The sequence below is a fragment of the Octopus sinensis genome, linkage group LG10, assembly GCF_006345805.1.
Source record: "Octopus sinensis linkage group LG10, ASM634580v1, whole genome shotgun sequence".
Lineage (NCBI taxonomy): Eukaryota > Metazoa > Mollusca > Cephalopoda > Octopoda > Octopodidae > Octopus > Octopus sinensis.
Genome location: NC_043006.1, coordinates 27564689 through 27636777, shown reverse-complemented (window position 1 = coordinate 27636777; position 72089 = coordinate 27564689). Strand labels below are relative to the sequence as shown.

The window sequence follows — 72089 nt, the reverse complement described above, 5'->3', positions numbered from 1 at the left end:
TCAATTTAAACACTTGTATTTTAGCCTCTTTCTTTTTTTGTTTTGTTGCCGAAATATTAATTGCATCCATTTTATTTCACATTGTATAGTTTTGTCTCTTTTTAGCCAAATTTTTCTACTTATTATTATTAGTATTAGATATTATAGTATATTAAGTTATTTTTGTTTTTCTGTTGTCCTAAATTGCTAATTCTAATCAGTCTACTTTTCTAAACTCCTATTATATGTACACATATACATGTGTGTTTGTGTGGTATATATATATATATATATATATATACATATATATACACACACACATACATACACACACTTACACACACACACACACACACATATATATATATATTCACACATACATACACACATGTATGTATATTTAAATTTATATATGTATACATATACATATGTATATTCACATACAGATGTCTATAGATACAGTTATATACATACACTCAGATATCTTCAGTAATTTCGTTGGATTCCAGATTTTACTTTTTTACACAGAGATCTGACTTGATTCCTAATGTTTGTATTTATTGAACAAAAAAAAAAGTTTCCTTCAACAGAATTGATGTGCCACAAAAATCTTCACCATTTTCTTTCCCTAATTTCCATTGCTGCATATGTTTTTCTTCTGCTATTAATGGCTTGGTTGGTTCCTACAGTTTGAACACCAGCAGCTGTCAGTTCAGAGTGGAGATTTGGTAAACCACGACCAAGATGCCATCATCTATGCGGCTGAAAATCCAGAAGACACCCTCCACTATTCTGGCCAGGAGCCTGAGGAGGTGAACAAGTTTTACTAAACACACCACTAACTTACATCAATTGTTAAGTCTTTCTTTCATAATAGTCTCTGCAGCTAACCACTTTTTATCTGTCTGTCTGTCTGTCTTTCTTTCTTTCTTTCTTTCTTTCTTTCTTTCTTTCTCTCTCTCTTTCTCTCTTTCTTTCTCTCGTTCTGTTTGTCTATTTGTCTGCATTCTCTCTGTATTTTCTTTCTCTGTTTATCAACTTCCTTTCTTACATCATACATTTACTTGCTTTTAATGTTTAGTCAAACTAATACTAAATTAACAAGATTTTAAAATATAGTTTTTTCATGTTGTTAACATTTAGGTACTTTAAAGATATAGTGCAAAATTTATAGAAACTCTATTAAACTTTTTTTTGTACTGTTTTAAATATATTGATTTACCATGTAAAAGGAGATGAAGGAAAATTTTACTGTAAACCATGTTGTGAATTTAGTTACAAGCATTTCATTGCCTGATTACTTTTGTACGGTTTACTACTACTACTACTACTGCTACTGCTATCATTATTGCTGCAAGCTGGCAGAATTGTTAGCATGCTGGATGAAATGTCTTGCTATATTCTGAGTTCAAATTCCACTGAGGTTGACTTTGTCTTTCATCCTTTCAGGGTCAATAAAGTACCAGTCAAGTACTGGGGTCGATATAATTGACTATCCCATTCACCCAAATTTCAGGCCTTGTGCCTATAGTAGAAAGGATTGTTATTATTATTATTATTAAGGTGGTGAGCTGGCAGAATTGTTAGCACACTGGTTGAAATGCTTAGCAGTATTTCATCTGCCGCTACATTCTGCCGAGGTTGACTTTGCCTTTCATCCTTTCAGGGTCAATAAAATAAGTACCACTGAAACACTGGGGTCAATATAATTGATTAGTCTCCTCCCCCAAAATTTCAGGCTTTGTGCCTTTAGTAGAAAAGACTATTATTATGTTACATTTATATTCATTTTATATGAAGTCTAACAATAATGTAAGAATCATTAGTGTTGGTCTTCATTCATCTATGCAATATTTATGAAGAATTGGAAGAACTAGTGAATAAGAGATTGAGATTCTTTGTCATTGAAATTCTGTGAATTGTCTAAATATGATTTTTAGCCTCTTGACCTGATTAGTTTTGTTGTCTTTATGATATCTTGGCTACATTTAATAGAATCTGGCTTAGAGTTAAGCTAATAAATTTCTGGATTCAGTTCTTGATATTTTAGTCTGGTGAATTGCCTGTGGCACATCTCCCATTATATTCTAGTTGCTGTAGATTCTTATTGTATATGTTCTTTCTGTTTCATTGTATGATGGACTAGGGGATTCTTACCTTGTTTGGAAACAGATGAGGATTGGCAAGAGGGGGGGGGGGCATCTGGTTCGAAAAAATCTACCTCAATGAATTCCATCTGACCTATGCAGGCAAGGAAAATTGGATGTTAAAACAATGATGTGTGTGTGTTGTATGTGTATACATATATATGTACACACACACACACACCAACAGCTATAATTAATCATTTGGTCTCTGAAAGCTCATCAAAGCTACCTGTCTAGTATGTAGCAGATAGTTACATATTAGTTTATAAGCATACAAAGATATATATGCCTCAGAACCTCCCAAAAGATACCAATATCTAAGTATTCTAAATATTATCAGATGTTCATATCTTCCTATGATATTGCTATTATCTTTTATTTAGTGATTGTTTTCTTGAAATTTTGAAATAACTTTAGTTTATGATTATTTTAATTTCCATAGATTTCCAAATATTTATTGTAAACTGACCCAAATCCTGGTACTGAAATTGTTATTTTTGCATTCCTAGTCTGCCTTCATCATATCATTTACCTGTGTCGTGCATCTCTGTATACATGTAGCTACACAGTGTTTGCATCTTTTGTTCAGTTCTCCTTCCTTTCTTCACTTTCTCACACATTTAATAAACTTTGAATTACTTTAGTCTCTAACCTTCTAACAATTTTCTGAATTATCATTTCGCATCTTATATTTCTCATTTTTAATTCTGCTTTTTTAAATAACAACTAAATCAATAACTAAATCTTATTTGACCAATATGTTTAAATTTTTTGCATGCATTGATCTTTTAGACAAAATATTCTCATTATTCCTACATATTGAATAAATATTACTATGCATGTTTTATTTTATTCAAATTAAGATTGATGATACAGCTAGAATTTTATTCCAGATTTTTTTTTGTATTTTGAGAAAGTAAGTCTATTTCCTAATTAAGATGCTAGACCATGAAAAATTTGCTGTCCAGCAGTTATTGTAGCAGGATTCAGATTTCTAGCTGTTAAATCAGTTTTAGCAGTTCAAGTTTGAAATGAATTTTGTTATCCTGGTCAGTTATCTGTTTTATCAGTCTCTAAAGGATGGAAAAATAACAAAATATGTGATAGGTACCATAAAATCATAGATTTCATATTTGTTATATCTTTATGAATTCTTTTGTTTTATCTGATTCAACTCAACTTCAAGATATATATTTTATATATATATATATATATATATATATAAAGAAGTCCTTTTAGTTTTTGCCTTTATTTTTATGGCTAACTATTTTCCTTTACCTCATTTAACTTGTTTGTGTGTGTGAAAGGAAAGTCTCTTGAGAATAAACATTTTCTGCTAATATGATTCAAAGGTAATTATTTCAACAACATGGTAAATCAGCCAGCTTCAGAGTTTAGATTGCAATCTAGCATGTAGATAGTTCTTACTTTAAGAATTGTTCATGGGTCTAAGGAATTTTGGTAAATTTTTGAAGACATGTTTTAAAGAACAAAGCAGTTTACTTAGTATTAATGTTTCTTCTTTTAAGTGACAATTGACATGTCTCTTCTAATCAAAAGAAATGTTCTTGCTACTGATTTTATCTTCCCTTAATATGATTTGAATTTCCAATTCTTTTCTTTCTAGAAAAAACGAAATGCACACTGAGGTTCTTTCTAAAACTCTGCTATACTTTTCTTAGTTAAAATGTTAGTTCAAAGAATTGTGTCTTTGATTAAGTTGATACCTCATGCTGTTTGGTTATATTGTTAAGCTGGATGGAGGTGTGTAGCTCGAGGTCTGTGGCCTAATGGTTTGGGGTATTTGGCTCACAATTGTAAGGTCGTGAGTTCAATTCCCAGTGGCACATTGTGTCCTTGAACAAAACATTTTATTTCACATTGCTTCAGTCCACTCAGCTGGCAAAAATGAGTTGTTCCTGTAATTCAATGGAATGGCCTTGTCACATTTGGTGTGTGATGCTGAATCTTCCTGAGAACTATGTTAAAGGTATGTGTGTCTCTGGAGTACTCAGCCACTTGTATGTTAATTTCACAAGTAGGCTGTTCTGTTGATCAGATTATCTGGAATACTCATTGTTGTAACCGATGAAAAGCCAGAGAGCAGGCCAAGCTGGATTGGGCAGTGCCTGCAACAATATTCTTTGGCAGGATTTCTTCTGTTGTAATTTTTACCATTTGATTTTTCTACATATAAATATCATTTCTTGATATTGATAAAATAACCTATTAATGACAAAAGCTTGTTTATTTTTTTATAAGGAAACTCTGTAATCAATTTTTTTTTTCATCTTAATAACCAATGATCTTAATAAGAATAAAAGATAATTGTTGCAATTAATTTAAAAAGCAGTTGCCATCTTAGATTTTAATGATATTACCAGATATAGAAATTGAAAGTAGTGTGAGAAGTTACTGATTGGCAGTGCTCAAGATAGTGAAGGAATATTAGTAACACTTGAACATTCTAAAACATTCATTACTCCTGATAAGCTTAAATATAACAAAAACATGTGGGGATAATTGTTTCATGTTTTATACAAATAAACATAGTTTAAAATAACAGAATCTTAATGGCTAAGAGAATTAGGATTATAAATTTATGATAAAAGAGAATACATAATTTAAGAATTTCAAAACATTAGCTTTTTTCTATACATAACCACTAAATTAACAATTTTCTGATCGGTATTTTTCAAAGATTGTAAATATATCTCATTTCTGTTGTCCTTTCCTTTTTTATCTCTTTCCAGTAGTTCAAAGTAAATTCAGTATCTCAAAACATTCATATTTTTTTCTTTTGTTTTAAGAATGTTTTAAAAAAATGTTTTAGATTATATTTTTGTAATTGAATTAGATTTTCAATATATTTTAATATCTTCAAACAAAATTGTTACTTTCTATCTTATATAATCTCCATTCACCTCCTTCCATTGAAAAATTGTTTAACAAATATCTTTAAATATTTATTTAAACATTAATAGAATGTAACATGCTGTTACATGTGTACATGCAACATTCAAGTATATGTGTGTGTCTATGACCTAGGTGAAGATTAGCAATGAGTTCAATGAGAAATTTAGCTTTCATCCTTTCAGGGTTGATAAATTAAGTACCAGTTGTGTACTGGGGTCAATCTAATCAACTGGCCCTCTCCCCAAAAATTTCGGGCCTTGTGCCTAGAGTAGAAAAAAAAGGGGTAGTTAAAACAATATGTACATTCATGAACTAATTCTTCTTTAAATGCCCAGAGGGCTCCCTAGAAGTAGATGGCTGCTTATATTATCTTGGTGACCTAATTAACAGTGGCAGAAGGTGTTCTGAAAACATGGTAGCCAGAATAAGAAAGAGATGGAAAAAGTTCTTTGTTGGAAATGAGATTTTCTGTCCAAATGAATGATAGATAGCATAATACTGGTGATGAAGTATAGTAGTGATTTGGATAATGAATGTGGAAGATATATAAAAACTAGAATTAAATGAAGCATGTGTGTTTTGCTGGATGTGCAATATGAAATGTGCATGAATGATAGAGCAGAAATGAACTGAGAGAGAAGCTGGGTATAACTAGAATAAAATGTAGAATATAATAGAAAAGACTGCAATAGTGTGGACAGGTGATTGATGGATATTAAGAATGACTGTTGGATAAAGAAGTGCCAAGTCCAAATGGAAGGAACCAGTGGTAAGAGAAAACATGAGAAGTGGAATATGGTCTCAAGAGACTGAACTTAATGAATGAGATGACAAGGGACTGCAACAATCTATATAAGCAGAAATAAATAAATAGATGGATGGATGGACAGACAGACAGACATTACAGTTTGTAAGCAAAAGGATGAGTCACAGCTTATAGATTTGCAGGTCCACTGAAACCAAAGAGGTGCTAATGTTCCTCTTAACTGTCACAAGTCAACACCTGCGGTAAAAATATGAGCTGGAAGCTGACATTCTAGGGAGAACGGGTTGGGAGTAGTGATTAATGGAAAGCCTGAGAAAGTTGAACAAAACATGGGTGATGAAGCAGAGAGAAAGATGTGGGAGCAATACTTCACCGTGAGTTTCATCTAAGCTTTGTTGAATGTTAGTAATCACTGGGGTTTAAAGTATTTTCTGGCTCTGAAGAAAAGTGTCAGTGTTTGAGATATTTTCCCCAGCCATTAGTTATGTTAAGGATATGCCTTCACTTGGAGAAATTCTTGGTAATAGTGAGGCCTAACATTTAAAGTGATTGTGAAAGTGCTCTGGTTATGTACTGATCATGTTGGGGTATAGTACATTGATGTTTTTTTTATATAAGTAGTGCTTAAATTTTTTTTATATAGTAAAAGAGAAAAAGATTATCATGCCCCATGGACATTTGCTTTCAAGATCTCTGTTCAATAAATTAGTGCATGTTTGGCATGTGGTATCTAGATTGCATGGTTGGGGAATGTTAACAAAGATTGAAAAATTGTAAGAATAAATGGATATATACAAAGAAGAGATTGAAAGTTCAAACTGAACCTTGGAGCACACTAGAGCTGACAGAGTGTGGAATAGAAACAGCTCTATCAACACACATCACAATAATGCATTCTGGTTGCAAGCTACCAGTTATTCAGTATTGATATATATGATTTTTGATAGCTTTCTAAATTTTATACAACACAATTTTTCTCTTTTCCATCATCTGGACACAGCTGTTAGACTTGTTATTTTATAGAACCCTCCATAATTGCTGTTGTTTAGTCCCAAGTCAGTCCTGACTAAGGCCTATGGTTAATAACATTCCACCTGTCTTTTTCCAAACATAGTGTAGCTAAGTCTATATTATCCATTATTACTTTTTTTTAGATAGTAGTAGAGTGTAATTTGAGGGAGATTTGTTTACTATTTCTAACAGGTGAAGTGACTATGTAAAGGATTCATTTATGACTTCATCTTCCACATTTATATTTAGTGAAACATATTTAAAATTTTAAGCGAAAAACATGGGGCAGACGTGAACAAATGTTTGATAAAAGTTCTCTGGCATCATATATATATCTAATGATTTCATTTTGGAATGTACAAACTTAATGAATTACCCAGTTTTAGTGACCATTTCTTAAAATGTGTTTTGCTTCTGCATAACTAGGGGGTACACACTAGTGGAAATCCTGCCCCTGCTGTACCATTACAGGTAATTCTTGTTGAACTTATAGGTGTCTGATACCTTTATTTTAAATTATTATATGTCAGTACAGTCTAATTGCTTTAGTAGTTGTATGACCAATAAATACTTTTGGTTACACATGCACCACCAAGCTTAATGCTACCACACTCCTTTCTCACAAACAAATGCTTCATATTTATTTATTTATGCATTTATTTTTGTTATGCAATCCCCTTAAGATTATATGAATCAAACTAAGTGTCCCTGTAACCAATAATTGCTTTGATTGTAAGAAACGAAATTCAGAATACTTTCATTGTTCAGAAAGTGTTAATTCATATTCACTTACTTTGTTACTGGTTTTAACCGCATTCTGTTGTGAGCCATCTGGGGTACTTACAATAACAAGGTATAATTTACCTGGAATTTTGATTTATTCAAAGGTGAATTAAATTTTCCTGTTAATATAGTGAAAATATGCCCTTAATTTTCTTTTATCCTTTTCCTTTTACCTTCAGTTGGCATGGTTTCTATATAAATTTGCTTCTCTTCAGCATGCGTTTTACAATTTTTTATTGTAACCCAAATGCATCTGATGCTTGCTATTGAATAGCTTCTTGTCAATTCTTTTTACATGGATTATTGTTCTGAAACAGTCAATTAAACCCCAAAATATTCTTCCTGTCTGATACACCTTGTGGAATCTTATTGTAAAGCCATTTCTTGTAACCATAGTCAACCTCTTTATGCTATAGAGGTTGGCCCTCATAGAAAATTTGGTTCTTAAATTCAAGAAGGAAAGCATGAATATAACAGTAATGATGATGATCATAAAACATAACCTTCAATGATTGTTCTGTTCATGCTATTGGTTACTATTAAAATTAATTTCATTGTAGAAAACTCGCTAATATCATAATTAAGAATCAATATTATAACATATCAAGAACTACTTTCTCATTAAGATCAGATTCATATTATGAACTTGTTACTTTAATTTATTAGTTTTTCCTCCATACATATACATGTTAAAGTATATAAATTTGTGTTGAATTTGTTTTCCATTCACTTGCAGTTATATTGTTCTTATCTCAAAGGCAACATCTAACCATAACCTAGATATTTATCTAAATTAGTGATAACAAGCAGGTCACTATTTGTTAGTTTTAGATTAGCCAAATCAGTACAGCACTAGACAAAATGCCTTGTGATATTTAGTTGCAGTGCTACTGCTGAAGTAAACTTTGCCCTTCTTCCTTCTGGAGTTATTAAGTAATTTAGCGATGGAGTATAGGATTTGATTTACTCAACTATACTTCTTGCCAAAATGCATGGCCTCATGCCAATGTTAAAAATGTATATTTTTTATATTAAAAAAAGTAAATTTAAAATATTTACTAATTTATCTTTTGTTTAAGTTTGTGGGAATTTTTGAAATTGAATATAGGTATTTTGAAGAATTCATATCATTGCATGGTTGAATGAGTTTCTTTGAACACAGGAATTGATTTGGTAATATGACAGCTTAACAATGAAAATCTCAAGAGAAAGACATATTCACTGCTTGAGAAATTGTTGGCATATTTCTCCTGCAGCTGAGAGACAAGACTTTTGTCTTTGAAACCGGGTTAATAACTAGAAAATTATATGAAGGAAGAACCAAAATGACTAGATCATATTTAAGCTGAAATTCTAAAAGGAATTTATTTCTACACCCTCTTTTATTGACTAATATAGCCAATATACCTAATATCTATACCACCTATACATCCAGCTATACTGTCATGTCCCTGTGATTCCTCTCAGTTTTTGTATTGCAGCCATAGTTAATATTTAATCAAATTTTAGTTCTAAATAATATTTTAATTTTACTGTTTTATGTGATGACAACCAGTGGTAGTGTATTGTGTTGTTTGATTGGTATTTGTGTTTCTTTTAGAGTCATGACCAGACTTGATTAAGCAGTCTTCTAATCTGAACCTTTCCTGTTGTGACCATCCTGGGGTTTTTTTTAAAGACATTATAGCATGGCTTTGTGGGTATCAAGTTGCTTCATAAGCATAGGAGTTCAGGTTCTAGCCCACTATGTGGCACTTTGAGCAGGTGTCTGCTATGGCCCTGGGCCAACCACTGCCTTCTAAGTGGAAACTGTAGGAAGCATGTGTGTGTGTGTATTTATATGTATATAATAAAAACAGTCATCAGTAAGGGAATACTAATCTGGGCAAAATACTTTATGAGCTCTCTGTCCATACACCAAGCTAACAATATTGTTTAGATTAGTAAAGAACTCTGCGTAGTCTTGTGGTAGAGTCTGAGGTTATAGCTTACTACCATTCTATATTGTAAATCTGTGGTTGTTCTCCAGTTATACTGGCTTTTACACAGTGATATACAAGCCAAGGTATAAAATATGATCAGGACAAGGTATAAATAATGGTAATTAAAGAAAGGCGTCATAAAAACATTACTGTTTGTAATTGGGTTATCACTCATGAAAATATTTATACCTTTTCTTGTATATGTATGTATGCATACGTGCATGCATGCATATGTATGTATGTATATGTATTTATATGTATGTGTGTATGTATGTATATATGTATATATATATATGTATGTATGCGTGTGTGTGTGTGTATATGTGTGTGTGTGTGTGTGTGTATATATATATACATAGTGAGAGATAGAGAGTATAAAAATGATAGATTATCCTGGTGGATACCATATTATCTCACAAATTGATAGAGATGCTGGCTATCCACCACGATGCTCCAGTTACATAGCACTCAAGTTTAATAGAGATACTGATACTGGTAAGCTTCACTTGTTGAGTGGTTCTGTGTTCCTATTCAGTACTGCAAATACTTCATAGAGTATATAATTGATAATGAAGAGGAGAATGGTATTCAGGATGCTTGTTTGAACCAGTTCACTTTGAAAACATCATAAGTGATGGATCCTTGATGAAATTGCAGTGACTAGTATGCATAATTGCATACAGAGTAATATGCAGTCCTGCAGTTAAAACATTTGTAGGTCAGTATTGTATATGCTGTAATATCTGGCAGTGTAGGTTATGGTCTAGTCACCCATATAGTTAACCAGGTGGTACATGAAGGAGTCATACCCAATGACTGGTGTAGCAGCACCATAGTCAACTGCTAGAAGGGTAAAGATGACACCTTAGAAATAATTACAGATGTATCAAATTGTTGGATCAGGTGATAGAAGTTACAGAGAGGGTCATAGCCCAACTAATTAGGGAGGGAGTTAGTTTAGATGAGATACAGTTTTGTTTTGTGCCAGGGAGAAACACTGCTGATCCTATATTTCTGGTTAGACAGTTGCAGGAGAAATACCTAGCCAAAGCTAAACCTCTGCACTTGGGCTTTGTTGACAAGATTCTCTGATCCCTTATCTGGTGGTCAATGAGGAAACTAGGGGTAGACAAGTGGTTGGTGAGAGCTGTACAAGCCATATACAGGAATGCTGTCAGTAAGGTGAGGGTTGACAGTGAATATAATGAAGAATTCATGGTACAAGTAGAGGTTCATCAAGGATCAGTCCTCAGCCCCTTCTTGTTCATTACAGTCCTCCAGGCAATAACAGAGGAATTCAAGACAGGCTGCCCCTGGGAGCCCATCTTTGCTGATGACCTTGTTATTATAGCTGAATCACTACCAGAACTAAAGAAGTTTCAGGTGTGGAAGCAAGGTCTAGAATTGAAGGGCCTTAGAGTCAACCTAGCAAAAACCAATGTCTTAGTAAGTAGGAAAGTAGACAAATTACAAATCCCTTCAGGTAGACAGCCCTGCTCAATCTGTAGAAAAGGCATAGGCAGAAACTCCATAAGCTGTACCCGGTGTAAGCTTTGGACACATAAGCAGTGCAGCAACATCAGAGGAAAGTTAATAGGGAGTATTCACCAAAAAAGCTAATGGTGTCTGTTTGGTGGTCCAGCACTGGTGTCATCCACTACAGCCTCATGAGACCTGGTATGTCAATTACAGTGGATGTATATATCAATCAGTTGGATGAAATAATGAGTGGACTTGCAATTAAACAATTGAGATTGGTCAATAGAGATATGTCAATTCTCTTGCAAGACAATGCTCGACCACATGTTGCACAAAGAACGCTACTCAAGCTGCAAGAACTGAACTTGGAAGTACTCTGTCATCCTCCATATTCACCAGACCTTGCAATAATTGACTATCACATTTTCCAGGCATTGGACAACTTTTAGAAGATGCAAAAGCAGCCTTTCGTGATCTCATCACCTCTTGCTCTCCAGAATTCTTCGCTGCTGGCATAAATAAGCTACCGATAAAATGGCAAGATTGTGTTGATAATTTAGGTGCATTTTTTGATTAACTGCATTGCTTTTTGTTGAGATAAAGTAAAATTAACTTTCAGTTCAAAATCGGACATTTCATTCTTAATGGCCTGATATATCATTGCTATTATGTTAAACTGTCGAATGTTCAAATTTTGCCAAATGCATTTTTTTTCAATATTTATTTTTGCTTGTAGTAGCTGGTTCTTTTATCTCCAGCTGCTTCAGATGCCAAGATATCAAAAATTGTCAAAGTGTAATACAACAGTTTTGCTATATAATGGTTAAACTTTTATCATTTTCCGAAAAAGCAACATTTGTTGCTATTATGCACTTTTGCATAATAGCAACAACATATATATATATATATAATATATATATATATATATATATATATGTATGTATATATATATATATTGCAAATTGTGATGAGGTAGTGGAAGAGTTCATCTGAGCCAACAGTGCTTCTTACATTATGCTGAGCAGACAACTACTAGATCAGCAGTGTGGAGATCTGTATGAAGAGAATAAGTGCAACACATCCATAGGGGTGACATCCGAGTTTGTGTAATCAGCTAATGAAAGATTCACTATGACTTGAGCTCCCAGTTCAAATTCATAATAATAGAATTAGATGGCATCAGAGAGCCATGGAAATCGATGAAAGCAGAAAAAGAGAAAATATGTGTGTAAAGAAATGTGTGTGTGTGTGTACGTACATAGATATATATATATATATATATATATATATATATATATATGTATATGTATATGTATCTATGTACAGGGTGCATAAAGTATTTGAGGACATAACTTTTTTTGGTCATTGCTGCATTTTTTTCTAATTCTTTATCATCTTTATTTCAGAAAATAATTATGGCAGACCTTTAGTTTACTAAAGAAATGAAGAAGCATGATGTTATTGTGGTTATAGAGGCTGGGCATAGCAATTTAGAAATATCTTGATTTTTAAAAGTTGCTAGATCTTTTGTGTACATAGTTTGTAAGGAGTTAGAGACTGAAGATGGAAACGTATCACCAGTATCAAAGCACAGAGAGCATTCTAAACACTCTGAGATCATCAGAATACCTGAATTTATCCAGCAAGTTCAACAGACCATTGATTACAATTCCAGAAAGTCCATGAGGTCAATTACAAAAGATCTCCATGTGTCAGAAGGAACAGTCAGAAATGTTGTCCACAAAGACATCATATATAGGTCTTATATGATAAGGAAAGGTCAATTTATGTCAGAAAAAACAAAAGAAAATCACTTCATCAGATCTCAAAGGCTCTTAAACAAACTGAAAAATCCAGCAGAAGATTTGATTTGTTTTTTTCTCAAACGAGAAAAACTTTGACAAAGATCAACAAGTGTATACAATGGCAGGCCATATATGTTTCAGTGAGACTCTGCACTATCACACATGGCTCTAGTAACACAAGAATGGATGGCTGAAAATTTTCATGATCTCATAGCCCCTAACATTTAGCCTCCTAATTCCCCAGATTCCAATCCATTGGACTATTACATGTGGAGCATTGTTGAGAGAGAGGCCAATGAACATGCCCGTAACACCAAAAATTCTTTGAAAGCTGCCATAGTCAGATTAATGTCCAAAATGAACCAGGACCATTTGATTTGAGCATGTAGATACTTTAGATATCATATAGAAGCAGTTGTTGAAGCTGAAGGTGACTATTGAATAATATTATAGAAAAGAAGGTTTATTTTTATCCTCATAGCATATTTTAATAAATAAAGTTATTATCTGTTATTTTATATCTTTTTTTTTATAAACATAAATCTGTCCTCAAATATCTTATGCACCCTGTATATATATATATATATATGTATATGTTTGTATATATGTATGTGTATTCCTATTGTTTGTGCATGATTGTCATATTTATATTCCCTGTTGACAGTTCATCCTGTCACTGTGTACTTTCAAAGACAAGCAAAACAAAAGATCCCCTACTTAAAAAATGAGTAACGCTTGATGACAGGAAACATCCAGCTGCAAGATTTGCCTCAAATAATTTACCATTCAGCCTATACTAGCTTGAACAAACAGATGTAAAGGAATGAACAAGTGTATCTGGGGACTGTATTATCCAATATGTGTTACCTTTTTCCTAAGCTGATAAGGTACCTCTTGGTGGAGGTTTCTAGCAAGTCAAGTGACCGCATAAAAGCCATCTTATTGGCTCACATTGGTACTTGCGTTACAGCTTGATAAATTGTTGTACAAATACAACTGAAGTGCATGCTGAAAATAAAACTAGAAAGTTCTAAGTAACATAGAAGTGGAGTAAACTTAACCATTGGTTGCCATTTCATTGCAGATCATCTCAATATATAACTTGTATGCTTTCTAGGTTCATTTGAAAAGTAACTGCCCTTTAATTACCATGATCTATTCATAATTCATATTATATAGTAGAATTGTCATCTAAACATTAATTTTTGCTGCATTTCTATTTAAGGCCATTATTGGTCAGAATTGACTGCATATCTGCTGCTGGGAAGATCCTCTCCATGCCATTGATGTTTTCCAAGGAAAGGCAAAGGTTGATATAGCTTGGTATCTGTGTTTTCCTAGTGAACTCAGAACATAAGGAGCTGGAGCAAATACTACAAGACATCTTGTCTGACAATTTTATACACAAGCTCAAATATATACCAAAACCTGATTATACCCTTATTTACTTAAACTCAAACTAAATCCAATCATTTATGGTTATTTAATTTGTCAGTCACTTGCTACTCCTTGCATTACTAAGTAAAACAATTATTAGTGTTTAAATAAGAAATATAAACGAATGTATACGTTCTTTTCTCTCATTTCCTTTGGAAATTCAAACAACCCTCATGTTCCTTTATAAGTTTCTATTTACAGAAATATTACAGGTAAGTATATCTGCACTGTGCAATTAAGAAAGTTTTTCATAACACTTAGAAAAAAAAAGTTCAACATATGTTATTATTTCTACAAATTGAATCCTTATTTGTCATGCATGATTGCACACAAATATTTAGAGCTGAAAGCCAAGATAGGAAAAGTAGCATGTTGTTGTATGTAGCAGTTTTTTTTTTTAGTTTTAATTGTTGTATTTTGATGTTGTCAGTGTTGAGGATATCTGCCTATAATTGCATCCATTTTTAACATAAAAATTAACTATTATTCTGCCAGAGATTCTTTCTCTTTTTCTTTCATTAACTTCTTCATTTATTCATAAATAAAACTGAAGCAAATTAACAGTAACAATTTGTAAATTATAAGCTATCTGATTGCCTTCAACTTAAAAAAAAAAAAAATTATCACATGAAAAAATATGCTTTACATATTGGCTATTTAAATGTTGTTTCTATGTATTTATGTATTCATTTGCCAATTTTCAGGACTTCGATTTTGCTGATACTCTGATTCATCAAGCTATCCATACCATTGAATATTCTTTAAGTTGTATTTCAAATACAGCTTCCTATCTTCGACTCTGGGCACTGAGTTTAGCTCATGCACGTAAGTGTTAATTTTTGTTTCTTACATTTTACTGATATAACTGATATATTTCTGTCTGTTGTTTCATTGGGTAGACATTAGTTTTAATGGATAATTCACACTAAACCTATGGACAGAAAACCTGAGAGTATTTTTGTGTAGAGCAAGTATGTGTTTAAAATGTCACTATATTTCTGTTCAGTGTTTCCTTAAATATAATGTACAGTTTACATTAGATCCTTGAAAAGAGACCTAGAGAGGGTCATTTTATAGAGCAATTCAAGGAAAGTGTTTTATAACCTCAGTCCCTCTGGTCATAGACAACACATAATTAAAGTCAAAATATCTTCAAATGCTTAGACCACCCTGGTTACTTAACTGGTTATTTATAAAATTCTACTAAAACCCTCATTGAAATACTGTTGTACTTCCACACATCCTAAATAACATTTTTTTAAATCCCCCAATACAGCTGTTTGACTGATTGGTAATGGATCAGTCATGAACAAGAATTAATCACTAACACAGTTATCCCTTTCTTTGTCTATTTATCACAACAACAATTGCCTCTGCTCTTAACTACCTGCATACCCTCTTCATCTGTTTCATCTTGTAGTGACCTACACCAAATGCCTTACCTAATCCTTACACCTCACAATTGTAATCCTCCAGGTTCAAATATTTTTCTTCTGAAAATGACTTATAGATTTTCAAGCTGAATATATTAATCTCATTAGCCTGGCAGGCTCTCCTATGGTCACTTATAATAAATATTAATATAATATTTATCACTGTTATCTAGATTAGATAAATGTGATGATAATATATATGGGTGATGGCTGCACATACATTTAACCAATGTACCTTTTTATGTATTGTTGAAACAAAATAAAAAATTTTGTTTTAATTTATTTTTTCTATTTTAGAGTCTGTCATTATCATACTTCCTCTTTCTCACTAAATAGTTGCACATGTTGATGATTGTTCCACCCCTTATCCTAACAGTACAAGTGAAACCGCTATTAGTCTCTTAGCCCTACTTAGTTCCATTCATGAATACAATAATACCCCACTTGGTAGCAAAATTCACACCACCTATTACTATGATACTAAACTGAGGCAATCAATGTAAGGCTTCCCTCCTCCCTTAACAGACATAATACTATGCCTTTTACCTGCTCCAGCCTCTGTTGGAGTATACTATTATCTATTTTTCCTGTGATAAATTATGTATAAAAATTCTTTTAGTTTAAGTGGTAATAAAAATACTTGTTTTAGAGAACAGTAACTCTGAATATAAACTCAATAGTAATTAGAAGGATGAAGTGTCTAGTCCAGCTCACATGATACCATCTTTGCTGCTGGTGCCATGGTAAAATGCATGCAGTGTACACTATAAGACATACACAACACCACAGTTAGTTTTTTTTCCTCTATTGCTGTGTGTGCCAAAGGACATGAAGTGAGATGGCTCATCTAGCCTTTGTTAGCATTGAAAAATAGACATAAAAATAATGGTTTTGTTTAATTATTCATTATTTTTTATTTTAGAGTTGTCTGAAGTATTATGGACGATGGTGATGAGAAAAGCTTTAAACCAGTCAGGTTATGGTGGAGTTATTATGACGTTTATGATATTTCCATTATGGGCAGTTCTCACAGTAACAGTTTTATTGGTGATGGAAGGGTTATCAGCCTTCCTTCATGCTCTTCGATTACATTGGTAAGGCAAATATATATTATATTTTTCCATAATTTCTATTTCAGTAAGTTTCTAATAAGATAAATATATAAATTTAATGAATTCATTAACTTTGCAATTGTTTTTCATTTGAAACTGCTTAGTCTCCAAGCCACTAACCACACCCTTTATAAAACAATAGTTTATATAGAGAAAGTCCTTATTAAGAGGTTCGCTATAACCTCAGTCAAATGTGGCTAGATTTCCTACGAATTCAGCATTATAAAGTGGTGACAATGTTACATGTTGTAGTGTTTAAGATGAAAGCAGAATCAAAATAATATCTGATTTTTTATTATATTGTTGCTTGTATGCATGTTTACACACACACACACACATATACATATAGGGGTTGGACAAAATAATGAAAATACCTTAAAATTTCAAACAAATTTATTTTAATATGGGTAGGACCACCTTTGGCAGTAATTACAGCTTGAATTCTATGAGGTATGGATTTGTACAAAGTTTGAATTGTTTCCAAACGAATTTTTGTCCATTCTTCAGCTAAAACAGTCTCCAGTTCTTGTAGTGATGATGGGGGAGGATATTGACTCCTTACTTATTTTTCTAAAATGCACCATAAATGTTCAATAATATTGAAATCTGGGGACTGTGCTGGCCAGATAAGATGTTCAGCTTCACTGTTCCTCATGCCATTCAGTAACAACTTTAGCTGTGTGAATTGGTGCATTATCATCTTGAGATATTTCAAAATTATGATGCTAGGTGTTTCCATTATTTTGCCTAATCACTGTGTGTGTGTATATATATATACACACGCACACATTTATATGTTCATCATATTTTGTCTTATTGTTTTTGACTTTACACTTATGTGTGCGCATTTGTATCTATATTTGTTTATTTTTTCTTTTATTTTCAGGGTTGAATTCCAGAACAAATTTTATCAAGGCTCTGGATATCTGTTTCAGCCATTCTCTTTTGAACACATTTTGGATTATGGAGGTGATGAATGAGCTATTACTGTTGTAGTGCTGGGCCTTGTATCATCGTCACAGATCCAGTAGTTGATATGCTGCTACTAAAATTAGTAACATACCCTCATGAATTGTTGTTGTTGTTGCCATTGTTGTTATTCTTTCTCTTTTTTGGTTACAGTCATACTTTCACTGCTGCATTTAAACAGTCACAGTAAAAAAATACTGATCTGATGTTTTCCCCTTAGATATTTATTCAATTAACATTATTAATTTGGGATTTTCATTAGTGATCAAATGTTTTAGAAAAGAATTTTTTTTCTTTTTTCTTAACTCTTCACACCAGTAAATTATGAGAAAATACTTTAATTTCCAGAATACTTTTCATTAATATAGTTGTTTATAATGATGCAAAGGTTAGTAGTTGGCAGAATGATGAACAAAATAATTGTGGTATTTAGTTGTTACCTCCATGGAGGTGACTGCTTTTCCTCTTGAAACTTTTCATTTTTCTTGGACAGTAATCCTAAACATTTGACATTGATCTCTTAGTCTACTAAGAAATATTTTTAATGTATTAGTCTGAATAAACTATGTGCAATACAAGTAAATTTTCTGAATGAATTTCAAGATATTTTCAGTTATGTTAGATATAGTCCTGTTTCCACAATTTTATTTGTGCCACATGTGGAAAACAATTTTTCATTATTTCTCACACACATTAAGAAACTTAGTTTTCTTCATATAAAATCTTACTAATTTTGATTGTAAAACTTAGGGGTACACATGACTACATTTTATCACTTCCAATTTTGTGCTAAAATTAAAATTTAGTTTCAACTTGTACAATCTGGTAAAATAATAATTTTTGACTTCTATGATATAATATAACAGACTATAATATGATATATATATATATGAGTTGTACTTGGTTAGCTAGTGACTCGATCCATTCTTGAAATGGAAATAATTGCATCGTGTTGGTCATTTTTGCCATTTAAGCACACGCAAACAGTTTGTATTCATTTTTCTAGTGATAGTAGTATTGAGAAATAAAATGAGAATAACAGATGTATTTAAATGGTTAACACGACTTTTCCACAATGTAATTGTATTAACTAGGTCATATAAATTTATCTATGTAGAAATTGTGCTATTGTTGTCAATAGTTTTCAACTCAGTAAAGTATTTTCCATCTTAAACCCTTTTTTACTGTTTGGCAGTAAATTTAGTTTAAATTTTTCAAAAAACAAACCCATGTGCATGCATGCACACACACACCTATATACATATACTTGTACTAATTCTAGATAAAAAATAAAATATTTGGACTTCAGTGTAAGTAGTTAGTTATTGAAAACTAAGTTTTGTATTTTTAGTGGCCTTTAGTGGGATAATACAGTAAGTTCTGCAACCTAATTTTGATCCTGAGTTGGAGTATTTTCACTTCACTTCACTTCATGGTTTCTTCTGAAAAGTATGTGAACATATTCTCATTTCACTTCTCTCAATCTGCAAGAAATTTTAATTCAGTCTCCATAATTCTTTCATAATGTTGTTAGTGTTTCTTTATTTTTCTCTTTTTTTTTCATATTTTATTTAATTAAAATGTAAAAAAAAAAACTAAAAAAAATATTGATCTTGGCTGATCTGTGTATCATTTATATATCTCTTCTCTCACTCTCCTTTTTGATATTTAGCTAATAACTTCTTCCATAATATTGTTATCCTCTGTATCTGCATAAAGCTGGCCAAATATGATGGAGGCAGGATAAACAGCAAACACCTTACCACTCTATCTAGATGGTATTGGTACCATTGTTGTCAGTAGAGGCAGGATCACAACGATTGTAATATGGAGATGGGGAGTTAAGTGTCCCCTACTCTCTTGAACTAGCTGTGTAGGCAGGGTCACAACGACTGAATCGAATGGAAGGCTGGGATTTGTTGAAAATACATAACCAATATGTTGCCTATTATTTTCATTTTTCTTGGAATATATAAGTAACCATTTTAGAATCAATTATATTAACTACCTGATTACAGTTCAACAGAATATAAAGCTCTATAATAGTGTTTTTTAAGATGATAATTTTCTTAAATGAAAAATTCTCATTTTACTTAATTGAAATTTCAAACAAAGTGCAATATCTAAATGAAATAATTTTATTATTATTTTCCTTTGTTTGTTTCTGATAAACAATAATTTAGATTAAATTGATATTTTAGTAATACAACATTTCTGAATACAATTTCAAATACTTTAATATTTCTTTGTCTTGAATTCTAATTATGTTGCGTTGGTTCCTATATTGATAAACTTGCCCCTATATAGGATGGACCTAATCTTTTCTACTGTTTTCTTGTTTTCAATGGGATTACCAATACATCCTAAATTGGTTATGTATTGAGTCACGTCCATTTTTTACTGTGTTCTCCTCTCCCCCACCCACCCCAGCCTTCCCCCCCATCTTAATAACCTACACATACCAGAAGTATTCTTTAATAGGGTTTTATTTATGTGTCTCCTGATTGTTGATATTTTCTTCCTCAAAATTTTAGCTTTGGTTTTTTTTTCCTTGTACTTTAATTTTCCTCATAAATTTCCTCTATTTTCCTAACTTATTCCCTTCATTTGACAGTGCCTATCATTTCAATACATCGACTCCTTTATACTATTAAAGGGCTATATTTTTTCAACTGAATTTCTCTCTCATTTTAATTAAAAAAACAAATAGATATATACATATATTTTTCTCTTTATATATATTTTCCCTTATTCGAAATAAAATAAGGATACAGTGGTTTTTCATTGTTCATTTCGTTTTTCCTTTATATATAAATACATCTGTAGAAATTTAGTGAAATTTACCTGCCAAATAGAATAGAAAAGTGCCGAAAAGAAGTTGTTCTGGTTGTTCTATTCTTAATGATACCCACTGACTAAAATCAGTCTAATTTTACCATTCATTGAGAAATTTGTAATTTTGCAATTTGTGGGAAATTTGCCTACCCTAACAGAAAAGCTATGATACCAAATATTTATTGATACATAGATAATTGCCAAGATCTAGTTAGGTTTTCTCTTTTACATATTGTCTCATTAATGAGTTGTGTGTATGTAAACTCTCCATTTCTTGCAAAAATACACAAAATAAAGTCTCTTGTAAGGGGATTTTAAAAAACTTAGTTATAAATTATAAGCATTCTTTACATCATTATTTTATACACTTAACTACTTAGTTCTTATTAAAAAATGAAATTATAAAGTATTACTTAAACTGAAAATCTAAATTTCACATTTTTTAAAAATTAATTTTTCTATTCTCATATCTAAAATTAGTTTATTTGTAATTTTATTTTTCCCAAAATTTATACAAAGATCAATCAGAAATGAAGTGAATTCATTTAAATAGAAAATTTAAAATGTTTATTTTTATTATTTTTTGTAGCTTATGAACCATAGCGTAGTGTGTGTGTGTAGAAGGATTGTATTAAGGTTTCAGATCTCTGTAGAAGCCATAGCCATTTAGACTATAAAACATTGAATATAGTATATATGATCAAACAAGTGGAACACTCAGTTGTGAAAGCTAACATGAGACCTATACTTAAACATACACATAATTTGTAAACAAAAATAAGGCTAAATGTAGTAGATAAAAATAGTAATATATATCTAATGCATTTATAAAATCGCAATTAAATGTTACTATTTTACCATGAGTTAAAGTTCCATGCTAATTAGATTGTTTTCCAGCTGGATATATTTATAAACATTTATAGAGTACAATCATATCAGTATTGTAGTAACCATGTTGGTGATTGAAGAGTTTTAGTATCAAAAGTATACATTGGAAATGAGAAATTAGGAGGTGGAAATATATTCAAATATATAAACAAAATATTTAGAAGAGAAAATGTGAAGATGAAAATGAAAGAAAATAGACATAAGATGTCAGACTTAGGTGGCTTAGAAAATTTGCTATTTATTAAAAAATAAAGATTTTCCAGGAACAATGGTTGCTGAGGTAAAGCAATTCACATAGCTCTAAGCTTTATGTACTTGTAACTATATATATTTAATTATAATAATTTTACCAATGGTAAAATAAAAATAAAAATGCACTGAATAGCTCTGAATATTTTACCAGTCTGTTCTGAACTCCTTATTTATAACTGTGTATGTGAGTAGTTATATAGTATACCTATATCAGAAATACATCTTTTCTGTTAGATAAAGATTTGTCCCTACTATTAAAAGAAAATAGTATTCTCTCATAGTTGTTTCAAATATCAGTGAATTGTTGTTTAACTTCATAAGAATAAAAATAGAATCATAAATGTTTATAATCTTTAGAAAATTCTGTGCTGACTTGAAATGGCAAGAATCTCAATTGTTGCATCATTGCAAAATTTTATATAAATTCCTTATTGTAGAAATTATAATTCAATATAAGTTTTCCTCTTCTAGTTTGTTTTACTTTTTACCCATGCTAGTGTAATTTGAATCATTCTGAAATTTTATATATTTACATAAACTGAAGTTGGGAACTGTTGTTGAGTTTTAGCTCTTCTTGATAGAGTGATATATCTTGCCCAAGGACACACTGTGATGCCATTGGTTACATGTGTAAGATGTTTTAATTGTACAAACATAACAAGGGGAAAGGACAGGCATACAGAAAGATGGACATGGAAACATAAAGACAAACAAACATACAAATACACACACAGAAAGCAAGGAGAAACATGTGGACATCGGCCAGGCAGACAGATGGACATGCAAACATTACAAGGTTAGACACGCATAACAAAGACTGACTGACAGACATACAAAAAAAAAACTACTTTCATTAATCTTTTAACCCCCTTCTCCCATTTGGATTCAAAAATTGTTTTTTTCTTTTTGTTATTGACAATATGTTTTTCCTCAGTAAACAATTTCTATTTTGAAATGTTACCAATATAAAGAACAATTAAAGCTAGATATTCTTTCACCAGCGTTAGTCTTCATCTCTACCCTATATTTCTTTCTTTTATTTTCAACTTCTTGTTTTGGGGGGTTTTTGCTTTTTTTTGTTTTTGTTTTTTGTTGTTGTTTTTTTGGATGTCAGTTTGGAAAATTTTTAAGATTAAAGATTCTAGAATAGTAAATGGAAATGAATGATTGTTTTTATTTGTTTTTCATTTCTGTTTAGATTTTTGTTTATATGTGCTTATACAGGTTGCTCATCTTCTCATGTGATTGTAAGGTTCGTTACCATTTTGCTGTTTTGAATCAGCTATCAAAATTATGAAAAAGATGAAGTGAAACCCAGAACAACTTTATATATAAAAGAATAAAATTAAATTAGTTTCGTACAAACTTACTACTCTTTTGGCTTATTAATACAAAAGCCACCTCTGATAAATATATATCTGTGTAGGTTATGTTTTCTTCAAACTTTATTCATTTTTAGTTTAAAGTGATGAGCTGACAGAATATTAAAGTATCAGACAAAATGCTCTGCAGCATTTCTTATGGTTCTTTACAGTTCTGCATTCAAATCCTGCTGAGGTCAGTTTTTACCTTACATCCTTTTGGGGTTGGTAAAATAGAATCCAATTCAAGTACTGGAGTTGATATAACCAACACCCCTTTCCCCTAAAATTGCAGGCCTTTGCTAAAACCATTAATTCTTAGGTTAAGGAGAACTAGAAATGAAGTGGCTTCCTAAATTCTTCAATATTCATGGTATTGAACCATTAAATTCAATGTTGAATTTTTTTTCATTGTTTTCATCATTTTATTTGTTGAAGGATCATACTTTACCAATGTTCTGTGTTCTTTATTATGAATTCATTTTCTATTTTTGCCAACCTCCTTTTAGCTATAAGGTAAATTTGTTCCTTATTTCTCAATTTATAAAGACATTTTCATGTTTTCCCATTTGTTTTTCTTTTGTTTTCAAGCCATAATTAACTAATAAATAGGTTTAGATAATATATACATATGTATTTACAGTATTTTTATCCAGTTATTTCATATTTCATTTACCTTTCATTGTTTATGAAGTACAAAGGCTACAAAATCAACTTGATAATCTATTGACTGCATAGACATGAGATAATCTAGTAACCATATGGTCACAAGATAAAATGTTATTTATAGACCAATGTGTTTGTCCCTGGGCATGATAGATAACTGTTTGCTTTAATGTGCCTCAATAGCATATGGGTCCCATTGCTAATGGGTGGTGATTAGACAGATATTCAACAGTAACCTCCAACAATGTACAAATATCAAATATATAAATTTGCAGAAATCATCCAACCTAGATTAGCCTGTAAAAATAGATATGAACAGAAATTAAAGAAAATTATATGTTTAGTTCAAACTGAAGGCCTTCAGGTTGGCTGTGAATTAGGTGTGAGCCCTGGAAGGGGCAGTGACACCAGAGGTTGTACCGACTGAACACAAGCTACGGCTTAATCAAACTATTTTATTCTTTATTTTATGTTAAAAAAAACTGGGTGAGAATCTTGGTTTTTTTTACCTCTCAAAATTTTACTAGTTATCCTTTTAAAATTCAAATTCAAAATCTATCTAGCAAGATTATGACAAAAAAACTAGCCATACTAGTGTTGACCAAGAAAATATGACACAATAGCATATCTTCTCTATACTATCAAGAGATGTAATCAATTTCATTTCTGTATTAAACTCAAGTAATCCTATTCTCAATTTATTTATTTTGATCCAATCAAAATGTTTTTAATGTCTAGAATATTTAATTATTTCTTAAGACAGTTTCAAATGTACAACAGAATTATTTTGGTGATTTAAGCATTGTGATTTTTAATCTTATGGTGAATAAAATGTTGAATGTATGCAAAATGTGTTTCCATTTGATTATTTATATATTCCTTTTGTTAACTGTTAAAGATTGGTGTGTGTGTGTGTGTGTGTGTGTTAGGAGGACAATTTACTGAGGGTAACTGGTTGGAGCAAAGCCTCTGCCAGACCAAGGGTGATGTGGCGGTGGAACAGTGATGTTGACAAGGCCATAAGAGAAGAGACAGGTCTGGAAAAAATGGAAGGGAGGGGGTAGCAAAGATTCATATCAGAAAGCTAAAAGGGAAGCTAGACATCAGGTTTATTTAGCTACAGTAGAAGTGAAGAAAAGGTGTTCCCAGGGAGGGGGTCGAAGGGGCAATTACCACAGGCTCCTGATAGATATTGGGCACCCCTGCTATGAAGAATATGCAGCACTCAATACAAGGAGGCCCCACTTCCCAGCAATCTTGCATGCAGAGGCTCCCTTTCAATAAACAAACATATCTTTAAAAATGTAATGGATCCTCTTTTTTTTTTTTTTGACACCAATTCATTCAATTAAAAAACAGTTTGCTACCCACTCCTAAAGCAGCTACAATTCCCTTGGGAATTAATTGCAGCTGCTTTTGGGACAATGACAGGCAAAAGGAAAACAACAACACTCCTAAAAGTGTATGTATGCATCTGTGTATATGTATGTGAAAGAGAGTATGAATATATATAATGTAGAGATTGATAGACAGAAGTTATTGTCTCTACTTCAAATGGGTGTCTTGCTGTAGAGGCAGTACAACCTTGTACCTGGCCAAAGAGAGAGAGATCAGGAATGAGAGAAAGAGATGCTACAAAGGAGATACATGGTTACCCAACCTGAAGGGAATGCAGGATAAGAAGAGTGGGAGAGAGAGTGGGAGACATTAGGATAAAGAGGGTGGCAAAGTGCAGAGCATACTCACAAGGAACAGGGATCAGAATATAAATGGGATGGTCGAGTATAAGCAGAGAGAGATATAGATGGTGGCAAGTACCAGGGCATACCCTTGAGGTTTGAAGGTCATAATATAAGTGACAGGATATTGCCAAAGGAGTGTGATTAGAGAGTGGGAAGGGGAAGGGTGTTGTGAAAACCTGAGTACATAGATGGGGAGCTACTGGCTCGCAATGATATAAAGAAACAGGCTGTAAGGACAGGATTGGGGAGAGGGAGGTAAGCATAGTGCATGAAGTGGAAATGTGAGGAAGAGATGTAGAGGTGTTTGGTTTTTTGTGGTAGGGTGTGAGACGTTTTCTTGTTATGTGTGGGTGGGACACACAGTGCTTCTACATATATATGTATATATATAATGGATGCAATAGAAAAAGCTCAAATCAGGCAAACTACGGTTAACACATATATATGGGTTTAATTAAGATAAAAATAATTGTCCAAGCTGAAACATACATTGATATATTAGAAATATAAAAATATATGAATATTAAAAATATACTTGGACATATAAATATATTAATATATAAACATAATAATAATGGAATATAGATAAAAATAATAATGGAATATAAATAAATACGTCTATTTTTTAATTAAAATTTGGTATAGAGAAAATAATAGCCATTAAAAAGAGTTTTCAGTTACATTCCAACAAATGTTTGTGAGGTTCATTCATCCAAATAACAAATGAATCTTAAGATTCATTTTCAGAGGATGTCTCCTTCATCAGGGGGAAAAAATGATGTTTACGCTAAATAGGCATTCAGTTCTTTGTCAAAGAACTGAATACATATGTAGTGTAAACATCATTTTTTTTTTCTTTACTTTCATGAAGGAAACATTCTCTGAAAATGAATCTTAAGATTTGGATGAATGAACCTCAGAAACAATTGTTGGAATACTTTTTCTTCTGACATGTAACTGAAAACTCTTTTTAATGCCTGTTATTTTCTCTATACCATATTTTATTTTTTTAAAACATTTTTTTATCTATGGTAGGTCTAGTGAGATTGTAGAGATGCTTGAAAGAAGACGGGTTGATGTATGCTGCATACAAGAGGTAAGATGGAGAGGTGCTTCAGCTAGGGTCCTCACAGGCAAGGCACATAGGTGTAAAATATTCTGGCAAGGTAACATGGATGGTGTAGGCATTCTCCTTGCGGAGAAATGGGTGGAGAAAGTCATAGAGGTTGTCAGGGTATGCGAGAGAGTGCTCAAGCTCAGGTTAGTCCTACAGAACGGCACAGCTACGATTATCTCCGCCTATGCCCCACATGCGGGACTACCAAATGATCAGGAGGACCACTTTTATGATACCCTTCTACAGGCTACCGCAAAGACGAGTGGCAAGGACCTCATCTTTGTGGCTGGAGACTTTAATGGGCATGTTGGGCGGGAATCGGGTATCTTCACTGGGGTACACAGTGGCCATGATATTAGCACCAGAAATGATGAGGGAACTAGACTACTGGAATTCTGTGATGCCTGTAACCTTTTAATCTGCAACACTAACTTCAGGAAGCCAGACTGCCACCTTATAACCTATCAGTCAGGGGACTCCACTAGCCAAATAGACTTCATCCTCACCAGACAGCGGGATGTAAGGTTGCTCTTAAATGCAAAGACCCTCCCGGGTGAAGAATGTACCCCTCAGCATAGGCTAGTCATTAGTGACTTTAGGCTTGTGGCCAGAAGGATACCAAGAAGCAGACCAATCTAGAAAAGAAGGATTTGGAAGCTAAAGAACCCTTCACATGGTCAGAGATTTAGGGACATCCTAATCAAGAAATTTGATGAGAGGGAGGAGGAGCTACAGACGTCGGACATAGAAGGTAGCTTGAAATTCCTACGGGACAGCTTTCTGAGTGCCACAGGCCAAGTCTGTGCATGGTGCAAAGTCCCTTCCAGACCCAGAGTTACATGGTGGTGGAATAGAACAGTAGACAAAGCCATTAGAGCAAAGAAACAGGCCTGGAAATCCTGGAGGGATGGGGGTAGCAGGGAACTGTACCAGGTACCCAGAAAAGAGGCTGGGTGGCAGGTATACATAGCCAAGGGTGAAGCGGAAAAGAAGAAGTTTGCCAATGTCCAGCGACGTGAGGACCAAAGAACTGAGGTATTTCGGATTGCTAGACAGTGTGTGAGAGAAAATAGTGATGTCACAGGAAAGAAATGCGTCCGCATGGATGATGGTGCACTTGCTTTCAATGTTTCTGAAAAGAAAGAGGCTTGGAGAAGCCATTATGAAAGACTGCTGAATGTGGAGAATGAATGGGAGGAGGAGAGCCTGCCAAATGTTGACCCAGTAGAGGGACCAGCTATCAGAATAGACAGCTCCCTAGTAGTTAAGGCAATTAAGGGTATGAAACCAGGAAAAGCCCCAGGCCCACCAGGAATCACTGCTGAGATGCTTAAAACATCTGGTTGTGTGAGCTATAACCTAGTCACCTGCATTGTAAACCAGGTAGTTCATAATGGAGTCATACCCAATGACTGGCATAGCAGCTCCATAGTCAACTGCTACAAGGGTAAAGGTGATGCTCTAGACAGAAATAACTACAGGGGTATTAAACTGTTGGATCAGGTGATGAAGGTCACAGAGAGGGTCATAGCCCATTTCATTAGGGAGAGAATTTACTTAGATGAGATGCAGTTTGGTTTTGTGCTGGTGAGAAGCACCACTGATGCCATATTCCTGGTACGACAACTGCAGGAGAAATACCTAGCTAAAGATAAACCCCTCTACACAGCTTTCATGGACTTGGAGAAAGCCTTTGACAGGGTCCCCCAATCCCTTATCTGGTGGTTGATGCAGAAACTGGAGATTGATGAATGGTTAATAAGGGCTGTACAGGCCCTATACAGAGAGGCTGTCAGCAAGGTTAGGATTGGCAATGAGTATAGTGAAGAATTCCAGGAAGATGTAGGTGTCCACCAAGGCTCAGCCCTCAGTCCCCTTTTATTCATCATAGTCCTCCAGGCAATAACAGAGGAATTCAAAACAGGTTGCCCCTGGGAGCTCCTCTATGCTGATGACCTGGCCCTCATAGCAGAATCACTACCGGAACTAAAAAAGAAATTTCGGGTGTGGAAGCAAGGTTTAGAATCAAAGGGCCTAAGAGTAAATGTAGCAAAGACCAAAGTTCTAGTAAGCAGAAAGGCGAACTCATCACACACCCCCTCGGGCAGGTGGCCCTGCTCGATCTGTAGGAAAGGTGTAGGTAGAAACTCCATAAGATGTACCTAGTGTAAGCTATGGATGCATAAGAGGTGCAGCAACATCAAAGGGAAATTAACTGATAAGATAGCTTTCACGTGCGGCAGATGCACAGGGGCAATAGATACCACAGATACTCAGAAAACAGATTCCATCACACTCCAGGGGGAGAAACTAGTTGATAGTTTCCACTACCTAGGTGACTAAGTTAGTAGTGGAGGTGGATGCTCAGAGAGTGTTACCACTAGAATACGAACAGCCGGGGCAAAGTTTAGAAAGCTCCTACCCCTACTGGTGACAAAGGGTCTCTCGCTCAGAGCGAAAGGTAGATTGTATGATGCATGTGTGCAAACCGCCATGCTTCACGGCTGTGACTGCAGACAACATACGTAGACTTGAAAGAAATGAAGCTAACATGATCCGCTGGATGTGTAATGTCAGTGTGCACACACGACAGAGTGTAAGCGCCCTGAGAGAAATGTTGGACATATGAAGCATCAGATGTGGTGTGCAAGAGAGACACTTGTGATGGTATGGTCATGTACTGCGGATGGATGAGGAGAGATGTGTGAAGAAGTGCCACTCCCAAACAGTTGAAGGTTTCAGGGGGAGAAGTAGACCCAGGAAGATATGGGATGAGGTAGTCAAGCATGACCTCCAAGCGTTGGGCCTCACAGAGGCAATGACGAAGGACCGAGATCTCTGGAGATATGCTGTGACTGCAAAGACCCAGGCTTCTTCCTGCACCAGTTTCGCCAGCCCATTCAAAGTACCAGCCATTCAAAGCCCCAGCCCATTCAAAGTACCTTGGATTGCAGAACGACCTGCTGTGCTTACCTTGGATCGTAGAGTGACCTGCTGTGCTTGAGGAGACCTATTGAGTCAAGAACATCAATACCAATATCAAAATAAATATCAAATGGAAATTGTAGTTACGACACCTGTGCCGGCGGCACGTAAAAAGCACCATCCGAACGTGGCCGATGCCAGTGCTGTTTTGACTGGCTTTTGTGCCGGTGGCACATGATTTGCTGTGCTTGAGGAGACCTATTGAGTCAAGTACATCAACATCAAAATAAATATCAAATGGAAATAGTAGTTGTGATACCTGTGCTGGTGGCACGTAAAAAAGCACCATCCGAATGTGGCCGATGCCAGTGCTGTCTTGACCGGCTTCTCTGCCGGTGGCATGTAAAAAGCATCCACTACACTCACGGAGTGGTTGACATTAGGAAGGGCATCAAGCTGTAGAAACACTGCCAGATCAGACTGGAGCCTGGTGGAGCCTCCTGGCTTCCCAGACCCCGGTCGAACCGTCCAACCCGTGCTAGCTTGGAAAACTTCTCCTCTAGTTCTGATAGTGACTCAGCAATTAGAGCAAGGTCATCAGCATAGAGGAGCTCCCAATGGCATCCTGTCTTGAATTCCTCCATTATTGCCTGGAGGACTATGATAAATAGGAAGGGGCTGAGGAGTGAACCTTGGTGAACCCCTACCTCTACCCGGAATTCTTCACTGTACTCGTTGCAAAAAAAAAAAAATTTCAAACCGAAACAATAATTTGCGAGAAAATGGGGTGATGGGAGGAAGTTTTTCCGAAAATAGTAGCTGAAAAACAGGGAAAAAAACCTAAAAGCAGTAGAAATGCACAAACGATTATGGTGGTGCCATGAAGTAAGCGTACTTTAGATACACTCGTTTATTCATACGAACGTAACTGAGATTAAATGTGTCATAAATAACAGTGACAAACGAAATATACACCACCGGAAGTTGTTGACAAACAACAACAGTAACTTTATTTAGCTCAATAGCCGTCAATGACTGGTTGAAATTACCCAAATACGACAACTTTAACACGAAATAACTTCGAAAATACAAACTTTTCTCAACAACGCTAAGAGTAAAAGATGTTCTATATGACACATTCTACCAGTAGAAGTTTGAAAGTGTTTAGTTAAAAAAATGAATTTATCAACATGCCGATCAAAAGGAAAAGATCCAAAAACTTTTTCAAGGAGAGGTGCGATTCTGTATTAGCCCCAAATGCCCATCTGAGTATATTCAGCCCCCCCCCACCTGAAATACAAACTCCCAGCGCATGCATTGGGAAACACTGTTCTAAACATTACATTAGTTGATAGTGTACCTTGATATCCCAGCAACGGTTGATAGAAAAAAAGACTATTTTCAGAATCGGCGCTAAAATTTGCATAATATACACTTAGGATAAACAAAACTTTTGCAAAATCTTGTAATATAGTGTTATTGATAGAAAGTCCACAGGAAAAGTAAAATCGGTACATTATCCCCCACAGTAGTCGGCATTGCTTCATTTTGAATCTCAGAGTTGTCAAAGAACTGTCATTATCTTCATTATCTAGATGGCAAAATAAACAGTGACTTATCTCCCTTCAACAGGGAAATCTTCCTTCTTCAACGTCAGAGGAAATTATTGGTGAGAATTTCTTTCTTTTATTAATTAATCTTTCGTTTGCAATTTCAGTTTATTATTTAAATCCTTTTCTTAGCGTGAGATCCCCCACCACCAAAAACTGGAGAAATGAAAGTAAAAAAAAGAAAAGAAAAAAACTCGGATAGCAGAAAATGCATAGACAAAATTAGTAAACGGGTGAGACAAAATTAGAAAGCGGGGCAAAATGAGTAATTTCCGATTTCTTGTTGTTATCTCTCTACCTGTTTAGAATCATTGCATTGCAAATATTGCATCATCGTTTTGTATTGTGGCATCATTTTTATGAGGAAAAATTGGTCAGCATAGATGTTGAAGTTGAGAGAGTCCGAAACATAGTCAAGTGACACTTAGGGGTAGGGTAGAATTAGGGTTAATATAGGGCGTAACAAATATCAGAAATTAGTAAACGGGTGAGACAAAATTAGAAAGCGGGGCAAAATGAGTAATTTACTTTTCCTGTGGACTATGAAATATCAGATTTGTTACGCCCTATATTGACCTAGTAACCAGAGCAAAATCATTAACTTTTGGTTTCTCGTTTTATTTTTTTTCTCTACCTGTTTAAAATCATTACATAGCAAGGTTAATGTTTCAGTATGGTTATATTAAAATAAATGAAAATTAAGTGGAAGATAAGTAATAAAAGAAACAACTTATATTTACACAGAATAAACACTAGCGGTCGCTGCCAGAAAGTGAACAAATGTGGGCACTGTCATGCTTTTAGCTGTCGACGTAAATACACGAAGTTGACTACTTCCACTTCTGACAGCTAAAAGCATGGCAGTGCCCAAATGTGTTCTTTTTACCCGTGGAATTACGCCATATAAATTCATGCAAATATGAAACAAACAATTCGTCCGATGTCCCAAACTGTCGTCGCAACATCCGTTTTACTCGCATCCACATTTTGTGTGTGGACGTGTTGATCAGGAGGATCAACAAAATTTTGTTGATGTATAATCTCTCGTGCATGTAGGCACCATCATTCAGGATACCGATGTTATTATACACTCGCCAGCCATCACTGACTATGTGAGTCCCAGGTAAAATCCATCTTTGTATTAGCGCAGTTAAAGTTTGTTCAGTACGGACAGGTACTTCGACCAAAAAACACTTTTTAGAGACTCTCTCTCTATGCCACCGAATACCCAATGGCCAAGGCGCCACTTACCTCGGTGATACTTAGGATGAAAGAACTTGCTTCCGTCAATTTCTGCAACTAATGGCTGTCCATTAGCATCTAAACCGCCGATTTCTATGGGATTCTTTTGGAGCCAAACAGACGATCTTTCGTTTGTAGTAGCACGTTTCCGTCGATGATTTCCGTAAAAAACTTTTATTTTTTTACATATAGGCTTGCGGGAACATTTGAAGTAATGAGAGCGAAAGAGACTAAGAGGAAGCGATTTTATGACGAGGGAATTTCTTTTGAAGTTACCGAAGCATTGATATACATGTGTGTGTGTGTGTGCGCGCGCGCGCGTGTGTGTTTGATAGGGTGTGGGAGACAGACAGTATGTTGTGTAAGTGAAGTGCTTCTGTTAGTGTGTGTGAAGAGACAGAGAGAGTAATGTGTGAAAGAGAGAGATAACTGAATTTTTTTACTCGGTGTATTTGTATATGTATGTATGCATGTATGTGTGTGTGTGTATGTATCTATGTATGTGTGTGTGTATGTATGTGTGTATGTATCTATGTATATGTGTGTGTATGTATGTATGGCCGATTCAGTGTAATTTTTTACTCGGTGTATGTGTATATGTATGTCTGAATGTATGTGTGTGTGTGTGTAAGTATGTGTGTGTATGTATGTATGGCCGATTCAGTGTACACTGAATCGGCCATACATACATGCATACATACACACATACACACACACACACATACATACATACACACACACTCATACATGCAGACATACATATACACATACACCAAGTAAAAAATTACACTGAATCGGCCATACATACATACATACACACATACTTACACACACACGCACATACATTCAGACATACATATACACATACACTGAGTAAAAAATTACACTGAATCGGCCATACATACATACATACACACACATACATATATACATACACACATACATACACACACACATACATACACACACATACATACACACACATACATAGATACATACACACACACACATACATAGATACATACACACACGCACATACATGCATACATACATATACACATACACCGAGTAAAAAATTTCAGTTATCTCTCTCTTTCACACATTACTCTCTCTGTCTCTTCACACACACTAACGGAAGCACTTCACTTACTCAACATACTGTCTGTCTCCCACACCCCATCAAACACACACACACACACACACACACATGTACATCAATGCTTTGGTAACTTCAAAAGAAATTCCCTCGTCATAAAATCGCTTCCTCTTAGTCTCTTTCGCTCTCATTACTTCAAATGTTCCTGCAAGCCCATATGTAAAAAAATAAAAGTTTTTTACGGAAATCATCGACGGAAACGTGCTACTACAAACGAAAGATCGCCATTGTGCAGCATAGTTGTTGCTGAAGTTGAGAGAGTCTGAAACATAGTGAGGTTCCTTTTTTTTTCTTTTTTGTTTTTTTTTGCAAGAAATTTTTCCTCAACTTTGACCCAATTGTAATTGAGGTTGCTTAGAAAATATCTGGATAATTTTTGGTGTTTAACAATCAATGTTTTTTCTCAAATATTTTAACAAGGCAAGAAGATGGAAGAAATTCATGTTGTTACTGTTGTAGCTAAGAATGGACTACACTTCCTAGAATCACATGAAGCCAATTGGGGTCATAGTTTTGTAAAGGATTGTAATGCATTTCTAAGTCTTTTATGTCTTTAACAACTACTAAATCTAAGACTAGAAGACTGTATTCATTTTGAATAAAGGACAAGAGTTCTTCTTGCTCTGTTAAGATATTTGAGAAAAATTATATTAATGTGTCCGACTGGTTAAAATTCTATTTATTTGTTTGTGCAGCTGAAGATGGCACTGCATTTAAATTGATGTAATGATTGCATTGTTCAATTAAATGAAGCTGCTTGAAACAGCAGTTCTGCATCACTACTTGATATCCTGTTGCTTATTTTGATTTCATTCACCTTACTCTGAGCTGTGCAGATAATACCGCACTGATTTGGTGCTTCAACTTAAGTACATAATTCAACTGAATCTCAATTATTTCTATATATATATATACATACATATTGAGGTAGGTACGTACATATATGTTTATATATATGCATATGTTTTATTTTATTTATTAATATATTATATGATGAAACGCACGCACCCCCTTAATTAAGATTGTTCTTTATATCAAGTTTTTGTTCTTGATATTAACTCTCACGCGCACTCTTTACCTTTTTGTCCCATCCCTTTCTCAGCCTTCATTCTTGTTCTCCTTTTTCTCTACTTAACTTGTCTCTTCCTCTCTCTCATTCTTCACTCTCTCTCTCCCCCTCCCCATTCTTCTTGGTTTCCTTGCAGCCATTCCCCTTCTTCCCTCCCTTTCTCTTGCTCCTCCTCCCCCCTTCCCGTCGTTCACCCACAACGTGTTTTCCGCCTTCCCGTCGTTCACCCGCGACGTCACTTCTGCTGCTGTCTCTTTCTAAGTAATGGACGTCACTCTTTTTCCTCCTCGTCGTCCCTAAAAAATTCTGCATTTGTAATACTTTTTTTCGTTCGGCGTCAACAGCCCTTCTTATCTTGTTTTTCCTTGTCCTGTCTTCTATTGTTTACAATTTGCACTGTTGTTACTATTTTTTACCCCTCTGCGAAAAGATCTCAGAATTTTAATTGATTTGCTTTTCGCAGGAAGGAAAGTTTTCTTGTCGAAGATACGTCTCGCTTTTATCCTTCGAAACGTAGAGTAGATGAAAGCTTTAGCGACTGAAAAAGGGTTTTTTTCTTTGTGTTAATTGTCCTGTATTCTATATTATTTTTTTGTTGTTTTTAAATATATGTCCAGTTCCTTTGGTTTGTGTCTGTTTTCGTTTCTCATTGTGTTCGACGTCTTTTTGGTATCCTGTACTCACATATATGCGTGTATATGTACATGTAGAGGTAGGTACGTACATATATGTTTATATATATGCATATGTTTTATTTTATTTATTAATATATATATATAGAGAGAGAGAGAGAGAAAAGTTGAACCTAAGAAGCATCAGTTGTTGTTTGCAAGAGAGACGTTTGCGCTGGTATGGTCATGTGATGAGAATGGCTGAAGATAGTTGTGTGCGAAAGTGCCACACCCTGGCAGTTGAGGGGACCTGTGGAAGAGGTAGACCCAGGAAAGCCTGGGTCAAGGTGGTGAAGCACGACCTTCGAACTTTAGGTCTCACCAAGGAAATGACCAGAGACCGAGACCTTTGGAAGTATGCTGTGCGTGAGAAAACCCGGCAAGACCAGTGAGAATCAAAATCAAACCAAATCAATTCATATATCAGAAAGCAGAACCAAATTGAGGTCGATCAACATCAGTGGGAATTGCAGCTGTGGTTAAGCGAACCATCCGATCGTGGTCGTTGCCGGCGCCGCCCCGTCTAGCCTCCGTGTCGGTGGCACGTAAAAGCACCATCTGTTCGTGTCCATTGCCAGCCTTGCCTGGCCCCCGTGCAGGTGACACGTAAAAGCACCATCCGTTCGTGGCCGTTTGCCAGCTCTGTCTGGCCCCCGTGTCGGTGGCATGTAAAAGCACCATCCGTTCGTGTCCATTGCCAGCCTCGCCTGGCCCCCATGCAGGTGACACGTAAAAGCACCATCCGTTCGTGGCCGTTTACCAGCTCTGTCTGGCCCCCGTGTCGGTGGCATGTAAAAGCACCATCCGTTCGTGTCCATTGCCAGCCTCGCCTGGCCCCCATGCAGGTGACACGTAAAAGCACCATCCGTTCGTGGCCGTTTACCAGCTCTGTCTGGCCCCCGTGTCGGTGGCACGTAAAAGCACCATCCGTTCGTGTCCATTGCCAGCCTCGCCTGGCCCCCGTGCCGGTGACACGTAACAGCACCATCCGTTCGTGGCCGTTTGCCAGCTCTGTCTGGCACCTGTGCGGGTGGCATGTAAAAAGCACCCACTACACTCACGGAGTGGTTGGCATTAGGAAGGGCATCCAGCTGTAGAAACACTGCCAGATCTGACTGGGCCTGATGAAGCCTTCCAGCTTCACAGACCCCAGTTGAACTGTCCCACCCATGCTAGCATGGCAGACGGATACTAAATGATGATATATATATATATACATATATATATATATATATATACATATATATATGTATATATATATATATGCATATATATGTATATATATATATGCATACATACACACACATCCATGCACCCCACACCCAGAAACACACACACATATATTCATATGTATACATATATGCATTTTGCTGGGTGGAGGTGCTTATCTCCCCTTTGAAAACATAAGGACACAGAAAATGTGTCATGGCCAACTGGAAATGGTGTTTCCTAGGGCTAAATAGCAGTAGCATTCTTCCTATTCATGGGACTGCCGCATTAAGTTGGCAACATACCATCACTTTATCATGCTGCTACTGTATAAATCTCTTAGAGATTTAGAAATGTAATATTTCTACTTTTGAAATCAATGAATGTATTTCACTTGAAATCTCCATGTTTCCAAAGGCAAATAGGCGTCAACAGCTTGCAAGCCATGATTTTGTTGTTTTTTGAAGGACTCTAGGCGATTTTTTGTGAAACCACCATTGTTGGGTAGTAGTGAATAATTGAGATAAATGAGAAGTTGTGCGGAAGCTGCTGGAAGTCGAGTTCCCCTAGACCCAAGTGTGCTGAAATGGGAGATGTTGCAGTGGGAGGGAGAGCTGATAGTGAAATATGGTATTATGGTAGAGAAGGAAGAGTCAAATATAAAACTGACCCTGCCAGAGGAGGAAAAAGTGAAAATGGAAAAGAAGACAGTAATATTCAGATTGTTTTCAAATAAAAATAGAAGAATTGAAAATGCGACACAGGAGGAAATGGAAGAAATTTTGGAAAGACAGATAAGAGACAGCATAGAGTTCTTTATGAGAGGAAAGCGATACGTGTCTATTATGGTAACCTTTGTATCAGGTGGGGAGGCAGAAAAAGTCTCCATCAGGATGATACAGGGAGAGAAATGGACATTGATGCCAAACTGTTTGGATAAACGGATTGTTAGAATTAGGGTAGGAAGAATCCCACGATGGATAGATCCACCTCATCCCAGTTCTTCCTGGGTTTACCTCTTCCACAGGTTCCCTCAACCGCTAGGAGTGTGGCACTTTTTCACACAGCTATCCACATCCATTCTCACCACATGGCCATACCAACGCAGTCGTCTCTCTTGCACACCACATCTGATGCTTCTAAGGTCCAACATTTCTCTCAAGGTACTTACACTCTGTCGAGTATGCACACTGACATTATACATCCATTGGAGCCTACTGGCTTCATTCCTTGTGAGCTTACGCATGTCCTTAGCAGTAAGCTCACAAGGAATAAAGCCAGTAAGCTCCAATGAATGTGTAATATCTAATTATAATTTAGTAGACTCCTATCAAGCAGATATTATGGTTAGGTTTCTCAGTTGATGTAAGTTCACTCTCATGCTGCTTAAGAGAGACATGGGTATAATAATATCTGATTTCTGAAGGTGTTGAGCTGGCAGAAACGTTACCATGCCGGGCAAAACGCTTAGCGGTATTTCGTCTGTCTTTACATTCTGAGTTCAAATTCTGCCATGGTTGACTTTGTCTTTCATCCTTTCAGGGTCGATAAATTAAGTACCAGTTACGTACTGGAGTCGATCTTATTGACTGCCACCCCCTCCCCAAATATTTTGGGCCTTGTACCTAGAGTAGAAAAGAATATCTGATTTCTGAAAAATATTGGGCTTTTGTGCCTTGTCAAAATATTTGTAATATTTAATTAATGAACTTCTGTTTGCTTTTGCAGGTGAATCTTTCTAAGGAAAAAAGATGGGTGTTCAAGGGTTATTATCCTACTGTCTCAAGAACCAAAAACAATGCTGCACTTTTGTTGACCTTGTTGAAGTTGCATGTGAGCAAAAAGGAATTGAAATACTGGTTGATTATTACTGTTTTGCAAATTGGGTTTATGAAAAGTTTATAACAAATCTTACAAACAAAAATAAAAACAGATATCTATTACTTTATGGTGGGGAATATTCCTCTTTGTCCCTCTATGTAACTGCTCTGATAAAGAATTTACAGTCTGTGGATATCCATCTAACATTTTTAGTTGATGGTGCAAGAGGCTCATGCAAGGAAACCACTAAGAGGAGATTAAACACATGGTTATCTCGTTCTCAAAATGATATGAGGAAGATTAAAAATATGTTATCTGTATTTTACAATGAAATCAGCATTGAAGACTTGTCATGTGATGACATTGTAAGGCCTGTTCTTCGTGATGTAATTTTCAATTCTGCTCTGACAGAATGTGGTTGTAAAATAGTGAATTGCTCAGGTGAAGCTGATGACATGATAGTCAAGCAGCTGTTGGATAGCAAAGCATTTGCGATTTTCAGTTATGATTCTGATTTCTGCCTTTTTAAAGACTGTTGTTTTATTCCACCAAAATTGTTTGATATTCACAATGACATGGAGCTAGAATATTGTGAAGAGTTTCCGAAAAAACCTTTACATCTTCAAACTGGACTGATAAATAATGAAAGAGTCAGTCATATGTTTGGCGTAAGTTGTATTTTTTCATCTTTATTCAAAATTATTATTTAAAGAAATGATTTCTCATCTGTTTGGTTCTCTTTAAATTTACTGATAACTGGCCAAAACTAGTTGTATGTGGGAAACAGCCATTTATAGGAAGAATAAAAAAAAAATTCAGGTATGTATTGGCTACATGTTTAAACTGTAAAACTTATTTTATTCAATCAATGATTCTAAAATTTGGTCCATCTAACTTGATTTCTAAAATGTACATATTCAAAATTTATTAGCATAAAGGTTTGTTGCTTTTTATTTTGGATATTTGCCAAGATTTCATAGAAAATCTTCCTTCAGAGCTCATGTAGAGTTGTAAAATTTTGTCAACTTTCAGATCACAATTCCAGCTACTTATCTCGTTAGCAAGCAGACATTTATAATGTTAGGGCTTTGTCTTTAGCCACTTTTCAACAACATACTTATTGGATTTCTACAAATCCAATGACTATGTTGTTGGATGCTAGTGATCATCATCATCATCATTTCATCATCACCATCCTCATTCATGGCTACCTGGATTGGATGGAGTTTAATGAGACAGATGTTTCATTGGCCAGATGCCCTTCTAATTGCCAACCCTCGCTTGTCTCCAGGCAAGGTAATATTTCCCCATGACCAGACTTAATTTCATAAAATATTGGAAATGAATGACATTGACTGTATGTTAGTGATACTCTTTTACAAATATCACTTGGGTGTCCTCTCCTGCATGCCAAATTTAATTCTGCCTAACTTTCCTCTCAAAACAGTTGTGCTTTGTTGGCCATGCAGACTGATGTTGCTCATCCAACGGAGCATACTATCTTCATTCCTCTCCAGTCTATGCATGTCCTCTGCATTCAGAGCCCATGTCTCACTGCCACGGAGTATAGCCATTCATAAACAAGCATCAATACAATCTACCTTTCACTCTGAGAGGGAGACTTTTTATTACCAACAGAGGTAGTAGCTCTCTGAACTTCCTCCATCCTATTCTTATTCTAGAAACAATACTTTCAGAGCATCCATCATTGTTACTAATTTGGTCACCTAAGTAGCAGAAACTGTCTACTCCCTCAAGAGAGCCTCCTGGACATTGGAGAGAGTTTAAGTCTCATGTACTCTTAGTGCTTATTGTTCCTGCACATCTGCTACTCACAAAAGCTACCTTAATCTCTTAACCTACCTGTGATTCCACTACATCTCTTACACTGGGTGTAAGCAAATGGAATTACTTCCCACTCCTTTCCTATAAATTGAGCAGGGCTGTTTATCTGATGGAAAGAGAGTCTTATCTGCTTTCTTGCTAACAACAACTTTAGTCTTTGCTAGGTTAACTTTAAGGCCCTTTGATTCCAAGTTTTGCTTCCATACCTGGAACTTCTCCAATCTGCTTCAGATTCTGCAATAAGAGGTAGATCATCAGCATATACCAGTTCCCATGGACATCCAGTATTGAATTCTGTTGTTATGGCCTGGAGAAACTATAATGAATAAGAGTGGACTAACAACTGATCCCTGGTGAACTCCAACTTGTATGCTAAATTCATCACTGTATCCAACGCCAATTCTCACCTTACTGACAGCACCACTGTACATGGCTTGTATGGCTCTAATAAGCCACTCCTCTACTCCTAGCTTCCTTAGAGACTACCAAATAAGAGTGGGGAACCCTGTTGAAAGCTTTCTCCAGTTCAACAAAAGTTAAGTACAATGGTTTACTTTTGGCCAAATACTTTTCTTGCAACTGTCTCACTAGGAAGATGGCATCTGTGGTACTTCTCCCAGAAACAAAACCAAACTGCATGTCATCTACTTTAATTCTATTCCTAATCAATTGAGCTATAACCCTCTCTGTAATTTTCATAACCTGGTCCAACAGTTTGATACCCCTATAGTTGTTTCTATCTAAGGCATCACTTTTACCCTTGTAGCAGCTAACTATAGTACTACTACATCAGTCTTTGGGAATGATGCCTTCCTGAATAACCTGGTTAGCTATGCAAGTGACTAGGCTGTATCCCACACCAGATATTTCAATCAGCTCAGCTGTGATACCTGATGGTCCAGGGGCTTTTCCAGCCTTCATATCCTTAATTGCCTTATCTATTATACTACTATCACCTCTGGCTGGTCCCCCAATTGGTTTGATATTTGAAAGACTCTCCTTCTCCCAGTCATTCTCCACATTTAATAAACCTTTCATAGCAGCATCTCCATATATCTTTCTTCTCTGAATCACTAAATGCAAGCACACCATTATCCACTCATACACATTTCTCACCCATCACATCACTATTGCGAGCAGATGGCTTCCAGAGGAGAAGAGTAGAAATTACCTCGTTTTTAGCTCTACAACAATGTCCAGCAAACTGGACTCTTCTACCTTTCACAAGAGATGATACAGGTGGTAATTTCCCATATATTTGTACTTTGGTTGGATGCTGTTTCTACGAGAGATTTTGAGCTCTCATAAGGAGGTGAGTGTAAGTTTCATCCAACCGCCTCTCAAGCTTCTTTGATAACGTCCAGGTTTCTGAGCCATATAGTAGAATTGGTTCGAATGTGGCTTTGAAGATTTTAAGTTTGAAATCTCTACTTAGATTTACTCTCTCTCTTTACTCTTTTACTCTTTTACTTGTTTCAGTCATTTGACTGTGGTCATGCTGGAGCACCGCCTTTAGTCGAGCAAATCGACCCCGGGACTTATTCTTTGTAAGACCAGTACTTATTCTATCGGTCTCTTTTGCCGAACCGCTAAGTGACAGGGACGTAAACATACCAGCATCGGTTGTCAAGCAATGCTAGGGGGACAAACACACACATACATATATATATGTATATATATATATATATATATATATATATATATATTATATATATATATATATATATATATATATATATATATATATATATATACATATATACAACAGGCTTCTTTCAGTTTCCGTCTACCAAATCCACTCACAAGGCATTGGTCGGCCCGATGCTATAGCAGAAGATACTTGCCCAAGATGCCACGCAGTGGGACTGAACCCGAAACCATGTGGTTGGTTAGCAAGCTACTTACCACACAGCCACTCCTGCGCCTATGATGACCAGATCTTATGCATGTCATTACAGGCTGAACAGGCATTACCCTTTCTAGTTAGGCATGACTGTGTGGTAGGAAGCTTGCTTCCCAACCACATGATTCCCGGGTTCAGTACCACTGTGAAGCACCTTAGGAAAGTGTTTTCTACTATAGCCTTGGGTCAACCAAAGCCTTCCATAGATGGCAACGAGATAGGCTGATGCACACATATGTGAAGTCTTTCCCAGGTGAAGAGTACACTCCAACATAGGCTACTAGTTAGTGACTTCAGAATTAGGGCTAGAAAAACTCACAGAAATAAATCATACTGAAAAAGAAGATTATGGAAGCTCAAAGACCAAGCAAACTAACAAAAATTTAGAGACATTCTATTGGAGGCCTCTGATGATAAAGAGGAGGAGGAAGAGGCATATAGCTTAGAGGACAACTGGAAGTTCCTGTGGGACAATTTACTGGATGGGGGGGCACTGACCAAATCTGTGGCTGGTGCAAAGTCTGAGGTAGACAAGGAGATAGACAGCACTATGAATTCCATTGTCTCGGCCACAGTCGAACAATGATGATGAATCATGCCCGTATCTGTAATGTATAAATAAATTTTAAATGTTTCTAAAAAAAGCTTTTTGTTTTATTGTCTACTTTTGGCTATTGAGAGAAGGATTTCTTTGGGAAATCTTTTTTTGTGAGTGCTTCAAAGAAAATTTTATGTTGCAAAGCTTGAAGAATGGGATCTTGAAGGAGAGGCAAAACTACAAGAGTCATCAACTAAATATTCCTTCAGAAATAATGAAAATAACAATGTAAATGAACATCAGATGCCAAATACTGAAGCAGCAGGGGACTTTTGGTCAGATATTTAGGGCAAAGAGGTTCAACATAACAGGGAAGCAGAATGGTTACAGAAATTTAAGAGTGAAATGGAAAATAGATAAAAACAAAAGAATATAAATATTACAGATGAGAAAGTGAAAAGGATGCGTAAAAACTACTAAATTGGAAAGCCCTTGGCCCAGATGGTGTCAGAAATTCTGGTTTAAAAAAACATCTCATAAGCACACTCAGCTTTATAAAACTGTTTCTTAATGACTGTAGAAAATGGAGCACCAATATGAATGACAAAAGGGAAAACAGTGCAAATACAGAAGAACAAAGAAATAGGAGGGTAAGTCAATAATTATAGGCCTATTACATGCTTACCATTACTCTGGAAATTATTAACTGGCCTTGTATCTGATGAAGTGTATGGTTTTCTGGAGGACGGGGTAGCAGCCGGCAGGTGTATGTCTCCGGTATCAGTCGGCATAATGCCGGAGATGTCAGCCAAAGACCCCGTCAGCCTGGTGGGTGGTTGCCGCCTTCACGCCACCATGGCACGTAAAAAGTGGCACGTAAAAAGCACCAACCGATCGTGGCCGCTGCCAGCCTCCTCTGGCACGTAAAAAGCACCCACTACACTCATGGAGTGGTTGGCATTAGGAAGGGCATCTGGCTGTAGAAACTCTGCCAGATCAGACTAGAGCCTGGTGCAGCCTCCTGGCTTCCCAGACCCCGGTCGAACCGTCCAACCCGTGCTAGCACGGAAAACGGACGTTGAACGATGATGATGATGATTAATCTATTACCAGAGGAGCAAAAGAGATGCTGAAAGAACTCAAAGGGAACTACTTGCCTGTTGTATATTAATAGCATGATACTAAGTGAGGTATGAATAATAAAGCAGAACTTGGATAGATTATAAGAAAGTATAACATAATGGCTTTTGACGTGAAAACAATCAGAGCAAAGAGAACATTAACAGTTTTTTAATATCATGGGAAGTAGAATTGAAATGTGGAAATATATTGTATGAAATGTGATAATATGCAGGACAATATTTCAGGGTGACTTGTTTCCTCCATTACTTTTCATCATTGTCTTAATCGCTCTGACAAGCATACTGAGAAAATCCAGGTCTGCTTGAGAGTTTGCCTAAACCAGGGTGAAAATAACTCATTTGCTCTGAATCAATGATCTCAAATTGTACATGAGAGGTGAAAAAGACCTGGCTTCTCTGAGCCAAACGGTAAGACTATTTATCAAGGGTAGTGGTATGCAGTTTGGTGTAAGTTAATGTGCAGTTTTAATTATGAAGCGAAGCACATTATGAAATAAAGGAATAGGTAGAAATTTTGTATAGTCAGTTGTAAACCACAAGCTCACAAGAACAGTACAATCAAAAGCAGCACCCATTAAATACTTTCAAATGCTCAGAGTACCTCAGAAGTAGTTAATAGCTTCAGGTACCCAGTTGGTAATTAGTAAAGTATAGCAACTAGAGTATGCCTGAAATGAAAGATGTTACTTCTGCTTAGATCTTCAAAAGGATTCCGTCTCTGAGTGAAGGACAGCTTCATCATCATCATCGTTTAACGTCCACTTTCCATACTAGCATGGGTTGGATGATTTGACTGAGGACTGGCAAACCAGATGGCTGCACCAGGCTCCAATCTGATCTGGCAGAGTTTCTACAGCTGGATGCCCTTCCTAATGCCAACCACTCCGAGAGTGTAGTGGGTGCTTTTACGTGCCACTGGCACGAGGGCCAGTCAGGCAGTACTGTCAACAGCCATGCTCAAGTGGTGTTTTTTACGTGCCACCTGCATAGGAGCCAGTCCAGCGGCACTGGCAACGACCTCACTCGAATGTTTTTCATGAAATGATATGCTACACTGTAGCAAAACATAGACAATGAATGAGAAGGATGTACCAAGGAATGAGATGTGTATACTTTGATGGATATGTAATGTTAGCTTTATAGATAGAGCAGATAGAGCAGAAATAGACTGACAGAAAAATTAGGTATGCCAAGATTCAGATATAGTGTACAAGAGAGTCAACTGACCTGGTATGGACATGTGATGTGTATAGAAGATGACATTTGAGTGAAGAAGTGCCAAATAATCCAAGATGAAGGAATGCATAGAAGAAAAAGACCAAGGAAGACATGGGATAAAGTAGTGTAAACTGAACCCAGGAAGTTGAATGTAATGAAAAAAATGACTAAGGACCAAAACCAATGGTGACATAGTATGCAACCCATACAAACATGGGATAAAACTAGACACAACAATGATAACTATGATGGTGAATTTGATGTTAATCATCACTACTGATGTTGTCATCATCATGTTACATCCCTTTCCATGATTAAAGGTGTACCTGTGACCATCTCATCTTTTTGTATATCAGAAACTACATTATTTTCTTTTCTTTACAACTTTAGGATGTATAACCTGCTATTTCTGGCAGGTTAAATAATCACTCAGAGGTTCTCCTGTTGGCTCAGGAGAAGCTTTTGAGATTATCACTGCAAGCTGAAAAAACATTCAATGGTTATATGATGTCTTTACTAATTTTGTTTATGAACTGTACTTTGACACAGAACATATTTACAGCAGGTGGTCAAGGCAGATGATAGTGTCTTTGCCAAGGAGATTATACGATGATAGGGTAAAATCTGTTGACCATTAGATTACAACAATGGCATCTTTTCCTTTCTATTTTCAATTTCTCTCTTCCATTTCCATATGCAGCAGACCAGAATGCAAGCATGACTATATGGTTAAGAAGTTTGCTTTGTGACTATATGGTCTTTGACATTTTGGTGATATATCTCCTACCATAGATTTTGGTTGACCAAAGTTTTGAAATTTGGATAACAGAAACTGTGTGAAAGGTCGTTATAATGACCATTCTTGTTCTTGAGTAGTAAACTTCACCTATCACCCAGTTTAACACCACCACCTGGCTACCTTTGGGGTCCTTTAGTGAAGTCCATTTTATTGGAAATATTCAGGCTATGTCTCTTGCCTATGGACAACATCACCCCTTTCTCTCACCAGTCTTGGATGACCTTTCTCACTTGATTAAGCCATGAAAAAAAGCAACATAGTGCACTCTGTACTAAGCATAACATTTTTGCAATTGGTTCATTATGGATCTCTGGCTGCATGTCTCAAATTTGATAAAGTAAAATAAACAAAATGAAAAGAAAAAAAAACTGAAAAAGCTTCAATGAAGTTGATGAGTATTTATTTTTAAAATTAAGTGATTGCTCTTTTTATTCCAGTTGTCTCCAAATGAATTGATTGAGCTGGCTATTGTATGCGGCAATGATCTAACATCACATCATATGAGGTACAATCAAAAGTTATTGTATAAGCTGGATATCAGAGAGAAAAAAAACCAACTCGAAAATATTGTTGCTTGGGTGAAGTCATATAAAAGGATTGAAAATCACCCCCTCTTGGATAAAGAGATGGTAAGTACATTGAATATTTTACATTATGTTAATTTCATCATCATCATCATCATCATTTAATGTCTGTTGTCCATACTGGCATGGATTGGACTGGTTGACTGGGCTGGCACGCTGGAAGGCTGCACCAGACTCCAGTCTGATTTGGCATGGTTTTCTATGGCTGGATGCCCTTCCTAATGCCAACCACTTTGAGAGTGTAATGGGTGTTTTTACGTTACACTGGCATGGGTGCCAGTTTGCATGACACTGGTATCTGCCATGACTGCGATTTTGATCAACTTGATGGGTCTTCTTCCCAAGCACAATATAATGCCAAAGTTGGTCATTGCCTCCGTGAGACCCAACACTTGAAAGGAACTCAGCCACTTCACCTATGTATGGCCCAATGCTCGAAAGGAACTCAGTCAATTTATTCTGTAATTTTGTATTTAGTTTTTCATACCAACATTAAATGGACCTGTTCATCATTGTCATCATTATGATTACTGTAACGTTTGATAGAGGTTATTGAGGCAGATTTTCTATGGTCAGATACCCTTCTTGTCACCAAACTTTACCTGTTTTCAAGCAAGGTAATATTTCCCCATGACAAGATATGTTTTTGCAGAATATTGGAAATGAATGACATTTTATAGCAATCACATGATACGATGAAAAGGAGAAACAAATGTACATACCTATACATGCATACACACACACACACACACATACATACATACATACATACATACATACATACATGCATGCATGCACATGTGCACATATACCATGTGTATATAACTTGGTACCATGTGTTTGGGAATCAGACTTCTTAACCACACACCCATGTCTGCACTTATATTGATGAAGGGCTTTGGTGCTGCTTACATGAGCCAATAAGTTATGATATATTACTATATGTTTTTACAATGGATTATAGCTCGTTGGTGGATTGGCAAATCTTTTGAGCTTCAGAGAATTCTTTACATTTTACATTTTTAAGTTTAAATTTACATTTTTAAGTTTAAATCCTGCCTTGTTGAACTTTGCTTTCCATCCTGCAGGGGTTGATAAAATAATACAGTACTAAACATGGCAGGGAGAGAGCAAGAAAGAGGGGGGGGCAGCAAACCAAACTGGAAGTTATGTTATGGACAGACAGATTTCACAAAAAATTTCACAAAAAATTGTAATAATGATTTCACTGTACATTCATGTATTGAGTATTTTCATTAGTAAATGTTGTTATTCATTTATAAACAATTCTAAGGTTAATATATGTGTTTGTATATGCATGTGTGTGTGTATACATACATACACATACACACGAATTTGTGTGTGTATGTGTAACTAATTAAACAGACATAAATACAATAGAAAGTATCTTTTTATTTGTTTCTTTAGAGAAATAACAGCGAGTTTGCCGTTGCAGTCCAGCAGTCTAGAAGTTTCTATAAACTGGAACTGGTTCAAGATTATGATGACAACAACAAAGGGTCTTTGACTGAATTAGTAACTGAAAGACTCAAGACAAAAACTCTTCATCCTAAAATGTTAGGTGCACATCATGGAATGTACTGGCAGAAGGTTCTTTTTGAAGATTTATATAATTATTGGCCTGGGATTGAAACATTACTCTCGAAACTAAGGTCTTGTATTTATCAAATATTACTGCCATTGAATGAAATGGCTGTTATAGACTATGGCTGGGATCAGTCTTTAACTATTATGCCACACTCTGTAAGTTCTTTGACTTTGTTTCCATTGCTTATCTTCATCCTTAACATCATTGAAGGAACCTGTGTGTGTTTGTGTGCTTTATCTGCTTGAAACAGTAGTTAAATCTCCCTTAAATCACACCTTGCATCTTAAATAAGAAAAGATATTAGATAGCGTAGTCCCATAATTGTATATTCCATAAAAGTTCTTTATGGCTATGGCTCAAGTGCTTTTGGCTGTAGATATCTGCTCAATCAGAGTTGGCCCAGATCTAAACAAGAGCATCATATTTACAATCACTGCCTACAATTGCATCATTGAGACTGAGTTTCCTCTTCAGATATGTACAGTAGCTGATTGTATACAAAATGCAAATGTGCACTATATTAGAGTACTGCACTTATATTTGATTGAGATAGTGCTGCTGGCCATGTTACTCATACAATCTCATACAAATTGTATTAAAACAAAATCTTTTTGCCTTGCAAAAACAATATACTGTATATGAAGGAACCATGGTATGGTCTCTTAAGACGGCGAGGTAGCAAAAACGTTAGCATGCTGGGCGAAATGCTTAGCGATATTTCGTCTGCCGTTACGTTGTGAGTTCAAATTCCGCCGAGGTCGACTTTGCCTTTCATCCTTTCGGGGTCGATAAATTAAATACACGTTACGCACTGGGGTCGATGTAATCAACTTAGTACTTATGTCTGTCCTTGTTTGTCCCCTCTATGTTTAGCCGCTTGTGGGTAATAAAGAAATAGGTATGGTCTCTTGATCTGCTAACAATAGCAGCTAAATCTACCTGAATCACTTAACGAGTATACATTGGATAGTGTAGTCCTAAATACACTATGTATAAGGGGAAAAAAGATGATATGGTTATGGCTAGAACATCTTTGATCACAAGTTTGTTTGATTAGGGTTAAATAATCTCATCATGTTAAACTCATCACTTAGTCCACGTCAGTAATCATTGAAATTATTTTTGCTACACTTCCAATTCACAGTTTTTTTTCTGAATATTTGTTGTGTCAGGTTTCAGTTGCGAAATGGAAATGGTTGCCCCGATTTGAAGATATAAAGAAAGAAAATATTTCATCTAATTTGAAGATTTTTCATAAAATAATAACCCAACAAGAACCAGGCTGGAGAACACAAGGTCAGTAACAGTATATATTTTTAGCAATATCATTGAAGTTTTATTTTTGCCAAATTTTCTTTAACAAATGAGAAAGCTAACAAATTTATTTATTTTCTATTAATATATTTGAGAGTTGTAATCTATCACAGACACTCAGCTGTATTCTTGCTAAACACTCTTAGCTCTCTCTTTAGTTCAGTCTATATATTTGTAAAAAGACAACATATAGAGATATGTAGACATAAAATGTTTGGGTGTCTATGGCATCGAGTTCAAGTCTGTATCAAGCATTTCATTGTGTTTTTAAGCACAATAATTTCTGGTACTTGTTTTATTGACCCTAAAAAGATAAAAAGCAAAGTTAGCTTGGCAAAACTTGAGTTCAAAACAGAGAGGAATAAAACTATACACTGTTATGGATTTACTTTGTCATACTTCCAATCTCAGCAGTTTCCATCTGGTTTGTCATGAAAAATAGAAGAAACAGAAAAGCATTTTTATATTTTAAAAGTAATATTCAGTTAATGTAAAAAAACACGGAAGAATGAAATTAGCTTCAGTTAGGTCACTAATGCCTATAAGAAAGTTAAGTATATGTAGGCTTGCTGTAATCTTCAAAGTTGAAACCAGGGCCAATAGGAGTGGAAACTGAGATAAAAGGAACTGAAACTGAGACCCATCTGAGTAATTTTAATCTTCTTTTCTTTTCCAATGTCTTCCTGTTTTTCTTCAAGCTTTCACAGCAAGGCCTTTGCATATTGAGGTCCAGATTCACAGTTTTTCTTCCTTTTTCTGTATTTGTAATCAGGTTTTACATTTCTGGTTTTATACCTATTACATTTGCATTATCCTTCTCTTTGACTGCCATTGAATGAAATGGCTGTTATAGACTATGGCTGTGAATTGTTTGTTAAAAAGGTAATACTGGCCAGCCCACGAACAAACCATAAATACATTCCTCAAAAATCATTTCCCAAAAAGTTCCTTTAGCTGTGATACATGAACTGTGTATATGTGAAAAACTTGAAAATTTTCACTGTAAATGCTTCAATATCAAATGGTTATATAACAACAGCTGTTTGGAGGAAATTGTACACAATGTGTGAACCACAGCCAATGCCAACAAGATGCTGTCCAAGTTTGGTTTTACATTGGGCAAAACTGTTGTTCTTGCCTTTTTGTTTCATGCCAACAAAATTTACATTACAGTTATCTCAAAATCCAACAAGTCTTGACACCAATATGTGTTTGATGGTAACTGAGATTAAAACATCAGTCAAGATCTCAGCTATCTTACCTGGCTGCAGTCCCACTGGAAAGTGGTTTCTTGAGAAGCTTCTTCTAAAGCCTCAAGCCTCAAAACATTACTCTTTACTCTCTTACTTGTTTCAGTCATTTGACTGTGGCTATGCTAGAGCACTGCTTTTAGTCAAGCAAATTGACCCCAGGACTTATTCTTTGTAAGCCTAGTACTTGTTCTGTCGGTCTCTATTGCCGAACTGCAATTTAGAAAAGAGAGGAAAACATACACAGGTCTCTCCTTTCTTCATACATTAAAGACTAACTAACATCAAGGTATTGTGTCTTTGTCATCAATGCAGGTTAAAAATCATAAAAGAAAATTTTTCCAAATTTCGAAAAAACCAGGACAGAATCTCAAACTTTGCTGATTTGAGTTAAACTGAGATATATGGCAAGCCAAACTATATGTCATTTCCTAAATTCATCTTCCCCTGAAGTAAATTTTGTAAACTGCTCATTAATGACTAATGCTGTTAAAGAATCATTTCTACTTTGAATATAAAAAGATACTTTGATCTGCATTGAATAATGTTACTAAATTTATTCATAGACAAGAAATAATTGATGGTTTGGCTATCAAACATTATTTCCTGTTGGATGAAGGATTGACAAATGAGGAATAAAACTTGTTTGGCTCTGTTTATTCCTCTTAGGATTTAGTTTCTTTGAAAATTCCCACTAAGAATTTTGTTACTGCTGTATAGTAAGATACTGTGTTGCAAGCCTTTCCAATCTGAGAATTTGACATTAAAATGACATGTATATGTGCATGTATGAGCAACAGAGGGAAAGAGAGAGAGAGGACAAAAGATTGACAAATGAAGAATAAAACTTGTTTGGCTCTATTTATTCCTACTAAGATGCTGTGGTGCAAGCCTTTCAAATCTATGAGAGTTTGTGTGAGTGAGAGAGAGAGAGAGAGAGAGAGAGAGAGAGGAGAGAGAGAGAGAGAGAGAGAGAGAGAGAGAGAGAATGTTCAAAATACTGGAAAATATTAACCATTTTGCATTTCTTAAAAGACTTATCTTGATTTCTTCATTTTTCAGATTGGCCGCGTAATTACTTTATACGATATGGTCGACATAATGGGTTCATCTTTTACTGTCTACGGTATTTTCTCCTTCTCAATTGGCAGCACAACTTGTTTATAACTGAAAGAGAGTTCATAACTTTGACATGCCTTCTTTTTACACACAAAGAAGAAAAACAGTACCAACATTATCCAATAACTCCACATTCACGATGTGTCACCATTAATAATTGGATACAGGTTACATTGATTCACTTCTATTTTTGTTTGTTATATATTTATAAACTAAAACACAACTGAATATCCCATACACTTAGCTATAATTTATAGCTAAATACCATTAGGATGAACACCCCACTGGTGTAAGCAGTGTAGACGCTATTCTTCTTAGTTGGTTGAAATAGCTTTAAAGAAAGAACAAAAGTGCAATAGGAGAATTCTTTAAACTTCTTAGAGCCATGGAAGCTCTACTAAACTTTTCAAAACAGTCTACAATTTTGAAAGAGACAGGTTGTGTATATAGGAATCAGTTTTAAAAGATCCTACTCAAATTAGATTCAATCACCTCCTTCTTTCCATATCCCAAATTCATCCATATCCCATCAATTTACAAGATATTTTCTATCCCAGTTATGTATTTTTAGTATCACAACAAATGAATGCTGTCTTTAAATACCATCTTGCTTGGCAGTGTGACCAAAAGGTTATTAGGTAAAATAACTGTATTTCCTGTGTAAATGTTTCCTTTCTAACACATGGTTAATATCTAATCTTCACCTTACTGATGCTGCCAGTAAGGTGAAGGTTGGCAATGAGTATAGCAATGAATTCAGTTTACAAGTAGGAGTTCATCAAGGCTCAGTTCTCAACCCACTCCTGTTTATCTTAGTCCTCAGGCAATTCAAGACCGGCTGTCCCTGGGAGTTCTTCTATGCTGATGACCATGTTTTTATAGCTGAATCACTACCTGACCTAGAGAAAAAATTTTAAGTGTGGAAACAAGGTCTGGAATCTAAGAGCCTTAGAGTTCATTTAGCAAAAACCAAACCAAAGTCCTAGTGAGTAGGGAAACAGACAAATCACAAGTCCCTTCTGGGAGATGGCCCTGTTCAATATGTAAAAAGGTTGTTGGTAGAAACTCCATACATTGTACCCAGTGCAAGGTTTGGACACATAAGAGGTGTAGTGGTATCACACGAAGGTTAACGGAGGATATAGTCTTTGTGTATGGCACATGTGCAGGTACAGTAAGTGCTAAAAATGCACAGACAATAGGCTCCCTCAAATACTTGGTGGGATTTTTAGAAATAGTTGATAGCTTCTGTTACCTAGGAGACCAAGTTAGCAGTGGTAGAGGAAGTTTGGAAAGTGTAGTTACTAGAATAAGAATGGCCTGAGCAAAGTTCAGAGAGCTTCTGCCTTTGTTAGTAATTGAGAGTGAAAGGCAGGTTGTATGATGCCTGTATATGGTCAGCTATATTACATGGCAGCGAAACATGGACTTGCGAAGGCTTAGAAATGAAGCTAGCATGCTCCACTGGATGGGTAATGTCTGTGCATGCATGACAGATTTAAGAGGAAAATAGGATATAAGAGGCATCAGATTTTTTAGAAATTTCTGTCAGCTTGCTTTTGAGACGCGTGCTTATAGTGATAAATTATATAGTTATTGACGATTAAGTCTTTCAGCATATTTGGCATTGAAATTTTTTTCTTGTGCCCTTGTTTATAAGTTGTTTATAAATTTAACCTTTAATGGTATTTTTTTAATATGCTGGCCATTGATAAAATTTTTTCGAAAATTTTATCCTATATTAGATGTGAATTTAATACTATTCACTTCCGGACTCTTTCTATGAGAATTTTCAGTCCGATCACACGTGTCTCGAGGTATGGTGTGGAATTTCTATTTTGGATATATTTGGGGTACTTAAGTGTGCTCATGACTTAGTGTTTACTTCTTCCATGGGTACAAGTAAGTATTTCATTTATTTTCTTATCATATTTATCGCTGATGACAAGAAAATTCTAAATGAATTAACTCAGAAATTGAGACCAATCTGATAATAACAGAAATTTTTTAGAAATTTCTATCGGCTTGCTTTTGAGACATGTGCTTATAGTGATAAATTATATGGTTATTGATGATTAAGTCTATTTCAGCATATTTGGCATTGAAATTTTTTTCTTTTGCCCTTGTTTATAAGTTGTTTATATATACGTATATATATATATATATATATATATATATATATATATATATATATAAAAAAATACAAAATGGGACAAGAATGCAAAACATCCGGACAACTAAGTGATACAAAAAGGGACAACAAAACATCCAGATAGACGATACAAAAAACACGGACAGGTCATTCAAAGCCTTTAATCTTCAGTCAAGAACTGGATCATCCTCGCAATTTCGGCTGATTAATCTTGAGATTGCTCCAATCTGACCAGCCCCAAGGGAAAACTAAGCTAAGAGGTTATACATACATACATACATACATACATACATAAATATAAGTATACATACACCCTATGCACACACACACACACACACACTTAAACACCAGATTCGCTCCCATTGCATTCCATATTTGTTTTTGTCAAAAATTTAGGGTTGTCTTCCTTCTTCCTTGCTCTTTCTTTTTAACTACAATTAATCATTTTGATAATTCCACTCATCACTGTAATTTTTGATTACTTAAGATTTTAGACGTTAATACATCATCAAGTATGCTAAGGTTTACTTGACTATTTTCCCCTTGTCGTTCTCTCACACGCACATAACATGCACATATATTTATTATCTATTTGATATATTTCAGGATATTTTCCATCATGCCTATGGATACCTTGGAACGTTGCTCTTTCTAACAGAAGAATTTCCTAAACCTGCTAGTCTCTTTTCTGGCTCCACTTGGGTTGTTTATTATTGGTGTTTCTGTTTAGAAAGTAAGTACCCACCTAATCACCAGTTACCTTTGCAGAGCTGGGAGAATTGTTATTATACCAGACAAAATACTTAGTAGCATTTCTTCTGCTCTTTATATTTTCCGTTCAAATCCTGCTGAGATCAACTTTGCCTTTCATTCTTTTGGGGTCAATAAAATGAAGTATCATTCAAGTACTGGGATTGATGTAGTCAACCAACCTCTTCTAGCTAAAATTGCTGGCATTGTGCTAAAATTTTGAAAACAGCAACACTATTAGTATTGTTTTGCAAAGAACAAGAATACGATGTGTTAGATTTTCTATGCTAATATGTATAACATGCAGCCAGGATTTTGAATCAACCCAACTGAAACTGTCAGCAGCAAGAGCACTGATAGTCTTTTACTACTTTCAGTCATTGGACTGTTCCCTACCACCAGGATTTATTTTAATCTGGTATTTAATTCATTGAATAGTTAAATCACTTCAATTATTCAATATATGAAGGGACACAACTCATTTTACAACTCTGTACAATACAAAACCACAACATATTAAAATATAAACACACACACACATATGTATTTGATAGGCTTTCTTTATATGATCGGTTTCTACACAGGTTCATCTACCAAATTGCACTGCAGGCAGAACTGAAGTAGCTGTAGAAGATGCTTAGCCCAAGGAATTGAATCTGAAACTTGATTGTGAACCTAACTTCTTAATCACACAGCTATATGTGGATCGTAATAATAATAAGAGTAATACTAATGGTTTTAAATTTTGGCAGAAGGCCAGCAATTTTAGAGGGAGGGAGTGAGCCTATTACAATGACCCAAGTGTGACTTATTTTGTTGACCCTAAAAGAATGAAAAGTCAAGTTGATCTCAGCAGTGTTTGAACTCAGAATGAATGAATCAGAAGAAATACCACTAGTCATATTATCCAATGTTCTAACGGTTCTGATAATGACAACAACAACAATACCCCATGGCCAAGAAGTACTGGGCTGGCATCTGATGAGGTTAAGATGTGTCTCATTGCCAGGAAGGGTCTTTAGCTTTGGTTGTTGGCTCTCTTGCTGGTAGTGTCACAAAAAAAAAATACTTGTGGGAAGGGAAACCCTTACAAACCTAACACATTAATAAACTGCTGCAAAATAATGATTCAAATAATGACATAAATAGGATTGGGACCAGAGGCGAAAGTACCTTGCTCAACAAGAGCCTCATAGTACAGAGTGGGCCCAGTCATAATTCAGCTCCTGCTAACTATGAAAAGAAGTACAGTAAACAGGTAAATGCTGTTGTCATGGAGTGCTACTATTTGAGCAACCCAGTAGATGAAAATGGAGTTCTAGTAAGGGATTATTGACCGAGAATGTACAGTGATTGGAAAAGGAGAGGACTGTTTGAAACTACAGAGCAGAGGATTTGCAACCAGGAAAGAGCAATTTGAAAGAATGGATAATTACATGAGGTTGAACTTGAAGCCATCAAGAGACAAACAAATGAAAGTATTAAATGTGGTACAGCAGAATGAAGTAGAAATAGTGAAGCTGGATGATACTGTTCAAAGTAATGGATCTAAAATGGTAGCAAATGGAAATTTTGATGACATTAATGTATCTTTGATCAACATGATACAGATACTGGTTGAGTGCTGAATGAGGATTGATCAAATAATAATTAATAGGGTGTTTGAGTTAGTAAAATTCCCAACATATAGAATGAGCATGGGATTTCAAAAATGCTGATTAGAGAAAATTGAACCTAAAAACAATGACAGTTAACAAAATTTTGGAGTATGAGAACACACAACATAACAAAAAGCAATAGCTTTATCAAGGCAGCAAGTAGTGTTGCTGTGGAAAACTCAAAAATAAAAGTCAATGAAAGAACAAGTAATACAAGAAATACACAAAATAAATACTTGAAGGATATAAGGAGATATAACTGATGTATCAGTAATGAAAAGAAAGAGAAAAATGTAAGCTTAGGAAAGGTTATAAATATGACATACTGAAGAAAACAGTATGGTGTTGACTGGAAAGGACTGAATTTTGTAATTGAAGAACTGAAACAGCATGTTTTGGATAAAAGAGGGAAAATTACAAGACCTGATCAAAGAGTGAAGCAGTAGAAACAAAATAGATTACTCCAAAATGAGAAGGAAATTTTATCAAGAAATAAACGGGGGATTTCACAAACAAAAGAGTTATATCAGAAGCAGAAGGAAGTCATATATTTTGGAGCAAGATATGGAGTTAGGAAGAACAGCAAAATGCTGTGGCTGAGTAGCAACAAAATCTGAAGGAGTTCTTGTCTAGTGCAGGAAGAAATTCGAATTGAAAAGAGAATGTGCAACAAGTATGTAGGAATTATTTACAAGCAAGATGAGGACAAATATCCATCAGATGTAAATAATGTACATAATTCCTCATCTCTCAAATATAGAACTGAAGTATGTGGGAAGATGAGTAAAGCAGCTGGACCCGATGGTGTTGAGAGGTATTGGATAAAGAAGCTGGCAGGGTGCTGTAAAAGAAAAGCAGAACAGCTTAATGCACTGATCAATGGGAATGAAGAGATTCCTCAGTGGATAACTACTGGATAAACAATACTGTGTTTGGAGGATGCTTTAAAAGGGAATCATTATCATCATCATCGTTTAGCGTCCGCTTTCCATGCTAGCATGGGTTGGACGGTTCAACTGGGGTCTGGGAAGCCAGAAGGCTGCACCAGGCCCAGTTATCTGGCAATGTTTCTACGGCTGGATGCCCTTCCTAACGTCAACCACTCCGTGAGTGTAGTGGGTGCTTTTTATGTGCCACCGGCACAGGTGCCAGACGAGTCTGGCAAACAGCAAACCATTATATGCTGTGGATAATTACAGATGCATATTATGCCTCCTGCTGATGTTGAAGCTGGTCACTGGAATGATCGCTGATGAAATGTATATACTGCTTGATGATAATGGAATTTTCCCTTTATAGTAGAAGGGTTGTAAACGGATTTACTGGGGAACTGAAGACTATAGATAAAATGGTGATGAAAGATAGTATGCAAAGGAAAACAAGTTTAGTAATTACCTGGATAGATTGCTGCAAGATTTATGACATGACACCACATGGAGTTTTTTTAATAGAAACGGTACAGTATCTCAGAAAACTAAGCTCACATCATACAGACAATGTAGGAATATCAAGAATCAAGAGGGAGGTGTTTCAAGGAGACAGAGTGTCTCCTTTAACATTGCTACAAAGAAAGTAACATCTGGATATGAGTTTAAAGAAAAACAGCAAAAGATCAATCATACTTCTGTATGATATCAAGCTGTTTGATAAGTATGAAGCTTTAGTAACACAGTTTATTGCTTTAGCAAGGACATCAGAATGGAATTTGATCCCCGAAAATGTGGAGTAATATTCCTAATGTGAGGGAAATCAACAGATTTGAAAGTAAAGAATTACCATCAGGAGAAAACATGAAGAGGCTTGATGATCCTGGGTATTTATATAAATACTTGGTCATATTGGAGATGAATAAAGTGATGGAAAAAGAAATGAAGAAAATCTTTCTGCAAGAATATCTCCAAAGACTTGAACCAGTATTGTGGTCAAAACTGAATGGAAGAAATAAATTTCATGCAATCAATGTGTGGGCAATTGCATAAATGAAGTATGTTGCAAGTATTATCAATTAGAGGGAAGAGGAGATTCAGAAGTTATACCAAAAATTGAGAAAACTACTTACAATGCATGGAGCATTCCACCTGAAGAGCAATGCTGACAGGCTGTATCTAATCAGACAGAAAGGTGTATGTAGGCTAATCAGCCATGAAAGTTGTATATGCTCTGAAGAAAATAGCTTAGTGGGATATGTGAAGAGTACCATAGAAGCCTTGCTGGTTCAGGTGAGAATATCATATCTGATATACTCAGGACAGATATTTGCATGGAGACAGAGATGTGCAAAGAGAAATGAGTAAGGAAGATAAAAGAAAATGGAATGGAAAAAAGGTGTATGGGTAGTTTGCAAGGGATGTGAGCAGGAATACAGAAGCCTATGGAAGGTGGCATTGGCTAAGGAAGATGTAATGAGCCAATATCATCATCATCATTTAATTTAATATCATCATCATCATCATTTAATGTCTGCTCTCCATGCTGGCATGGGTTAGACAGTTTGACTGGAGTTGATGAGCCGGAGAGCTGCACCAGGTTCGATCATGAAATTGAACAAGAAAAGCCAAATATTAATAAAGAGGGGGAAAAACCTCTTTTTAACCATAGATATTGCATGTTCTGGTACTAACAGCGTGTTGGGAAAAGGAATGATGCAGATCAGATATGATGGTTTGAAGTGGAAGGTAAAATGACTGTGGCCATTGAAAAAGGTGAGTGTTGTAGCTGGCGTTATGTTCGAAGCTCACAAACTGGATTGGAAAGATAACAGCATTGCTTAGAACTGTGAGAATCCTCTGCAGAATTCTTGAAATTTGAATGAAGAGTATTATCTTAGTTGTGGACAGCTTGGCATGTTACATTACCTGGCGACGTTGCTGTATTAAACAACAGCAGGAGTAGTAGTAGTATTTGCATGAGCATTTGTTTTTAGTATAGACATGAGGATATATATTATTGTTATTTAAGCCTTGGTCAATTCTGATCAAGCAGACCTATGATCAGAAACATTCTAGCCATGACCAGCTTGTCTTTTTCCTATGTGCAAGGAACACAAGACCAAATTATCCAATATCTTCTTTTCTTAGACAGTAGAGCCAATAATACTTGGCTGAGGAAGAGGTTTAGCTGATATGATTGACTCTGACTTGCTTGCTTTATCAAACCCTGGGACGGTAAAAGTAAAGTGCTTCTCCAATAATGATAATGATTTGTAGCCTGGGCACATGATCACAATTTTGGTGGGAAGGGGTATAGTCAACGTTTAGCCTAGGCACATGACCACAATTTTTGAGGAATGGATATAGTCAGTTGATCAACTGCTACTTCTCCTACACCATACATAGTGTATCTGACTAGTGTATTTTATGGATACTAGAAGGATGGTTGTAGTTTGCTAACTGTAAAAATAACAGTAATGCTTGGGCCACTTCAGTTTACTTGAAGCATTTGCAATGTGTAAATGTTATAAATATTTTTAAGAAGACTAAAGTAATGCAGGAGAGAAATTAGGCAAAATATGTACAGTGATACCAACAAAAAAAAAGACAAGATGTTTTATCACCCAGCATAGGTTGTTTAATGATTCTGTTATATTTTAGGAAAGATTTCCCCCTTATCAAATATAAGATAGAAAATTATCCAAGAGTGCAGAATATTATTTTCCCCTTAGTTCAATGATACAAACTTCATATTTTAAAGTGATATAAAAAGTGATTTAAAATTTCATGTTAATTTATGTTCCAATAACCAGCTTAATAATGATTAAGTTATTTTACTAAATTTGTCATTATTTTCAAAATTACTTGAAACTAAGGCAGTGTATTTCAACAGAAATATTGTAAAAAGTAAAAAATTGACCTGTATGATTTTGGAAAAGTTCTTGTGTGTTAATTGTTATTTTCCTGATTATTGAAACTTAAAATTAAATATTTATGCTGTGTGTGTGTGTGTGTGTGTGTGAATACAAGGGTCAGCTGAAAAGTCCATAGGCCAACCAAGGTACTCCATGGAATGTGACCAAATGAGTTTTTTTATTCAAACATAGTCCCCCTTGTAGATTACACACAGTTTTCATTGGTGTTGCAGTGATTGGATCCCATTGGTGAAGATGTTTTCATCCTGTTGGTAAAATAAGCCATTAACAGCAGATATGATATCATCATAACTGCAATACTTGTTCCCTGTCAAGTGTTTTTTCATGATAGTCAGATGGGGCCAAATCAGGAGAATGGGAAAGGTGATCAACCAGTTCAAAGGCACAGTCATGCACAGCAGCCATTGAAATCAAGAACTCATGTGCTGGAGCATTGTCCTGATGAAACAAGACCACCTTCATCAGTTTTCCTGAGCATTTGGCCTTGATATCCTTTTGTAACTAACTGCCTCAGCAAATTGTCATAGTACTCTCTATTGATGATGTGGCTCTTTTGAAGATAGTCAATAAACACAATGCCTTTTGCATCCCAAAAATCTGAGGCCATCATCTTCCCTGCAGATGAAACAACCTTGGCCTTCTTTGGAACAAGTGAGAAAGGGGTTTTCCATTGCTTGGATTGTCTCTTTGTCTCTGGTTCAAAGTGATGAAGCCAACACTCATCTGGGTTAGGAAATATTCAAGGAAACCAGCTAGATCTATCTCAAACAATATCAGATTTTTCCATGATGTGATAAGCTTGGTGTGTTTTTGATCAGGTGTCAGGAGACATGGCACACACTGAGCAGAAACCATCATGCCAAATTCATTGTACAGAATATTCTCAGCTATTTCGTGGGATATGCTAATAGCATTGGCTACTTGATTTATAGCCAGTTACCTGTCATTCATCACTAAATGGTGAATACAACCAATGATTTCTTCGGTGATGGCAGTTGCATGATGTCCAGACCTTAAATCGTCTTCAAGACTTTTCTTTCCTCTCCTAAGCTCAGCTTCCCACTTTTGCACTGTTGATGAAGCTGAAGTGTCATCCTCTAATGTAGCAACCATGTCAGCATGAATGTCCTGAGAGTACTTGATAACACAATGATGCCAAATTTTGTCCATTTTCAAGAGAACTCACTACTAATTACTTTTGAAGTTTTCTTTGAACAGTCAGATGTCAGTTTATCTGGAGAAGAAACAATGCATTTATTAATAAGAAGTGTTGAAATTAATGCAGGCAAAGTTTCACAGCTCTAGCAGCAATCTTTCATAGTCAGCCGATGAACTTTTCAGCCCACTTTTATAGATACATAATATGTATGTATACATGTGTGTGTATATGTATGTATGTGTGTGTGTGTATATATATATGTATGTAAATGTATGTGTATATATATTGTTTTTCTTTCTCATTTAGGCTCCCCTGCACAATTAAACAGGGAACAGCGCATGCTTTTTGATGAAACAAGACACAAATTGAATGACATCATTTATGAGAAGCGTCACATGATCAAGTGTCTGGTGGATGGTGTTTTCCCATTTGAAGATTGACAATATTTGGTCATCAATGACTAGTCCACTTGTTTTTTAACTTTAATAGGGTTCGGTTTTTCTTGGGGTGAGTTGAAGGCTCATAAAGATAATGCTCTGTTGTCATCATCATCATCTTCATTGTTGTTAACTAAATATTTATGTTCTGTGTTTGTGTGTGTATGTATGTATTATGAAACCAACTTCAAAAATGAACACATATCCAACAACCCCTTCATAAAATTAAGTAAAACAAAACCAAATACCAACAGAACGGAACAACCACCAAGAAATCCAAACACACCCTACACCAGAAAAATACATTTAAAACGCACTCCACACTACCTTCACCAACCCCAAAACACTTACAGGGGCCCACCACACCATTTCGAGAACCAAAGGGCTATAACATACAATTCTATGAAATACAATCCACATGACCAAACTAAGACTCCACCACCAAACATCTACCCTAGGAACCAACCATACAAACCTAACAAACAACAAATACACTACGGAAGAAACAACTACCAACACAATCATCATCATCATCATCATCGTTTAGCGTCCGTTTTCCATGCTAGCATGGGTTGGACGGTTCTACTGGGGTCTGTGAAGCCAGAAGGCTTCATCAGGCCCAGTCAAATCTGGCAGTGTTTCTACGGCTGGATGCCCTTCCTAACGCCAACCACTCCGTGAGTGTAGTGGGTGCTTTTTACGTGCCACCCGCACTGGTGCCAGACAGAGCTGGCAAACGGCCACGAACGGATGGTGCTTTTTATGTGCCACCGGCACGAGGGCCAGGCGAGGCTGGCAACGGACACGAAACGGGGCGGTGCTGGCAACGGTCGCGAAACGGAAAGTTCTCTTACATGCCACCGGCACTGGTAACACATCTGCAATTTCCATTGATCGATTTCCATTGATCGATTTCGATTCTGATCGTCACTTGCCTCAACGGGTCTTCACAAGCAGAGTTTTGACATGCCACCGGCACTGGTAGCACATCCACAATTTCCATTGATCGATTTCGATTCTGATCCTCACTTGCCTCATCACGTCTTCACAAGTAGAGTTTTGTGTCCCAAGAAGGGAAGGTATGCATACGTAGGCTGGCTCCATCCCATGTAGAAGGCCACGGGTTATGGACTCACTTGTCCTGCCGGGTCTTCTCGCGCACAGCACACTTCCAGAGGTCTCGGTCTCTAGTCATTTCCTCAGTGAGACCTAAAGTTCGAAGGTCGTGCTTCACCACCTCGTCCCAGGTTTTCCTGGGTCTGCCTCTTCCACAGGTTCCCTCAACCGCTAGGGTGTGGCACTTTTTCACACAACTATCTTCATCCATTCTCGCCACATGACCATACCAGCGCAAACGTCTCTCTTGCACACCACAACTGATGCTTCTTAGGTCCAGCTTTTCTCTCAAGGTACTTACACTCTGCCGAGTGTGAGTACCGGCATTACACATCCATCGGAGCATACTGGCTTCATTTCTAGCGAGCTTACGCATATCCTCAGCAGTCACGGCCCATGTTTCACTGCAATGTAGCATGGCTGTTCGTACACACGCATCATACAGTCTGCCTTTCACTCTGTGCGAGAGGCCTTTTGTCACCAGTAGAGGTAAGAGCTCTCTGAACTTTGCCCAAGCTATTCTTACTCTAGCAGTTACACTTTCAGCACACCCGCCCCCGCTGCTGACTTGGTCACCTAGGTAACGGAAACTATCAACTATTTCTAGTTTTTCTCCCTGGAAAGTGACGGAAGTTGGTCTCAGAGCATTTTCAGTGTTTATTGTTCCTGAGCATCTGCCACATACAAAAACCATCTTCCTAGTTAGCCTTCCTTTGACATTGCTGCATCTCTTATGTGTCCATAGCTTACACTTGGTGCATCTTATAGAGTTTCTACCTACACCTTTTCTACAGATCGAGCAGGGCCATCTACCTGAAGGTGTTTGTGATTTGTCTACCTTCCTACTGATTACGACTTTGGTTTTAGCTAGATTGACTCTGAGGCCCTTCGATTCTAATCCTTGTTTCCACTCCTGAAACTTCTCCTCCAGTTCTGATAGCGACTCAGCAATTAGAGCAAGGTCATCAGCATAGAGGAGCTCCCAAGGGCATCCTGTCTTGAATTCCTCCGTTATTGCCTGAGTACTGAGCCTTGGTGGACTCCTACCTCTACCCGGAATTCTTCACTGTACACATTTCCAACCCTCACCCTACTAGCGGCGTCCCTGTACATGGCCCGCACAGCTCTCACTAACCATTCATCTATCCCTAGTTTCCTCATTGCCCACCAGATTACAAAACAGAGCCCCACAAACTCACTCTGAAAATTATAACAACAGGAGACAGATAAACAGTATTTTTCAACATAACTACACCAACCATTTTTTAGACCTAACACACAGGAACAGGGACACACGATGGCAAAGGACAAACAAAGGAAACCACAGGTAATTAAAATAATCAATCTCTCGAATAAAGAACTTACACCTAACGAATTAAGCATACTCTCCAAAGGACTTAAATTTACACCAACCCCACAACGTTCTAATTACTATGAAATGAAAGATGATATTTTGGAATTTTGTAGGAAACTAAGACTTACCGAGGAATTTCATGGCAAACAAATAGATGATGAATCAATAGCTAGAAACAACAGCAATTACACCCCTACCAAGGGAAAGAATAAAGTCTTAGACCGCTATTGTGACTACATAACTAATTTCCCTTTTCAATTCACCAAGAAACAAAAACACAGCCAAAACTTTAACAAAAGAGAATGGAACGACCTCATCAAACTAAGAGAAGACAAAACAATAACAATTAAGGAGGCAGATAAGGGCAACGCGGTAGTATTAATGAATACAAACGATTATAAAAATTTAGTGCTATCCCTATTAAGAGATGAAACAGATTATGAAAGGGTCCAACAGTATAATCAGCCAAAAATAATGTATAACCTCAGGACATTAATCAACACATACCGAGAAGGACTCATGGACAAGGAGTACGAATACATCACTAACTTTAAGTGCAAATCAAGTTTGTTCTACGATATCCCTAAAGTCCACAAAAGCCAAATAATTAGTGAAACATGCAAAACATCTACCGATATACTCATCAAAATCCCTTCACCAAATGATCTTAAACTTAGACCGATAATAGCAGGCCCAGCATGTGAAACTCACTGCCTCAGCAATTTCTTAGACACACTTCTTAAACCTTTCCTAAAGCACATCAAAAACTACGTAAGAGACGATATAGACATGCTTAACCACCTCCCAAAAACAGTCAATGAGAAAACCCTTCTAGTATCCTTCGACGTAATTAACCTTTATTCAAACATCCCTCACACCCTAGGAATAGAAGCGATCACTTTCTGGCTAAATAACTACTCCTTTGAACTCCCAACTCGCATAAAGAAAGAACTTATAATAGAAGGACTTAGATTTATTTTTGAAAACAATTACTTTATTTTTGACAATAATTTCTACAGACAAAGATCGGGAACAGCGATGGGCACGCGTACTGCGCCTTCTTTTGCCAACTTAGTGATGGGATACCTCGAGAAAATACTCTACCAGATAACACTCGAGAAATATGGAAACACCTTCTCCACCTATATCCAGAACAACTGGAAAAGATACCTCGACGACTGCTTTATCCTCTGGGATAAAAGTATAGAGAAACTTGAGGAATTTAAAATACTATTAAATGGTATAAATGATAATATACAGTTCACGATGGATCATAACGAAGAAGAATTACCATTTTTAGACATCCTCATTAAGAAAGTCGGCAACAAAATAGAGACAGATATCTATTATAAACCGACAGACTCCAAGCAGTACCTACCCTTTGATTCATGCCACCCAAGACACACTAGAATAAATCTCCCTTTTTGTTTAGCTAGAAGGATTTGCACCATAATATCAGACACAAACACCCGACACATACGTCTCCAGGAACTTAGAACTATACTCATAAATAGAAATTATCCACTGCCCCTAATAGACAGTGCAATCCAACGGGCACTTAAATTAAGTATAGAAGACCTGAGACAAACAAAACCAAAAAAGAAAGAAAAATTAAAAACCCTTCCCTACATCTCTACACACAACCCACTTAACAATGAGGCCTTCAGCACCGTACTACAAAGCACAGCCCTACTAAAGGGAGACCCAAAGATGAACCGGATCCTCGAAACACACACCATCATTAAAAGTAAATGGCAACCAAAATCCCTGAAAAGGATTTTAACCCAAGCTAAACTGCACTCAACATCAACCACAAAATCAGCAGTTAGAAAATGTGGAAAGCCCAACTGCGGGATCTGTGTCATCTTGGTAGAAGGTTCAGAATTTATACTAGAACAAGGCCATCAGTTCACCATTAGAACAAACTTCACCTGTGCATCAGAAAACTTAATTTACGTCTTAACATGCGCAGGTTGCAGTAGGCAGTATATAGGCCATACAAAAAATAGCTTACGTAACAGGATGGCGGTGCATAAATCACAAATTAGAAACCCTGAATACCGGAAAATACCAGTCAGCGGACACATAGATAGATGTGCTTCAAATGAAAAACGGAAATTTACAACTTACCCACTTTACAAATTCAGTGACAGCATAACCTTCACCCAATGCCAAAATAAAGAACTTTATTTCATCAAAAAATTTAGACCAAGTTTGAACACCCTGGGCCAACAAAACATTGGTCTTCCAAAAAGGAAAAATGAAATTCTACCACAACCACCACGACCACTACAACTGCTTCCACTATCACTACTACTACAACCACCATGGTCACTACTATTGCTGCTACAATCAACAGTCCTCTACTGCTGCTGCTGCTATGGCCACAGTGTGAGAATTAAAATAGTAAAAAAAGGGTGGAGGTGGGGGGAATTACAGTTTCTCAGATCTGTAAACAGTCGCTTCCGCTTGCAGTGGTATGTTTTAGGGAAAGATGAATTTATAAAAAATTTTTTTCTGCGAGCAAATCTGATTTTGATTCGTTAAAAAATTGATGACGTTTTTCTTCCATGGTCAAGCTTGTCGTTCTGCTTGGTTGGTTTCCTTGCAGGATACAGTTATAGATCATTCCGGTTCGTTGGTTCTCTTAAAGGGTCTTTTCCTTGTATTCGTTGAAGTTTGGTTTTGATTGGTTTGGAATTATGTGACATCAGTGAACAGTGCCAATGAACAGTGTCACTACTATTGCTGCCACGATCAACAGTCCTCTACTGCTGCTGCTGCTACGGCCACAGCTTAACTGCTACAACCCCAACCACCACCACCAAGGTTGCCAAAATTACGACCAACAGTAACTGCTGCTACTGCCATCTGCTGCTAGGACAGCCACAACCAATAAGCTACTGCGACCCCAACCACCACCACGGTTATTACTACTACGACCAACAATCACTACTGCTACTACCATTCCATTGTAACACAAGGAAACAAAAGAAAGGTTCCTTTTGATGCCAGCAAGAAACAATAATGAACTTCTTCACTACACTCAACTGTAATATAGCGATTATACCAACTACCGACAAAACACCACCACATAGATTCTATTGAGACCAGTAAGAAACGATTATGAACTTTTCTATTGCACTTTTTATAATATTTTTGATAAAGTTCGTTTTTTCAAGAACCGAAACATGTAAAATTCATAAGAAAATTAAAATTTATCTAATATAGTGGCGTTTTCAAACTTCTTTTTTACAAATATATATATATATATATATATTGAAATTTATAGAAAGCAAAAAATGAAGACAGGTGTATGAGCAACAAGCAAGTGTATTAGTTTGATGCTCAGGAAAATTAAAAGTCTTTTGCATTTTGAGCCTATGCTCTTCAACAGAAAGGAATAAGAGAAAATAAACAGAGACCGCATAAAAAAGAATGAAAAAATAAACAGAGATATATACACACACACACGCACAAGAGTCGGCTGAAAAGTTCATAAGCTGACCTAGATACTCTCATGAAATGTGACCAAATTGTTGATATTGTTCTTGTTATTGTATCTGTGTTGATTTTGTTTTCCTTGCTGGTATATGTTATACAAGACTTATTGTGGCAGTATTCTACAGCAGGATGCACTTTCTCTTAGACTTTACTGCAATTTTTTTTATTTCCAAATAAAGTGCTTTCACTTGTTTGCCACTGTTTGAAGCTGCCAAGTTCCAGAACATATGTTTTAGTGAAGACATCTGCACTACTTAATTGGTGTTATGCAAAGGAATAAATACTAATGTCCACACAAATGTGCACACACGTGAAGAGACACACACACACTCATATATACATGTATACATACATAATTCATGCATACATATATGCACGCATACTTTCATGCATCATACAGACATACATGCATACATTCATATTTATATATAAATACCATACATACATGCATACATGTGTATATACATCAAAGATTCATGGGGGGTGTACTTTCATACAATTTCCGTTTGTTCATTTCACTTACACGGCATTGGTTATTGTGAGCCTGTGTTAGAAACCCTTGCTCAAGGCAACACACAGTAACATGAAACCTAAAACTATGAGCTTACAAAGGAAATTTGTGTGTGTGTGAGTTGGGGTGTGGACTTGCATTTAGACTTATGAAAGAATTTAAAAGTGTGGAAGAATTTGTGCTTACACGTAGTGAAGGCTTTGCTGTGTTTATTAAGCAATTGTGGTGAGTTATGGGTTAAAATGGTAATGCTAGCATTGATATTGATACTAAAAATGACAGCAGTAATAACAGCAATATCACAATCGATTCACCTAGTTCTACCTTAGACACTACAAGCACTACTTCATCTCTCTCTCCAATTAAACATCATAGAACTAATTAACTGTAACTGCAGATCTGGGACAGACTGCCTGCTGCAAGCCCAATGAAGAAGATTCAGCGTCATATACCAATGCACTGTTCACAACATAGTAAATTACTCCAATAGCTACTACATTGGGTCTACTACAAAATTTAAACAAAGATATTGTGCACATTTAAACTTGTTTAACCCTTTAGTGTTTAAACCGGCTATATCTGGCCCGAATATTCTACTCATTTTATGCTCAAACTGGCCAGAACCAGCATCTCACACCTACCCTGCAATGTCATTCTAAAAATAAACAATTACATCTTTCAAATCTTGAAGCTACAAGATGATATCAAATAATTTTTTTTAAATGTAAATGAATAAGGATTACTTCTGACATATTAATTTGAACGCTAAAGGGTTAAATATAAAAAGAATAGCAATTCCACATCACTAGCCAACCATGTACACTAGCTAATTAATAGAAAAATACAATATAAACTTTCCTGGGCTATAATAGACTCGGGTATCCTGTATTAGAGCCAACACTCCATTTCTAGACTCTGCTTAAAAGAAGCCCTCAAAATTTTAACCCATATCTCACTACAATTGCTTAATAAACACAATGAAGCCTTCATTACATCTAAGCACAAATTCTTCTGCACTTTTAAATTCTTTTATAAATCTAAATGCAAGTTCCACAAATTTCCTTTGTAAGCTCATAGTTTTAGGTTCCATGTCATTGTGTGTTACCTTGAGCAAGGGTTTCTAACACGGGCTCCTATGATCATTAACACAAACCCCTCTATATCTCTTCTATTTCTCCTATATCTCTCTATCTCTCATATCTACCTTATATCTTATATCTCCTCCATCTACCTTATCTGATCACTTTATGAGATAAATATTAATTCTTTAATTTATCCTTAATTTATTTTTAAACCTTAACCCAATAAATCCCCTAATATCTAATCTAACTACCACTCATAAATAATTTAACATTCAACTAGCTCATCCATTCTTGATGACCTATACATCCATAACCCCATTGCTAAAAATAACTCTACAGCCACTGACCTTAGCCAGAATGGACACAAGTATTTACTTCTAGATTTCCTCCCCAGCACTTATAGACAAGAAGACTACTACCGACACCTACTACTCTCTTTAAATTCTTTTCATTTTTGCTCTATTTTGTTTATTTTTTTAAGCTATCTTCCTCTACCTCCTCATCCTCTCTCTAATCTTCTCGGCTACCCCTGTACACAATATTCTTAGACACCATATGCTTATACACCTTATTTTATCCTAAAGCCAATCCTTAACTTTCTCCCTCACTCTATTTACCTCTCTTTTTATTTATTTACTCTTTTTCCTCTTACTACTTATTAGCCATCTCCACAACCATTCTGTTATTGAACGTTGATATGTTCACATCTTTTTTTTCTCTAGATGTTTACAATATCAGGATATTAACCCACATGGATCTTCGTAGAATTGCACCTAAGGACTTATGCACTTTTTTCCACAACATTGGAAAGTTGAACTATGAACTTTTATGCTTCTTTTTTCTTCTCTCTCTTCATCTCCTTATTCCTTTACTCCCTTCCTCTATGTTGTCATTTCATTAATATATACCATTTTCATTTTCCCTATTTTTCCCGATTTGTCTCTGATGATGGAATATCCCATACTCGGGGTATCCCAGAAACAGCTGTAAGACTTTGAATCCATTATGGCACTTACCTAGCATACCTGTTTAGATCACCTGTGAACTAAACCCCCATACTTTGTATACATGTATATATATATATATATATATATATATATATGTTACCCTGTAACTATCATGTAACTTCCACCCTGGGACCATCTGCCCTCTACAAACCCATTGTAGAAGTTCTTGCATCTCTCTCTATATAAACGGCAGTTTGTCTGTGCGTGTTTCTGTGTGTCTGTTTGCTTGTACCCTCACCCTGACCACGGCTTTCAACCGATTCTGATGAAACTCGACACACACATAGCCCAATGTCATAATTCAAAACTAACGCAGCGAAAATTTTGAAAAGTTCCCCCAGTTCTGAAAAAAATCGATAAATTCGACATGGGGTCGAGAATCAGAAACACAAACCGCAAACTATCTAGGGGACGCAACTCCACCTTTTTTTACTCTCAAAAAAAATTTACCATCATTTTTTTCCATTTTTTAGCTATTTTATAGTTATTTCCCTTACAAACCTGAGCAACGCCGGGCGATACTGCTAGTAATTTATAAATGCACCGTCCTCAACACGCTAAACAGTTCTACAACCATATTATATAGGGTCAACTATAAATTTCAAATAGTGATATGCTCTGCATCTCAGTTCTTTTAGATATGAGTAACACAGTAAATCTACAACACTTTCCAGTCACATACATCATCTCAAAAATAGAAATATTCCATACATCTTGTCATGGTCTATAATAGATTCACGGCTTCCACACCAGGGTGAACACTCAGCCTGTAAGTTATGCCTAAAAGATGCATTCTACATATTAAAACACAACTCTTCAATACTACTAAATAAATATAATGAGGCCCTAGGTACATGCAACCACCGCTTTTTTCATACGTTCAAATTTTACCACAAATCTAAATGCAACCTAAATAACCATGCAGTACATATCCTGAACACCCCTTAGGCAATCTCCAGTAACCCTACTTTACTTTCCATTGTCTCTAGTACTTATAGAATAAGTACTAGGCTTACAAAGAATAAGTCCTGGGGTTGATTTACTCGACTAGAAGGCGGTGCTCCAGCATGGCCACAATCAAATGACTGAAACAAGTAAAAGAGTAAAAGAGAGAGAGATATATAGATATGTGTATATATGTATACCAGTGCTAATTGCATGAAATATGTAAAAAAAAAAGACAAGGGGAAAACAAGTGAAATACATAAACAATGAGAAAAAATGGAAAACAGGACAAGTTAACACAGAGAAAAGACCCTTCATCAGTTGTCAGCTGTCTGTCTACTCCTCATTTCAAGCATTCAACAACAATATGAGTCTTTAATGACAGTTGCTCCCATAAATTCTAAAATAAAATTTAGGATTTATGGAGGCTCAAAGTTGGGAAAAAGAAAATGACAGTTGAGACATACAATGAAACCGAATGAAAACAAACATGAAGGGTTGTTAGACCAGAACAAGAGGAAAATAGTGAATGCTGAGAAAAAAATACTTTCTTTTTGAAAAGAAAAAGATAGAAGAGAGAGAGAGAAAAAAACATGACCCTTGTTTAAACATCTATGCCAGAAAAGAAAGATGATATATAAATGTATATAGGCGCAGGAGTGGCTGTGTGGTAAGTAGCTTGCTTACCAACCACATGGTTCCGGGTTCACTCCCATTGCGTGGCACCTTGGGCAAGTGTCTTCTACTATAGCCTTGGGCCGACCAAAGCCTTGTGAGTGGATTTGGTAGACAGAAACTGAAAGAAGCCCGTTGTATATATGTATATATATGTGTGTCTGTGTTTG

At 36.0% G+C, this 72089-nt stretch overlaps 3 protein-coding genes across 9 annotated transcripts in view; all 3 read left to right on the top strand.

The window, feature by feature from the left end:
• Positions 1-23205, top strand: part of LOC115216617 (V-type proton ATPase 116 kDa subunit a1) — a 153638-nt gene extending 130433 nt beyond the window's left edge. For 3 of the 5 annotated variants that reach the window (XM_036506447.1, XM_036506446.1, XM_036506448.1), the window contains exons 20-22: positions 15010-15130; positions 16661-16832; positions 17737-23205. In XM_036506447.1, coding sequence (XP_036362340.1) covers positions 15010-15130; positions 16661-16832; positions 17737-17830 — 387 coding nt within the window. In that variant the 3' untranslated portion in view covers positions 17831-23205. Of the gene's footprint in view, positions 1-668; positions 792-7245; positions 7291-15009; positions 15131-16660; positions 16833-17736 lie in introns of all 5 variants that reach the window. The other 2 variants (XM_029786097.2, XM_029786098.2) reach the window with 2 other exon arrangements.
• A 7907-nt stretch (positions 23206-31112) lies between these two features.
• Positions 31113-61842, top strand: LOC115216528. Of its 3 annotated transcripts, none has more exons than XM_029785981.2 (8): positions 31113-31274; positions 38291-39051; positions 46266-46457; positions 47841-48176; positions 49194-49317; positions 51648-51871; positions 54463-54589; positions 61595-61842. In XM_029785981.2, exons 2-8 carry the CDS (start codon positions 38314-38316, stop codon positions 61726-61728), a joined length of 1875 nt encoding a protein of 624 aa, XP_029641841.1. In that variant the 5' UTR covers positions 31113-31274; positions 38291-38313; the 3' UTR covers positions 61729-61842. The 3 variants fall into 3 exon arrangements, with proteins under 3 accessions (XP_029641841.1, XP_036362343.1, XP_036362342.1); XM_036506450.1 differs by lacking the exon at positions 31113-31274 and adding an exon at positions 32211-32338; XM_036506449.1 differs by lacking the exon at positions 31113-31274 and adding an exon at positions 33832-33885.
• Positions 48693-66903, top strand: LOC118765009. The gene is made up of 4 exons (XM_036506249.1): positions 48693-48707; positions 54351-54352; positions 64013-65269; positions 66874-66903. The coding sequence occupies exons 3-4, from the start codon at positions 64139-64141 to the stop codon at positions 66901-66903; spliced, it is 1161 nt and encodes a 386-aa protein (XP_036362142.1). The 5' UTR covers positions 48693-48707; positions 54351-54352; positions 64013-64138.
• The last annotated feature ends 5186 nt before the right edge of the window (positions 66904-72089 follow it).

Bases quoted from the DNA above. Each gene is read 5' to 3' on its own strand.
- LOC115216528 (XM_029785981.2), top strand. From the start codon at position 38,314: ATGGGTGTTCAAGGGTTATTATCCTACTGTCTCAAGAACCAAAAACAA. The intron at 46,458-47,840 runs GTAAGTACATTG...TTGTTTCTTTAG, and splicing joins CCCTCTTGGATAAAGAGATG to AGAAATAACAGCGAGTTTGC. The intron at 51,872-54,462 runs GTTACATTGATT...GATATATTTCAG, and splicing joins CCATTAATAATTGGATACAG to GATATTTTCCATCATGCCTA.
- LOC118765009 (XM_036506249.1), top strand. From the start codon at position 64,139: ATGGCAAAGGACAAACAAAGGAAACCACAGGTAATTAAAATAATCAAT. The intron at 65,270-66,873 runs GTGATGGGATAC...TATTCGTTGAAG, and splicing joins CGCCTTCTTTTGCCAACTTA to TTTGGTTTTGATTGGTTTGG.